The 72,089-nt window shown below is 41.3% G+C and overlaps 1 long non-coding RNA gene across 1 annotated transcript; it reads right to left on the bottom strand.

The window, feature by feature from the left end:
* Window positions 1-24,745: 24,745 nt before the first annotated feature.
* On the bottom strand, window positions 24,746-49,126 carry LOC138741946 (uncharacterized). Its single transcript, XR_011343913.1, has 4 exons — window positions 49,059-49,126; window positions 31,152-31,283; window positions 26,741-26,899; window positions 24,746-25,436 (listed from the first exon to the last, which is right to left on the bottom strand). It is a non-coding gene; the product is annotated as an uncharacterized lncRNA (long non-coding RNA).
* Window positions 49,127-72,089: the final 22,963 nt, after the last annotated feature.

Genomic DNA, 72,089 nt, shown 5'->3' with positions numbered 1-72,089 from the left:
TGGAACTATACCCAACTACACTTGTGTGTGTCTCTCCCATCCGAGTAGCGTGCGGTGACTTAAATTTCCCTGAATTAACTCGGGTACATTACATGTTTTAAAATATCGTGTTGCTTCAATTTTTGTTCAAATTTTAATGCTAATTTTTAAATTAATTGATTTTCAACAATTTTTGCATTTTCCAATATTAGAAGCATTCCAGCCCATTTGAAGATTTTGATAGATTTCCCCATGAGGTCATCTCATTCAGTCTTGTTCAACTGTTTTTGTTTCGCGTCTTGTCAATCCCTCCAACTATGAACATTGATCATTTCTGCCTCAAGCACCAACTACAAATTTGAGTTCCTCAAGCTCCTTTACTCATTCTCATCTTTCCTACAAAGCATTTATCCTTGTATTAATTGCTCACTCGATACCGGGAGGTATTGTCAATGTTACATTACTTTTACGTTAAAGTGGTTTCAAAACCTGACCATCAGTAAAGCTAGAAGGGGAAGATGGATTCTGTGGTGTCCATGAAAACAATTGGGTTGCCTCCCTTCGGTTAATGATCATCAAGCAGTGCAGGAGTGAGCATTTGTTCAGCCTATAATTGGTTACAACAGTATGCTGTCAACGATAGGTGTCACTGGTGGGAACCCCTGACTGAGGTTGGGGGTTCCCACCAGTGACACCCATCGTTGACGCATATTGTTATAACCAATTATCAAAGAGCCATGGTGAGCCATTCAATTGGACAATCCAGGAAGGAGTAAATTTGATTTGTTTGCTGGGGCACAGTAACTGAACATTGTGAGTGTGAACTCTGTCAAACAACCAGTCATCAAAAGTCCAAGTTTATTGTCACATGCATTGGAAATATTTGTTTTTCAAGCAGTCCTGCCAGATGTTCCACATGACTTAATAATTCAAAATGATAAAATGTCCTAAAACAAATCAAACTGGAGAATTCTGTATCCTCTTTGCAGGGGTAAAAAAGCAGGTGAATTTGATGAAATTTATTTCACAACATTCAATGCATCATTCCTGGAATACACTGAAAATCTATAGATGTTTTCATATGTGAGGTGTTTCTAGATCAAACTGGGGAATAATTGTGCTTTTTCTAAACTGCTCAATTTTTAATTCCCACTAAACAGGAAATTCACATTCCTCATGTTGTGAAAACCTTCAGGCAGATCCGTTCACTATAATTACAGTAATTACAGTCTCTTTCCACTCATTAATGACAACCATTTGCTAATTACAGTGTGGCAGTTTGGTAATGATAAATAATGACTTGGATGGCTGGTAAAACTACCTCTAATGGTTTCTAAAGAGAGCTGGAGATCATATATCCAGAGAGATAAATAAAGAAATAATAAATAACTGGTACTTTATATTCTCAGTGCAATGTTTTCTGTCAGTGTATATCCCTGTCTCCATCTCCATCTCTCTCTCTACGATCCATAAAATGAGAGGTCTGCTTAATTCTCCTGAATATTAGAAGAATTGCTTCATTTAATCTGGGATATTTGCCCATAGTGTAAAGTTTTAGTGATATGATATGTCCGAAATTATTTGGATTTTATGAATGTACATATGGAGAACTGGTATCTAAAGATTTTGTGTCGAGTTCATAAGAGCAATACATAAATTTGCAAAAGATCTACAGGGAAAACACAGAAAACTGCAAATGAACAAAGAGAAACTGGTGGCAATGGTGGATTAACTATTAGGTTGAGTAGGTTGAAGGTCCAGGGGCCCGGAGGGGAAGCTGGTCTGAGCCCCTAGATTTAGCTTACTTAGTAAAGAATAGCCTGGTTTTGGTTTATTGTTTCACACTTACTGTGCGGGTGAAACCCACGAGTGAGTCTGTGGGCCAGAGTCAGCGCCACGCCATTGCCGGGGTGATACGGGCAATTGTTTCCGAGAGCTGGCGGCGACGGCACAAAGATTTGCGGCATTTGGAAGGAGTGGTGGGGGGGGGAGGTTCCAAAATACTGGTGTCCAGCCTGTCACCTGCGGTAGGTAAGTGAACAGTGGGGAGGGGTGTGTGGACGGCAGTGTCTGAGTGTGTGTGTGTGTGTGTGTGTGTGTGTGTGTGTGTGTGTGTGTGTGTGTGTGTGTGTGTGTGTGTGTGTGTGTGTGTGTGTGTGTGTGTGTATGTGTGTATAGAGTCACCAGGTTACGAGCAGCGAACGCAGTTTCTATCGGGGGCCTTGAATATTGCGAAGCTGGGGTTCTGTTTGGTGATTGGGTGCTATGGGACTGCCAGGTGGCTACTGTGGCCACTTGGATTTGTGACTTACATTCACTGTCTCCAGATGTTTTTGTGAGAACAGAGCATTTATTTTAAAGGATGATATTTGCTAATAATAACCAGCTGCATAGATTTCCCCATAGACTTAACTGCGGCATTTTCAAGATCGGGAAATATAGTACAGTACAAGTTACATTCCTTTGTGTAAATTAATCCAATCTCTGCTTCTTCCCTCCCTCCCCAACACCTGTCAAACCTAAGCACTCACATTAGAGGCCAGGAGCAAGTGGTGCCTGGGTGGGGGTGGTCAGGCCCTTGCTGAGGAGTGAGGGATAGCGGGAGTAGCCCAGACCCATGGGTGGGCAAGATCAAAGTGGAGCCTTACTAAAGCTCAGCCTAGGGCCTGGGTGGCAGTTAATCCACTACTGGCTGGAGGGACTGAACAAGTCTATCAACCTCTAAGAACGGAAATGGTTAGCAAATATTTCAGCTTTAAACAAGAAAGTCTGCAGATGTTGGGGTTGAGTGCAATAGACAAATGCGCTGGAGGAACTCAGCAGGTCATGCTGTGTCCCCGACTGAGCTGCTCCAGTACATTTGTGTATTGTCGTCAATACTTTGGTTTGGGATCCTTTATCAAGACAATAAATGAGAATCAGTGGTACAAAGGAACCATCTTTGCTTAAGCATTTGATTACTATTTGGAATAAGATAAATAATGAAATTGGACAAAGGGTAGTACAAACCCAAAATGCTCTTGCTTCAAAATAATCTTATATCTTTTACAAACGATAATCAATTTTTAAATATTTGGTTTTGTAATGGTAGTAAAAATGTAGAGGATTGTTTTGATCAAGGCTAATTATTGTCATTTCAGCAATTAAGAAATAAATATGGAATTACGTGAAATACATTTTTTTTGCCATTTAAAATTGAGAGGATATTTGCGGGAAAAATTATGTCCAACAATGTATTTACCACCTTGTCGTGAGTTGGAGGTGCTTATTAGGAAAGGTTATACTAAGAAATTTATTTTTTAACCATATAACATTTACAGTACGGAAACAAGCCATCTCGGACCCTCTAGTCCGCACCGATTTAAGAGAACTCCACTAGTTCCACCTACCCGCTCCCTGTCCATAATCCTCCAATCCCCTCCAGTACCATCCATGTACTCACCCAACCTTCTCTTAAACGACCCTGCTGCAACCACCTCTTCCGGAAGGTCATTCCACTCAGCCACCACTGTCTGAGTGAAGAAGCTCCCTCTTATGCTACCTCTAAAGTTTTGCCCCCTAACCCTTGTTCCAATCTCGTCTACCCTCAAGGGGAAGAGCCTACTCACATCTACTCTATCTATCCCCCTCATCATTTTAAATACCTCTACCCCCCTGCAACCTTCTGGCAATGTATCTTTTACTACCAGCAGGTACTATCAAAAAGGGAATTCATAAATCTAGACAGAAAAGGGAGGCTGATTTGAATATTATAATTGATGAGAAAAGATGGGCAGATCCTTGTAAAGATTGAATGACAAATATTTTAAATGTTAGGTATAGTTTAATTCAATACAAATTATTTACATCAATTCTATTTAACACCGCAAAAATTGCACAAAATTGGATTTATCAGATAAAATGTTTTAGATGTGGTGATCAAATTGGAACCTTCTTTCATTCTACCGGGTCACGTTCTAAAGTTAGAATTTTCTGGGAGGGTTTAGGAAAGATTTTAGGACAGATTACTGGCACTGTTTTCCCACAAAACCCAGACTTATTTTTGTTGGGGAATATGGGAGGAACAAGATGTAAACTAAAATTATGATTTTATCAAGTTAAATTTATTAAAATTGCTTTAGCTGTGGCAAGAAAGTGTATTGCAGCGACTTGGAAATCAGATGTACATTTAGGTAAGGAAAGATGGCATTTGGAAATTCAAAGCTGTATTCCTTTGGAGAAAATTACACAAAATTTGAGAAATAAATATTCACTTCTTTTACAATTTTGGAGCCCGTATATGCAAAGGTTAGGGATGAATATGTAAAAATGTACTTCTGGCCTCTTAAGATATTCTTCCCTAAAGTACAGTAAGATCTCCCAGTGTGTGAGCTAATCCTCTATGAAATCCAAAATAATATTATTTTTTCTATATTTTGGTTTTCTTTTGAACCTTTCATATAAACTATATTTGATAGCTATTTTTATTATTATAACTTTGATAGTGGAAGGGGGTAAGAAGGAGGGTGGGGGTGCAGTTTAGAGAGTGTTTCATCAATGTAGCTTCAAATTTAATTAAGTATGGCTTATATAAAATGTATAATTACATGGATGAAAAATCTTAAATAAAGTAATTTAAAAATAGGCAGTAAAAGAGAAATGGATGCTTAATTGAAAGAGGGATTACTCTCAGCAGTATGGGAAAAGGACAAGCTTATGGAATGGACTGACTTGCTCATCCATGAGTTGTCCTGGAGATAGCGGCCTGTCTAATCTTATGGAATGGACTGACTTGCTCATCCATGAGTTGTCCCGGAGATAGCGGCCTGTCTAATCTTATGGAATGGACTGACTTGCTCATCCATGAGTTGTGCTGGAGATAGCGGCCTGTCTAATCTTATGGAATGGACTGACTTGCTCATCCATGAGTTGTGCCGGAGATAGCAGCCTGTCTAATCTTATGGAATGGACTGACTTGCTCATCCATGAGTTGTCCCGGAGATAGCGGCCTGTCTAATCTTATGGAATGGACTGACTTGCTCATCCATGAGTTGTGCTGGAGATAGCGGCCTGTCTAATCTTATGGAATGGACTGACTTGCTCATCCATGAGTTGTGCCGGAGATAGCAGCCTGTCTAATCTTATGGAATGGACTGACTTGCTCATCCATGAGTTGTCCCGGAGATAGCGGCCTGTCTAATCTTATGGAATGGACTGACTTGCTCATCCATGAGTTGTCATGGAGACAGCAGCCTGTCTAATCTTCATCTCTTTTGTGTGACCATCACTGATGATATAAAGTCTCATTAATTTACAACACATGGTTGAAAATGGTCATTTGTGAAACAAAGAGCAATAACAGTAAGGCTCATATAATGTCCTTGGCCTGTAACTTTGTCCTGGGTAAACTTATACCTCTCACTCTGTTCGTTTTAGATTGGTCACAGTGTTTGAGCTACCGAAAGAAAACAGAGACACACACCGAGAGCACTTCAGTTTATACCAATGTTTATTACAAATTCAAAAGCTGATTTCAAACTACAATATGCAAGCCCTTCCCAATTATACTTATCAATGCCTGGACTGGTCCCAACTGCCGAAGCGAGGCAACGACCGCACACTTGTAATAGGTTGTCGGGGTGCCGATAGCAGCTTCTCCACCTCCCCCGACCTGGACGTTGGTTGGACTCTAGAAGTTCTTCTTGCTGAGAGACGTTTCCACCCCTCAGAGAGTCTGAAACTTCAGCAGCGGGACCACGGCTTATATTACCCAAAAACTGCTTACCCAAGCACCTAGTCCCTGCGCAAAAAAAAAGATAACCGAGCACGCCTAGGCTTCTACCAAATACCACAACCTTCTAGCTTATCACTTTGAATACAATGATTTACTTAGCTGTGAGATCTCGCCTGACAGTCTGCGACCAACAATCCTGTCAATAACAAACAGCAACCGGCTAACAAGCAGGAAGATTAAACGTTCTTGGTACCTGATGTCTTTTTGTCAGATAACTGCATCTCTGGGCCCCATGGTGGAATTTAGCTTATGTCTGCTGAGTCTTCTTACATTATTCTCAAAGTAGGTTACTGATACACAGCCTTGCATAAGCAAAAGCATGGTCTAAATCCTCCATTACAAACTTCAATGGTGATACTCTCTCTACAGATGCTGTTTAACCTGCTAGAGTTGAGGTTTTCACATTGCTAATTACTGTACATGGATTGTATTGCATAAAATAAATCTTGAGCCTAAACTGATTACAGCTAAGATGTGGAATAAAAAGGCTTTGCCTTAAAACTGTTCATAGGTTAGTAATTATAATTGGACAACCTAGTGACTGTCAGCTCTCCCCCTCCAAAATTCATTCAATTGAGTTCAATGCAATAATTTGTAGTGATTGAGTCCATAAATATTTCATTGCTGAATGCCAAGATTAATTCTAAGGTACCTGAACGATATAGCTTAATCTTCAACAGGTTTCCAGATTTTTTACTCTTGTTTTCTTCACCCTGATAACATAGGCCACAGTTTATCATTACATTTTAGATTGTTTAGCACTTTGATTAGAATTTAAGTGGTTTTCCCTATTCAAAAAAAGCATGTAGTGCGCTCGTGATGTTAAAGGGAACAGGAATCTGAATCTGGAGAGTTTCAGCTTGTCGAAGCAAGCTTTACAAGCACTCTGCACCCCAGCTCTGGCTCCAAGTCTACCCAGTGTTTCTGACCCTGGCCCCCACCTGTCTATAGTGATTGGTGGCCACATTCAGGATCTCTGGTTCACACTCTGAACTAATAAATGAGTTTAGTGTTTTTCCCTATTCAAAAAAAAAGCATGTAGGATAAAGGCAGCTATCTATAGGCCAGTTAAAAGCTGTAGTTTGGAAACTGTTGGAAGCTATCATTAAAGAAGAAATAGGGAGGCATCTGGACTGAATTGGAAGATGCAGCTTGGATTCAGCAAAGGCAGGTCTTCTTTGACAAACTTTATCGAATTCTTTGAGGATAGATCGAGCACAGTAGACAGAGGGAGACAGGTGGACGTTATTTACTTGGATTTCCAGAAGGCTATCGATAACGTGCCACCTAAAAGGCTTATCCATAAGGCAAAGATGCATAGAGTTTGGGGTGATGTATCATCATGGATAGAGATTTGGTTAACTAGTAGAAAACAGGAAGTTGGGATACTTGGGTGTTTTTCTAGTTGGCAATTAGTGGAGAGCTGGGTGCCGCAGGGGTTGGTACTTGTCCCGCAACTGCTCTCACAAACGTTAATGATCTGGAAGAGGGGACTGTGCGTAGTATATCTAAGTTTGCCGATGACACAGAATTGTTATACAGTAGCATTATAAACTTTATAGTGAGCTTGTGATGTTAAAGGAAACAAGAATCTGAATCTGGAGAGCTTCAGCTTGTCGAAGCAAGCTATACAAGCACTTCAAGTCTACCCAGTGTTTCTGACCCTGGCCCCCATCTGTCTATAGTGATTGGTGGCCACATTCAGGATCCCTGGTTCACAGTCTGAACTAATAAATGAGTTGAACACAGAATCATCAGGCTGGATTATCAGAGTTTTATTATCAAGGGTCACAATTTACTGGAAAAAGGATCCTAACAACAATAACAAGTTATCAATATCATTGCATTCAGTTAGACAAACCTGGATAACTTTTCAATGCTAAAATATGTGGCAAGAACTCTGGCCAGTGAGATTTTGGGTGGCGGGGTGCAGGATGTCAGTTCTGGTATTTGGAATCTCTGGAAATATTTTTTAAAAGATTTTTTAACCATATTATTTTGTTCAGGAATTCTGAGATTCTTAAAACCTCAACAGTTAGTAATTTTTCTGCAATTAGTTTATGCAAGGGACTCAATATTTGCTTTAAATTGTTAAGAGTAAATTCAACAGTTTGACTGACTGAATCGACAGTGGACGGGTGATTTCTCTGGGACATTGGGATGTTTTCATTGGTAGAATTCCCAACATTGGGGTCACAGTAAAGGGGAAACTGCCAACAAAAGTTAAACCCCAAAATCTGCAGATGCTGGGATTTTGAGCAGACAAAGAATTGCTTGAGGAACTCAGCAGGTCTGACAGCATCCATTGCTTTCACAACAAAATTGAATGAGCTTCCTATTAATCATTGCCTTCGAAGCCTCTCTAGAGCAATAAACAATTGTCAGGATTTAAAATAAATATTAGCCCGTGTTAGTGAAAAAATTATCAAGGAAAAATGTTGAAATTAAGTGACTTTAGGGGGCGGATTTTAACACTGTCTTTTGTTCACATTCTTAATTGGTCAGCACAGACTAGAAGTGCTGAATGGCTTGTTTTCTGTGCTGTAATGTTCAATGGTTCTATGAAACATCAACCCTATGAAACAAGCCAGGATAACCAAGAAAGGCACAAGAACATCAGATGCTGCAGTCTTGAGCAAAGAACGAAAGACTCAAAATAGTGTCCTGACCCAAAAAGGTTGACTGACCATTTCACGCTGTGGATCCAGCTTGACCTGTTGAGTTTCCCCAGCATCTCTTTGTTTGCTGAAGTCAAAGTTAACCATTTGATTTGGAAAGTGAGCAGGGTAGCACAATGGAATAGATGGGGCTAGCATTCTGGTCCAGTGACTTGGGTGTGATCCGACCTCAGAAAATGCTTGTGTCGAGCTGGCACATTCTCCCCGTGATTTATGGCTTTCCTCCAAGAGTTCCCAGTTCCCTCTCCATGGGCCATGTTGGAAGGATGATTGGCCACTGTAAATTACCCCTGGTGTTTGCAGTGGCTGAGAAAATCAACGGGAGTTGATGGCCATACGAGAGAGAATATGTTACAGGAAAATAAATGAGGGAACGGGATTGGTGGGCAGCAAAGTCTCAAAGGGCAAAATGGTTTCCTCTATGATGATCTGGAAGGTGATGGAAAAACCTTCATTCGCTTATACAGTCAAACCAATAATGGTTTCCAGTGTAGAAAGAAGCTTTGAGAGAGAACATTTAACAATGAAATAAATATGGATCTGGAATGCAACTTGCGCATAATTCAGGATCCATGTGCAATTTTAATATGTTACTACAGAAGCTTATTAAAAAAACATTGATAAACCAATCCAGTAAAGATGCCAGTTCTTAAATAACCCGTGGCTTTTTGGTTGATCAAAGCGATGGCTCATTAGCAAATAATTGTCATTAAACATCAGATAAAGAGCCAGAAGGCTGCCCTTTTCAATCAACGTCTTCACCCCAGATGCATTAAAACAATCAGCGAGCGAAGATGAAGCTGAGGGAGAAGATGGGAATTTGTTGCCATCCAATTGAAATGAAATTTGTTCCACCTGCATGCTCATACTTAAAGCAAGAAACAATTGTAAAGGGGAAGGTGGAAGGAGTAAAAAGCAATTTGCCACAAAATAACAGTGTTGAGTGTCACACGGTGACACTCATATTGCAAACATCTCAATTTAAACCTACATTCCTCTAACTCAAGAAGTCAATGCTTCTTTCCCAGATAGGATCCTGTGAGAGGAAAGACAAAACTATTCAGTAGTTGACCTCTGTCTGCTTTAGTCGAGTGGATTCTGTCAGTTTTCAGGGCTCGATAGGATGTTCTTGCCGCAGTTTGTGCTGGCACATTTTCAGCCCCATTCCAATGCCTGAAAAATCATGGGTTATTCCTAATGCTTCTGAATCATTCCTTCCATTGTATCCCAGTTTCTGGCTCAGTTGGAAGTGGTTTTACAGATTCAGAAGATTTAAAGTTCTTCTTTCACTGTGAAAATTAATACCTGGTATCAACATGACGGGTCCAATTTGATGCTATAAATGTCCAATTTAAAAAAAAAATCAAGGCCAACATTCTAGTGAAAGACAAGGGGTGTAATGCTGTGTAACATGAAATTGATGCCCATGGAAGGGTCAACATTATAATAACGTGCAGGAGGAATGAATCCCCCCCCACCACCCCTTGAGCCCTCAACTTGTCAATGTATTGTTTGGGGAACTCCCGTTTAAGCAATGCCTGCCGAATTTCAGATTTTGTAACAGCTCATTGGTTGTTTTGGAGCACACAAGAAGAGAAATGAGAGAAGAATTTAATGTAAATCTCATGTTTATCTGCTACTGGTCATCCACTTTACTGTCCTGTTCTCTTCTCCTATCGTTGATCTTGAATTCCCAACACCTTCGAGCATCATCTCATTTTTAGCAAACTTAATTATTTTGGTTGTCCTCAAAGTTTTTAGCCGCCCAGCTTCCTCTGGTGTGGTGCTCCAGTATGGTGAAGTGAACCTTTTCTGTGCTTCATATATCTTGCATCATCTTCAATGCACTTTTGAGTTGTCTGCACCACGAATGGAGAGTTAAATGTAGTGTAAACACACTAAAATGCTGGAGGAATTCAACCAGTCTTTCACTGTCCTTACAAGACAAAGATATATTGCCGACGTTTCGGCTTTGAGCCTTTGAGGAATAAGCAAAGTTGCTAATTGGCTATGAAAAGGGACAAGGTAAGAATTGATCATGTTTCTGCAAAAGGAGATGACAGGGAGAGACAGAGCTAGGGGAAGTCAACAGGGGATGCAGTTGGGGGTGGGGAGGGGAGGTTCAACGAAAGTCAGAGAAGCCGACATTAATGCCAACTGGTTGGAGGGTGCCCAGTCAGGAGATGGGGTGTCGTTCCTCCAATTTGAAAGTGGTCTTAGTCTGTGGTGCATGAGACCATGGATAGACAAGTCAGATAGGGAATGAGATGGGGAATTGAAATGGGTGACCACTGGGAGATCCACATTATTGCGGTGGACAGAGTGGAGGTGCGAAACAAAACGATCTCCCAGTCTGCGCCCAGTCTATCCGATGTAGAGGAGACCACAACGGAAGCACTGGATGCAGTAGATGATCCCTATAGATTCAGAAGTGAAATGTTGCTTCAGTTGGAAGAACTGTTTGGGGCCCCATATGTTGGTGAGGGAGGAGGTGCAACTGGAGCATCTCCTGCGGTCACAGGGCTAGGTACCAAGGGGACAATTGATGAGGAGGGAGGAATAGACAAAGGAGTCACAGAGGGAATGGTCCCTGCAGAAGCTGGAGAGGGGAATATGAATCTAGCAGCAGGATCACATAGTAGATGATGGAGGAGGATGTGTTGGATGAGGAAGCTGGTGGGGTGGTAGGTGAGGACAAGGGGAATCCTGTCCTTGTTGTGCATGGAAGCAGAGGGGACCAGGGCAAATGTGCAGGTAATGGAGGATATGCAGGTGAGGGCCAATTTGATTGTGGTAGAGGGAAAGCTATATTGTTTGAAGAAGGAGGACATCTCTGATGATCTGGCATGGAAGTCCTTCTCCTGGGTGCAGATGCGATGAAGATTGAGGAATTGAGAGATGTGTAGTTTAGGTAACTGTGGGAGTTGGTTGGTTTATAGAGATGTGTGTCAAGAGTTTGTCTCCCAAGATGGAGACAGAGAGATCGAGGAAAGGGAGAGGGTTGCAAGAGATGGACCAAGTGAATTTGAGCCTGGGAAGGAAGATGCCAGCAAAGTCAACAAGCTCATCAAAAGTAGTCATTGATGTAGTGTAGGAAGAGTTGAGGGGCCTTGCCTGTGTAGGCCTGTAGCACGGATTGCTCCAAGTAGCCAACAAAAAGGCAGGGGTAGCTGGGCCCCATATGGGTACCCATGACTACCCCTTAGACCTGGAGAAAGTGGGATGAATCAAAGGAGAAATCATTGAAGGTGAGGATATGTTCTGTCATCTGGAGGAAAGTGGTGGTGGTGGAGGTCTTCTGACATCTGGAGGAGGGTGGTAAGAATAAAACAGTGGATCCCAAGATAGAATGTATTTTTTTTTGTGTGGAGTGAAAGGCATTTCAGATTCAATAGAATAGACTATACTTTTCAACCCATACAGAGATAAATACTTCCAGAAGTGCAACACCAATAATTCATTGAACTTCATTACCCAGAAGGTTATTAAAATGAAAAATTCATAGCATCTAGAATATCTCCAGATCAACAGCATAAATGTAATTAAGGACTAGATAGACACAGGGTAGAGAAGATTATCAAGCTACTGAGAGAAGTACAGTGATATAGCTAGTCGGCACAGTGTCCACATTGCTCCAGTAAATGGGGTTCAATCAACGCTGATCTCCGATGCTGTCTGCATGGACGTTCTCCCTATTGCCACATGGGCTTCCTCCCGCTGTTCCAATTTCTTCCAGCATCACAAAGTTATGTGGTTGCATAGGGGTTACTAGCCACTATAAAGCGTTCCTCGTGTGCAGGTCAATGCTGAAGAAAATGGTGGGAATGTGGGGAGAATAAATTGGGCTGAGTGTTGGATTAGTATGTATGAATGCTTGGTTCAGTGGGCTGTAGGGCCTATTTCCATACTGGAAATAGGAGTTTAGGGGAATTTAAGTGTCAGGAGGCTTGTGAAAAGCAACAACAGAGGCTTTTGGGATAAATTCAATGTAATTGCACATGTAATTATTTATTGGAATTGATGTTGATTGATAATAAATCAAAAACAGTGTTTTTGATACATACAAAAACAATTCTGCAGGCGTGGTAGAATTATGACTAATTTCTAGTTCAAAACATAAACTTTGCATTGTGTAAACAATCAAAAGAACTGTAAACAGATCATGAATGCGAACAAACTGTGCAATACAGTGAGAGCAAAGAAAATCAATAAAGTGCACAAGTCCTTAAATGAGTCCCTGGTTGATTTTGTTGAAGAGGAGTCTGATGGAGGAGGGGTAGAAGCTGTTACTGAACCTGCTGGTGCAAGTCTTGAGGCACCTAGACCTCTTTCCTGATGGCAGCAGTGAGAACTAGTTGGTGAGGGTATTTGATGATTGCTGCTGCCCTCCACTGGCAGTGTTCCCTGTAAATGCACTCATTAGTGGAGAAGGTTTTGCCTGTGATGTCCTGGGCATTGTTCACTACCTTTTAGAGGGCTTTACGCTCAGGGATATTGGTGTTCCATACCAGACAGTGATGCACACTTTCCACCACACCTCTGTAGAAATTTTCCAGGATTTCTGGAAACCTCCGCAAATGCCTGAGGAAGTAAAATCAATAACATGCTTTCTTCATGATGCCATTGGCGTGTTGGGTCCAGGGAAGTTTCTCCAAGAGGAGGATGCACATGAATGGATCTGATATTTTCAAGGCTTATATACCTGTGTGTGGGCAAGGCTACCATGTGCAGACTGCAGAGAGCAATTATCTGTCAAATGCAATGGTTTACATATTGCATACATGTACACTGCACATATGTACATAAGTACAGAGGGGAAAGCTTGATTGAACTCTCCAAAAAATGGAGAAAAACACAACTACAAATAAAGACAGAAATACTGGAAGTACTCAGTGAGTTATGCAGGGTCTCCAGTGAGGGAAATCCAGTTAATATTTTTGACCACTTTCCTTTCAACTGCACTAGAAATAATTAGAAAATGTTATGCATTTGCTGATGGGCAAAGGGGTGAAATCGAAGCAACAGAAGAAATGGCCATGAGAGGCTGGACACCAAGATTGTGCACTAACCACCAATGGTGATGGTGCTCTGTATCTTGGGAGATAAATGCTCGACAGATATTTTCTGCAAACCCTCCTACTCCTGCAGTAACCTCGGCTACACCTCTTCATACTCTGTTCCCTGTAAGGATTCTATTCCTTTTTCGCAATTCCTCCATCGCATCTGCTTCCAGGACAGTCTTCCATGAGAGATCATATAAGATGTCCTCCTCCTTCAAATGATTGTGGCTTCCCATTCACTACCATCTACTCAGCCCTCTCCTGCATAGCTTCAATTTCCTCATCCCCTCCACCCCCAGGCACAACAAGGACAGGATTCTCCTTGTTCTCACCTACCACCCTACCAACCTTCTCATTCAACGATTCATCCTCTGCCATTTCTGCTACCGACAATGTGATCCAATCACCAGAACCATATTACTCTCTCCTCCCTGCTCTGTCTTCTTCAGGGACCACTCCCTCTGACTCTTTCATCCCTTCCCACCAAGCATTCCCTTGGTACCTGCCCTGTAATTGAAGGAAATTAATATTTTGGGCTTGGTCGTGGGAGTCTGGAAAAAGACTTCATAGAATGCATCCGCGATAGCTTTCTTGAGCAGCATGTTAAGGAACCCACAAGAGAAAATGCTCTCCTGGATCTAGTGTTGTGCAATGAGATAGGTAGAGTAAATGATGTAATAGTCAGAGACCATCTGGGAAATAGCGATCATAGTATGATTGAATTTCTCATTCAGGTGGAAGGGGAAATAGTTAGATCTAAAACTAATATATTATGCTTAAACAGGGGTGACTCCCATAGGATGAAGGAGGAATTGGGCTGATTGGACTGGGAGAACAGGCTAATGGATGAAACAGTTGAGGAACAGTGGAAGATTTTCAAAGAAATATTTTGTAATGCTCAACAAAAATATATTCCGGTCAGGAAAAAGGGCAGCAAGGGAGGGAAAAATCAACCGTGGTTAACAAAGGAAATGAAGGAGAGCATAAAATTGAAGGTGCAGGTGTACAAAGCTGCAAAGAGCAGTGGGAAACTGGAAGATTGGGAAAACTTTAAGAGACAACAAGGGTAATAAGAAATGGGAAAAAGGATTATGAAAGTAAATTGGCACAAAATATAAAAACAGAAAGCAAAAAATTTTATAAATATATAAAACGGAAGAGGGTGGCCAGAGTTAACATAGGACCCTTGGAGGATGAGAAAGGAAAACTGGTAGCAAAAAATGAGGAAATGGCCGAGGCATTAAACAAATATTTTGTGTCAGTCTTCATGGTGGAAGACACATCAAGCATGCCCAAGTGCGGAGTTAAGGATGCGAATGTTGGGGAAGGCCTTGATAAAATAGTTGTTACAAAGGAAGTAGTGATGGAGAAACTAATGGGACTAAAGCCAGACAAATCACCTGGTCCTGATGATATGCATCCAAGAGTTCTGAAGGAAATGGCAGAAGCTATAGTTGATGCATTGATGGTCATAGACCAAAATTCCTTGGATTCTGGGCAGGTCCCGGCACACTGGAAGACAGCAAATGTCACGCCACTTTTTAAGAAGGGATGTAGGCAGGAGACTGGAAATTATCGGCCATTTAGCTTGACGTCTGTAGTTGGAAAAATGCTTGAAGCCGTCATTAAAGATGAAATAGTGAAACTTTTGGAACGTAAGGGTTCAATCAGGCAGATGCAGCATGGTTTTAGAAAGGGAAGATCTTGTTTGACAAACTTGTTAGGATTCATTTAGGATATAATGGGTGCGGTGGATAGAGGGGAACAGGTTGATGTTGTATATTTGGATTTCCAGAAAGCGTTTGATAAGGTGCCGCACAAGAGACTTCTCAGTAAGTTACAGGAAAGTGGAGTCCGGGGAAATCTATTGGCCTGGATTGAAAATTGGTTGTCTGACAGGAGGCAGAGAGTCGGGATAAATGGGAGTTTTTCAGGTTGGCAGAGAGTGGTAAGTGGGGTGCCGCAGGGGTCAGTGTTAGGCCCACAACTGTTCATCATTTACATTGATGACTTGGAGGAGGGGACAAAATGTGGTCTAGCCATTTTTGCGGATGACACCAAGTTGAGTGGAAGAGCAAATTGTAATGAGGATGTGGAGAGCCTGCAGAGGGATATAGTTAAGCTGGATGAGTGGGCAAAGGGCTGGCAGATGGAGTACAATGTTAGTAAGTGTGAGGTTATCCACTTTGGCAAGAAAAATAAAAGAGCTGAATATTATTTAAAGGGTGAAAAACTACAGCATGCTGTTGTGCAGAGGGACTTGGGAGGGCTTGTGCATGAATCGCAAAAAGTTAGGTTGCAGGTGCAGCAGGTTATTAAGAAGGCAAATGGAATGTTGGCCTTCATCGCTAGAGGAATTGAGTTCAGGAGTAGGGAGGTAATGTTGCAACTGTATAAGGTACTGGTGAGACCGCACCTGGAGTACTGTGTCCAGTTCTGGTCTCCATATTTGAGGAAGGATATACTGGCTTTAGAGACGGTCCAGAGGAGGTTTACTAGGTTGATCCCTGGGATGAAGGAGTTGACTTATGATGAAAGATTAAATCGTCTAGGATTGTATTCACTTGAGTTCAGAAGAATGAGAGGAGATCTTATAGAAACATATAGGATTATGAAGGGTATGGATAGGATAGATGTGGGAAGGTTTTTTGAGCTGGCCGGGGAAACTAAAACGAGAGGACACAGTCTCAAGATTCGGGGGAGTAGATTAGGACAGAGATGAGGAAAAATATTTTTTCCCAGAGAGTAGTGAATGTTTGGAATTCTCTAACCAGGGAAGTGGTTGAGGCTGCCTCATTAAACATATTTAAAATTCGGTTAGATAAATTTTTACATGACAGAGGAATTAGGGGATATGGGGAGAAGGCATGTAGGTGGAATTAGGTCATAAATTAGATCCGCCATGATCGTATTGAATGGCGGAGCAGGCTCGATGGGCCATTTTTGGCCTACTCCTACTCCTGTTCCTACTTCCTATGTTCCTATGTTCTATTTGCCCTCACACCTCCTCCCTCACCACCAGTCAAGGTCCCCAACAGCCATTGCAAGGGAAGGAAAACTTCATGTGCAACTGCAGGGGTCATCTGCTGCATCCAGCCCATTGTGGCCTCCCAGCCTGACTCACTATGTTAAGCACCTTCACTCTGCCTGCTGTAATAGTGGGAATCTCCCAGTGGCAACCCTTTCCAATTCCTTGCCTAATCCCACTCCCTTGCCAACCTGTTTGTCCATGCTCTCATTCACTGTCAAACTGAGACAACTGGAAAAACAACAGCTCATATTCCATCTGGGCACCCTCCAACCTGATGGTATTAACATCAATGCCTCTGGTCTCCGTAAGGCCCCCATCCATATTTATCTTTCCCTATTTGTATCTTTTGCTATTTAAGGTACACTGTTTGACCTGCTGAGTTTCTCCAGCATTGGTTTTTACTTCAATCTACAGACACTCACGATTTACCTCTGTACCTCTGTCTTGCCCTATTCCCGTTTCCTTTTCTCCAGTTCTCTCTGTCTGTCTGTCTCTTTTTTCCTAGCACTCTCTCTCCTTTCCTCCATCTCTTCATTCACAGAGCCATCTGCCTCCCTTGATCCATCCTCATCTTTTCTTTCCTGCCCTCATATCCATGTCTAGCTTTGCCTTTTCTCTGCTGGCCTATGCTCCTATGCTTCTCCCCCCCCCCCCTCCTTCTTCCCTCCTCCTCCTCCTGCCTGGTTCTTCAGGCACCTGCCTGCTTCTTCTTTATATGTGGACAAAGGACTCAGGTCCAAAACATGGGTTTTATGTCTTTGCCCTTGTGGACGCTATGGGACCTCCAGCACTTTTTATGTCTTAACTACAATCATAATGTTTACAGACTTTCTTGTTTCACTTGATGGATGCTTGACTATGGGTCTCAAATCTCCAAATATCAAAAGGAAATGATTTGAAATGCAATGATGGTGAATCTAGTGTATTGATTGCCTTGATAAGGGAATTGAATAAAAAGTTTCAAGGAACATATAATGGCCTTGGAGCAAATTCAGTAAAATTATACCATGACCTTGAGAGATAGAATGGAGTAGATTTACATAACAACATTGTGAGCTGTACAGTGCTGTAATGTTCCTTGTTCTATGGTCTATAAATATAATTTGTATTCTCAAGTTTTAAGAAGATTGAGATGCAATTAATTTGTGGTGTTTAAAAGGTTCAAAAAGCTTGATACCAAGAAACTATTTGCTGTGTAGCGAAGAAAATGGAAGTTGATGCCAGAGTTGGACACAGGTCATTTGGAAATCGGGAAACACGATTTAAATAAAAATCTAGAAATCTCTTCCATATTACCATGAATATAGAGGAACCATTAGACCTTTCAGGATGGAGACAGATTCACTTTGGTTAATTAAAGATATCAAGGGATAAGAAGGGATGAGTGAGTGGAGTTGAGATGTCTGCCAACTTCAATTGAATAGAAAAGTCGTCTTCCAGAATAGAAGACATTTAATCCCAATGTTCATGTAATGCAGTGGAATCATTACGTGCACCTGAGTTACTTCTTAGAAGGTATTGTCTTCTGAAATAAGCTGGTGGCAATAAACATTTTCAACTTGGGGAGATTTGCAAGATGTATTAAGTCTGTCTTCCTACATTCAGATCTGGAAAACAAGGATGTTGTCTTTTTCATGAGCCAGTCAAGACTCTGTAGGTGAACCATTTTAATGTTATTTCTAGAGGATGTTGGTTCACGGTGTCAAACTGTTCTAAAAGTGTCACTCTGCATCAGGAAAAAAACGTCAAGGTTGATATTAAGGGCGATGGCAATGTCAGAATGTTCCACTGAGGGAGAAGCAAAGGTAGATTCACAAATCTCTCTGCTGGACACTTGATCTGGAGTTCTTTAAACTTCATCATAATATATATAATTTTTTAAAAAGCATTCTAATAATAAAGAGATATATCACATTTTTTTGGATTAAGACTAAAAACGGACCTTTATGTGTTAGCTCAGCTCGCTGCACAGCAGAGATGTCAGTTTGAATTAAATAACCAATATTCTCCCGAAACCACAAGATCTTTCATTAATCATAAATGAAATGAAGCACTTACAAAGTAAAAAGTGACAAGTTAATAATTGATGTAATTACTAGATTTAGGACTACATCATAAAGATCCAGTATGGCAAAGAAAAGGAGTGACATTCGAAGTAAAAAAAATCTCTGGCTAATTCAGTAGCTGGCATCACTCACCAGCTAAATTTCCTCATGAAAACAGAGCCACGTAGTTTCAAAACAACTTGAAAGGAGATGTGATGATGCTGCCTGACTTTGCTGAATGCTTTTGTCATCAACAGTTTATTTTAAATGTTTTCATCAGATATCTTAATGCCTTTTGGAGAAGGATTCCTAACCTTGGATGAATCATGTGAATCCAGGCTCTTAACTGGTTTGGAAAAAGAAACACCAATTCTTCATCACAAATGAATAATAATGACCAGTACTGCTGACAACACCCAACTCATGCGGAAGAGTTTTCATTCCACAAGGGCCTACATTTTACGATCAAAGGGGCTCCAGCACTTTGAACAAATGGAGACTCTGAACACTGAAGTGAATCCCTTTCTAAAACACCAGCACCTGGATATTAATAGTGACAGAATGGTAAATCAACCAATTACATCTCTTAATTTACACACCACACAAGTACACTCAAAATTGATCCCATGTGATTAAAACAACTCTTCTCATTTTACCTTTGACCTTATTTGTTTTTTTTAAAAGTCTGTATACTTAATTAATAATGGATACAATAAAAATTTAATCAAATATATCATTAATAAATAATTGCAAAGAGCTCATTTCAGAAATGAAACCCGCATAATTATTTTAAAATTCACCATCTTCATTTCATTTCAACCACAGGTACTTTCAATATTTAATTATGCTGATAAATACCGGGTGACAACATTGTGTGCCGTTCGTTCATTACAAGTTTCGGGTGTGAGTGCAGACCAACATATTTCACGATCTACAGCAGGGGTGGGCAACCTTTATTTAAAAGCTCACATTCCACCTCAAGAAATCCCTAGGCCATAGGTGCATAGTGAGTGTATGTAATCTATACATGGGTGGAAAGAAAAAGTTGAAAACCACTGTTTTAATTGTACCTCATTGACTCGTTATGTGCAAGGTTTCATAGCTCCAAAGGAAATGGGCCAGTGACAATTTTTCTCACATAACTAAAGCACTTATGGCATAGGGAATACTTAAGGTGCAATGTGAGTTTAAAAAAAAAGATAACCACCCCTGATCTATAGGATTCACTCGGCAATCCAAGTATTTGCCACATGTACCTTATTCTTTGAGATTATGGTTCAAATGCTTATTGTTAAAGCATTTAATTATTGAATGATCATTTATTAGAAATATTATTGAGTTTGCTTGTGAAGTGCAAGACCTTAGTTCTCTTCAATGGAATGCATAGAGTTTGAAAGCATGTCATTCAACTCATGTGATCTAATCAGATGTCTGATCTCTTCAAGATCTTGAATGCTTCCAGCATCAACTGTCAGTGTAATCTTCCATGTATTCATGCAACTTATCTACTACCATGACTGTTTTCTTGCTGCATCAACTTCATGTGACAGTAGATTGCACATTCTAAGCATCTTCAAATGCAAAAGTTTTGTTCTGAGTTAAATTTATACATTTATGAAGACTAGTGTTGGACCAGTAGAAGTGTATTCAATCCCTTTCTGAATGTTTTGAAGTTCTCGAGCAACGGTTCTCAACCTTCTTTTTTTGACTTTAAGTATTCTCTATGCCATGCTCAAGCCTGAAACATTGATGATGTACCTTTACCTTTGTTACATAAAGGCACTGTTTGACCTGCTGAGTTTCTCCAGCATTTATGTTTTATACTTAACCACAGTGACAACAGTTTTCAAAACTCCAAATGACAATTTTTCTCAAGCCAAAGATTTCAGTAACAATTGGGTCTAGAGCAGTGATTCTCAACCTTCCCTTCCCACCCACATCCCACCTTAAGTAATCCCTTACTAGTCACAGAACACAGGTGGCATAGGAATTATTTAAAGTGGTATGTGAGTGGAAAGAAAAAGGTTGAGAACCACTGCATTGGTGTGTTTGGTCAACAAAAGATTCTTGGAGATCCTCCCAAGAACTTAAATTTGCTTACCCTCTCCATGTCTGATCCCCAATGATCACTGGATTGCATACCCTTCCTGAAGTCAACCACCAGTTCCTTGGTTTTGGTGACATTGAGTTTGAGGTTGTCGTTGGTGCACCATTTGGCCAAGTTTTCAATTTCCCTCCTGTATGCTGACTCGTTGCCCCTTTTTATACAACACACTCACTCCCGTGTTATCATCACCGAATTTATAGATGGTGTTGCTGTTATACTGAGCCACATAGACATTGGTGTATAGTGAGTAGGGCAGGGGGCTAAGAACACAGCCCTGTGGTGCTCTGGTACTGATGGACATTGTGGAGGAGATGTTCTTACCAATCCTCACCAGTTGAGGTCTGGAGGTTAGGAAATCCAGGATCCAATTACACCGTGGGGTTTTATGTTTGCTGATCAATTTTGAGGGCATTATGCTGTTAAATGCCAAAATGTAGTCAATAAACAGCATCCTGATGTATACATCTTTGCTGCCCAGTGGTTCCATGGGTTTGTGTAGAGTCCATGAGATGGGATCCATTGTAGACGTGTTGCACAATAGACAAATTGGAAGGGATCTAGGTTGTTGCTCAGACAAGAACTGATATGCTTCAACACCAGCCATTCTAAACCCTTTACTGTAAATGTGAGTAACACTGGCTGATAACCATTTAGCAGGATACCACACTCTTCTTGGGTGCTGGGATGATTGATGCCTGTCTGAAATAGGTGGGTTCCAGTCCCTGTTGGTGTTAGATGTCGATATCCGTGAACATATCGACAAGTTTATCAGTAGAGGCTTTTAATACCCAGTGAGTACACCATCTGCAGAAGATGCTTTCTTAGATTCACCCTCTTGAAGACAGCATGCACGTCATCCTTGGATATAGATGGGAGTATCATAAGGGAATTTGGGAATGCGCAGCGGTGGTTCTTCAGTTACCATTCACTGTAAACTGTTCTGCAGAAGAAAGAGATATGTACAAAAGGAAGCAATGCAAAACAAAAGAAATGTAAACAAACTGCAAATACTAAAATGTAAATGAGGTCATCAATAATAAGCAAATTAAGAGTCCTTAAATGAGTCTCTGAGTGGGTCTGTTATTCAGGAATCACTAGAAGTGACCCTGGAGGTATAAGTCCTATGGCAACTGCACCTCCTTTCTGATGGCAGCAGTGAGAGCAGAGCATGTCCTGAGTGGCATGAATCCTTGACAATTGCTGCTGCTCTGCAAGGCCAACGTTCCATGCAGATATGCTTGATGGTGTGGAGAGGTTCATCCGTGATGATGTGGGTCACGTTCACAATCTTTTATAAGGGCTTCCACTCAGTGGTATTGGTGCTCCCATACCAAGCCAGGATGCAGTTGGTCAGCACACTTTCCACTACACAACAGAAGAAGATAACACATCCTTTGACTGTGATGAACATTTTACATAAAATAAAGTCACCATGACTTGGTCATAATTTATTATATATTCCCAATATTACAGCATTTGAGTGAATGCTGTGGAGATGTATAACAGCAATCTTACTCTGTTAACCTTCACTATCGAGATAACAATTCAATATTTAGGAAAATATTACAATATTAACAACCACTGCCCAACGGAGTCATAAATGGAAATAAATATTGCACCTGTAGAGAATTTGACTCCACGTACAAAACAATTTCTGCAGAGAGTTCGGCATGATATTGGTCTTGGTTTTATTTGCTTACCAGTCTCAGCAGATGCTTTCTTGTTCTATCAGTGTGATTCATCTTGAAATAGTGCTCTCTGGACTTATTTTATCTGCAGCATTCAATATTTTCTTTTGTGTTTACTTGAACAAATTTAAATTCAATTTCACATGTGTTTGTGAATGTATTGCAACTACTGCAAAGAAAGCTACTTAGCTGTAATCCTTCAAGGTTAATAAACCTCATTTTCTCTACCTTTATTCTCCTTGACAAATCTCCGCATGGCATTTCCTATTAAGCATTGTTAGTGACAAACTAGAAGAGTCCTGAACTGCAAAGCAAGCTTTGCTTTCATTTAGAGATTTCAGATAAGCCTTATACCGTCAATCAGACCAGAAAGCTGAAAAACACCTTCTCAGGTATAATGGATTGAGGGTCCGAAAAATGCTGCCATTGCTGGTCTTGCAGAAGCCCGGTTAGCCACTGCATGGGTAAGTCATGTTCTGTATTTGAGTAGCATTCAAACTTAATTTGCATTTTGACTTTCCAGATCAGCATTTTAACCCTCCCTTAACCTGAGAGCCTCTTCTCACTGTGATTGGTGGGTCAAATATGTCACCACCCACACTCAATCCCCATGCTAATCTTGGTGGCTGCACATTGTTCCCAGGTCTATTCTATTGTAGGTTGTGAGTGCCGAATAAGCCTTTGGTGAGGCCACTGGAAGCTCTTCTCCCAACGTCATCCTGACTGCTTGCTGGTGTCCAAGACATCTTTACTCTTTTTAAATATTTTTAGTCGATTAAGAGCATAAATATGAAAAGCTAAATGTGAACGCTTTATGCTGAAAGTTGATGAGCACCCATTAATGAATAAAATCCCAACTAACACGCCAGATGTGAAAGATCCAGAGGGAGAGCAAGAGGTCAGGCAGCACAAGGTCTGGCCTCTAGCACACGTCAATCTCCTACACTGTACTTGGCAGATATAGAATTCGAAGACAGGCTGATTATAAGATGCACAGCCCGTAGGAAGAGAAATAATTGTGTTAGGAAACATGCTTCACTTTATCAGGGAGGGAAAAAGAAAACTATTCTCTGCAGATCTTTCAATGTCAACTTTAGCTTATTATATAGTATGACATGCACCTTATTTGCATATATATAAAATGCATATGTGATGCACAATCAATTACACAAAGACTGGAGTTGCCGGAACTGAAGGCTTTTATTTACAAGAGATGGACAGCATCCCTGTGTTAGTCGCTCACACTAACTCGAACTGTGGTAGGCTGCGGCATGACAGCCTTTATGGGGAAGAAAGGGGGAGATGTCATGAGCCGGCCAGTGAGAGCAGAGTCAACCAGGAATGGTCATATAATATATGATATATAATATAATATATAATAGTAGTTTCACCACAACATGTTCATAACATAAATAGGGATCATATATAACATGTGTATTCAAAGCATAAATGCACACAACAGACTTGAAACTTGTTTTTTTTTCCACCACAGAAGACTACATATGCTTGCATTTATTTAGAAATGTCACCAGACCAATTTTGGCAATTTACTGCTTGTCACCAACTCATCTACATTCCTAACACTTCTTTGAACTCAGAGTTTGAGTGCAACATTTCATTACTGCTCTGAATGTAGATGTGCAAATCTCATCCACCTCAACATTGATCATTTCTAACCTTCTGGCCCTCCATCCCAAAGGATGATGATGGTTCCATCCAGTCAGTTTGTGGGGTTTGATGTGCAGGTACCCCACTCATCAGAAAGGAACAGCGTGTGTGTGAAATGGTTTTAGGTGAGTCGGGATTGTGCAAGTCCAGACCCACCCTTCCTGGATCCAGTGGCATGGTGAGGTCCAAAGCAGGCTGGAGGGTTGGGGGGGGGGGGGTTCAGTTGCAGTGAATGGCCAGACCAAGCTTTGATGCAAGGAACACCTTTTCCAATAGCCTATTGATATTTAGCACATTACTGAATAATGATTTAATGTCATTAAAGCAGATATTTAATGTATTTCATTCACCATCAATTTCTGTCATCTATTTTATGTATCCTGGCAGCAGTCTAATGGAAAGGACAATTCAACTCTTCAAGCTGATTAAGACTGATCTGTGCCTCAATACAATTTGCCTGCCTTTGATCTGTGTTCCTTGGTATACTGAACTGATATAAATCTGTCAGTCTGTCTTGAAAATGTTATTAGCCCAAAGCTCTGACCCATAGGGGGTGCTAGATTTCCACCTCTACATGTAAACGATTCTCTTGATTTCTCCCCTGCGTGGTCAGTCACTAATTATAAGGTTGCTACCTCTGCTGCTATATATGGAACAATTGAATGATGCTTTCTGCATTCCATAACATCACAATGTGAATGCTAATGTGCTCTGACAGAAACCCAGTAAAAATGATGAAAATTAAAATCCTTACTCATCTTTTCACACTTAGTTAAAAGTCTGTGCTTTACTCTATTTGCACGCAAGTACATTTTACAAAGTTACTCTTTTATTAAAGGAAGGAAAGTCATTTTGGGGCATGATTTACTTCACATCCAAGTTCCAGATATGTTCTCCATTCACAAAGCTATGTGCTGGAATTGTGAATTTGTAAAACTTACTCTTTTATGCTTTACGATTATAATTTGCATTGCAAAAATATAAAGATGGATAAACATTGCTTCTGACATTGTAATCAAAGTGTCCATGAACTCTCTTGAAATTCCTTCTGATCCACACCTGATCTTTCTCGCCTTATGCCGAGGGAAAGAGATTTGATTGACACACGAGAATTTACTGGAATTAACACACAAAGGCAGCCCTAGGAATTCACCGTCTGGAACTATGGCAAAGAGTTACCAAAGGCTGCCTGAACGAAACATCTCCAATCGCTTTTACAAAATGTAAACTTCTAACTTTTTCCGAAATGAGCAGCTGTGTTAAATTGTGACGAATTACTTAAAAAAAACACATTGAGAGATTTGCATCCACAAAATATTCATTTGTCCATGAAGCAATTGGTTCCTGTTGTGTGCAGTATAAAGGGGCAAGGCAGCCCAGTGATTTTTCATCAGTTGATTTCCGATCCTGAAAAATAATATTTGCAAGGCTGATACACGATCAATTGTACAAAGACTGAAGTAATTGAAACTGAAGACTGTTAGTTGCAAAAGCATCCCTGTGTTGGTCGCTCACACCGACTCTAACTGGGGGACAGGCTTGTGTCGTGACAGCCTTCATGGGGAAGAAAGGGAGAGGAGACACAAGCTGGCTAATGAGAGCAGGGTGGACCAGGAAAGGTCATGACATTTACATATGGCAGAGATACAATAATGGTTTCTCCGCAAATGCTTAATGAAAACTTTTAAAAAGAATATTCAAAGGAAATGGTTAGGCTGCTGGATTAATAATCCAGAGAGTTCAACATTAAGTGGCAGATTGAGAATCTAAATTTAGTTTTAAACAATAGCTTGAATTTTAAAAATCAGTAAAGGTAATTCTTTGAAGAAAAAGCCTCTGTAGCCTTCCACCAGCCTCTTTTTCTAAACTTCCCTCTTCCTCTCTGAGCCCCAGTCCCCCTCCCTGACTGGATCAACATGCCCATCGACCCTCCCTTACATGTCCCACATTACCATCCACTTTCTCTCTCCGGCTTCTCCCTTCCTCTCTCTCACATGGCTCCATCTATCCATTATCCCTGATCTCACCCAGTTCAACCTATAGCCTACCTGCCCACCTCACCCCTTCCTCTTTCATCCAACTATCTTCCCTTGACACTCTCGGTCCTAATGTTGGACCCCGACCCCTTGCCTCCACAGAAGCTTCTTTAAAGCAGTTCATTTATAACCTAATTTCGCTGGTCTTGTATAAATGTAATTTCCACTTTTGCAGTCGTCTCTGCTTATGTAAATAATTCACCACAAGAAATGACATTCCCCCACAACTTCCTAAGAGGAAATACCAATGAACATGAAAAGCCTGTGAAATCCAAATCCTGTGAATGCTTTTTTAAACTGGATATTCGTATAATGACTTCCTGTACTGAAGAAAGAAGAGCTATATATTCTGTTTCCTTTGATACAACAACTCAAATCCAAAGGGTAGAAGGGTAGATATTTTACATATCCTGATTATAGACCTTGTTGGAGACAATGAATAGAATATATTAATGTCTCATTTCTTAAAATTTGAGCTGTTTTCTGCTTTCACTGTCACCCTGCAAACATTTGTTCAGATAATGAATACTGAAAGCATAGGAATGTTGGCAGAAATAACAATCTGTTCCATCAATAAACTCCCCATCCATTTGGTACCTCAGTCCGAGAGTTGCAGCCCAGCTAACAAGAAAATCAATTTTGCAGGTCTAACAGTTAAAAATGGGTTTTAAATACCTGTTACACAGGGTCACACTGATGCCACTATGAGTTAAAGGCAAAATAAACTTCAGAATGTCAGCCACACCACTCTCTGCTGACAACTTGCGATTGTTCTTCATTAGTTTCTTTATCTTTCTCTTCTTCCTCTCTCTTGCTACTGCACCTACTGACCACCTGCATTGATGAACATTAAGGAAATTTCTTAATGAAGATCATAACTCAGATGGACACAAAACTCAATCCCCTGCTATGCTTCACAAAATCTGTTGGATTATCATGAGGTCCATTTTGTTCTCTGATGTCTTTTTGTTAAGTGAGAGCTCTCTTCCCAGATCTTGCTTTAGTGTGACGCTTCCTCTACAGTGGCCATCTTGTCCCATTTGGTGGAGTTTGCACCCCCTCCCAGCGTGGGTTTCTCCCCACATCCCAAAGACATGCGGGTTGTTAGCTCCATTCCAGCTGGGAATCATCATCCCCAATGTGTAGGTGAGCGGTAGAATTAGGGAGGAGCTGATGGGAAACTGGAGAGAATGAAATGGGATAAATTTAAATGTGTTCCTGATGTTCAGCATGGACTTCAGCAGTGGGCTGAAGGGCTTGATTTTCCCTCTCTCCGACACTTGAAGTTGTCCATCTTTCTTCACCTCCTCAACCAGTAGGACATTCCAGTGGCTAACTATTTTAATTCCACACACAATTTCCACACAGACATGGCTAACCATGACCTCATGCACTGCTAAACTGAGACTACCCGCAAATTGGAGGAAAAATGCCTGATATTGCCTTGGATTCAGCTTATCCCCAGGATTGCATCAGTAATCATTCTCTTATCACAAACTCCAGTACACCCTGCATATGAAATTAAAGCTGTGTTATCTTGGTTGTTCGACACCTTGACCTATCAGAGTCCATTTGTCCTTCCAGTAATCGGGGATCTACACCTTCATCAATGTCGACTCAACAAATGTCCCACAAACTCTGAGACTTGCAAAGAAAAATGGGGGATGGAGATGCAAAGGTTAAGAGAGAGGGAGAATCTGAGACAGGCAGGCAGAATATGATAAAGAGAGGAAGGAAGAGATAAAGAGGATAGTAAGAAGAGAGAGAAAGTGGAAGAAGATCAAAGGGGAGAGTAAGTCACAGGTGGGTGAGAGATTTCATGGGAAGAATGAATCTGAGGAACAGAGAGAATCTGAATGAGGGACAATATAGAGAAAGAGAATCTGGTAAAGACGGGGAATAGACGAGAGGGAGAGGGAAAATATCATAAAGAGGGGGAATAGACGAGAGGGAGAGAGAAAATGATGGTGATGATAAATAAGAGGGACGGAGTGTGACAGTACAGATTCTATCACCAATGTGTCTATGTACAGATGGTTGTGTAGGATGACTGTGATTGGTTGAGAGTGTAGCCCCACCTACTGGCAGGACTTAAAGGATTGCTCCGAGCCAGACTAGGTCATTCTGGACTGGTCGACCTACTTGTGATACGCTCCAATCTTTTAGTTAATAAAAGCCTTGGTTCGGATCAACAAGTCTTTGGTCCTTTTGACGCGCTCTACAGGGAGAGAATCAGCATGAGAAAGTGAGGGATGGATTTAGAATATATGAGGGATGGAAACAAAGAAGGAATCAATTAATCTGTGATGGCAAGAGAACATATAAGAGAGGGGGAGCGGGTTTGAAGACAGAACAGAGAAAATAGAGCAAGTGAAACACAGAAGTGAAGACAGAAAATGAGAGAATAAAAATAAACTATATTGGAACTGACAGAACTTTTTTCACATCCGATCTAAATATCATCAATATGAAAATTTTCAAGGGAAATGGATATGTTTTGTTGAGTGAGTCGTACAGAAATTTCCATTACAGCCACTAACATGCAGGAGAAACGTAGAGAGCAATGGCAGATATGGGTAAATTGCAGGTCGGAATAAATTTGGAAACTTTTCTTAACTGACTTCTGTCCAAGGCCTATTGAAGCAGAAATAGCTTTTACTGCTTTTTAATTAAACACCTCAAGCCTTCAGTTTTAGCAGGCCCCTGCAGTTCTCCTGTGTGATGGTGCAGTGATTCAAGTACACCTCATCAAAATGTGTGGACATGGTACTGGGATTCTGATAAAATTATCAAAGTCCTTTCTCCAGAGCATGCTGATGTCATCAATTAATATTTACATATGGATCAATCTTAAATTACACTCCACACCATCATTCCCAATACCCTGATCATTCAGCCCATGTTGCCCAAATATCCCAAGTGACCTTCAACTCTGCACATATTGAAGGGTGGGAGGAAACTGGAGTGCCCCAAAGAACCCCACACAGACATGGGGCGAATGTACAAACTCCTTATCAACAGCACCAGATTCAAGCCCAGGTCACTGATGATGTCATGGCGTTGCACTAACTACCCCTCTGACTGTACTGAAACGTATCCAGTTAGGTAGGTGGTCCTTGAGGGGAATGGAGTAAGAGATCAAATAGTTCGCCATGGAAGAATTAGGTGGCGGAGATTGGTTTTGTTGAATGTGTCATGAGATAGGTCACCTTTGTGTCAGCTATTTGCAGGAGGGAGGCTGGTAGGAAGTGGAGTACAATTAGATCTAAGGTCAATTTGTGCACTTGATAAGAAACTAGGGAGATGCATGATTAATGGGCTTCTGTCAGAGGACTCAGGAAATGAACGGGCCAGTGTCCTGGGTTGATTGGAAAGTCAATGAGAGGTCTAAGAGTTGATTGGATTAGAGTCTGGGACAATTCCATAGGTTGGGGCAGAAAATGATGGTTGAAGGAAAGTTAATTTGTGCTTCAGTCCAGAAATTCTCATTGGGGGACTTGCACTTCCTCACCACCCCCCCCCCCCCACCCCCCCACCAGAACATTTAAGTAAAAGCCTTATTTTATTTTCACCTCACATAACATATTTTTTTAAATATAGTTGAGAGGAGGGAAGAAGGGAGAGGGAGGGGAAGGGGGGGAAGGGGGGGAAGTGGGGGAAGGGTGGGAAGGGGGGGAAGGGGGGGAAAGGGGGAGAAGGGGGGGAGGGGGCTCTTGTAGTTGGGGACTTGCTGGTTAGGGGAGCAGATAGGAGGTTTGCTGGACAAGATCAGGGCTCCCAGTTGGTATGTTGCCTCCCAGGTGCCAGGGACAGGGATGTCTCTGATTGACTCCACTACATTCTGGAGGGGGAGGGGGAGCAGCCAGAAGACATGGTCTGTGTGGGGACAAATGATGTAGTTAGATGTGGGGATGACATCCTGAAGATGGATTACATAGAGTTGGCAAAGAAGTTGTAAAGCAGGACCTTGAGGTTGGTTATCTCGGGATTGCTGCCTGTGCCATGTGGTAGTGAGGGCAGAAATAGGAAGTTGTGGAGGATGAATGTGTGGCTCAGGAGCTGGTGCAGAGGTTTAGATTTTTAGATCATTTGGATCTCTTCTGGGGCAGGTCTGACCTGTACAAAGGGATGAGCTGCACTGAAACTGGAGGGGGAACCAATATCCTGGCAGGCAGATTTGTTAGAACTGTTAGGGAGGGCTTAAACTTGTTTGGCAGGGTGGGTGGGAATCAGAATGAGATTACAGAGAGTAGGGAGGAAGAACTCCTAGATTAGAAGGAATGGAGGGAACAGAACGAAAAAAATAAATGAAGGTGGTAGGAAGGTAAAGGTAGTTGGTTACAAAAGGAGTTCATGTGGAGGACAGACTCTCAAATGCATATATTTTAATTCAAGGAGCATTGTAAATAAGGAGGATGAGCTTAAAGCATGGATGGCCATGTGGAAATATGATCTTGTGACCATCAGTGAAACTTGGTTGCAGGAAGAGCATGCTTGGCAGTTAAATATTCCAGGATTCCGTTGTTTTCTGCGTGATAGTATCATGCCAACATAATCAAGTTGAGTGGAAAGGTCTTTTCCATGCTGTATGATCTAAGGCAACACGGGGATCAACACAGGTTTTCTTCAGCATTGGTATAGGGATTCTGAAGTGGTGGATGAAGCCCAAATGGGAACCACACACTTCCATAGAGACGGCAGATGTCGTCTGATGGACTGTGTGGGTAGTAGGTGAGGTGGCATGTTGCTTCCGAAGCACAGACTTGTCTTTACTGTCTGTGTGTTCAGTATCATCCAGCGAGAGCATTGCATTCTCCACAACATACTTTTAACTCTTCCAGAATTCAGATGTTCCTGTGACATCTGCAGTAATTGATGGAAAGTAGAAATCTTTTCAGATAGCTTAGAAAAAGGAACCAATCATTGGATTCACAATCAAACATCTGAAAGGGCCATCTGCATTGACACCATGAGATGTCATCAATATTTATAGATATGTGATAAATTAAAATGTGACAGCTGGCTATTTTCAGAAGAGATGCCATTTCATGAGTCCACTTTGAAAGAATTAGCTCACGTTACTGACCTCTTAAGAGAATATCACCTTCAAGGGCATAGAAACCTTGTGGTATGTTTTTCACAGGTCTTGTGGCTGAGAAAGTCTATCACTGGTCAGAAAAATTGTCGATGTTGGAGGGAGAGTTTTTGGAACAATCACCTGAAAATGAAATTTAAATTGCATTTTAATCTCATCTATCCAATTGCCAATTCAGCCACATTCCTGAGCGTGCGCTCTCTCTCTCGCTCTCTCGCGCTCTCTCTCGCTCGCTCTCGCTCTCGCTCTCGCTCTCGCTCTCGCTCTCGCTCTCGCTCTCGCTCTCTCTTTCTCTCTCTCTAGATGGCCTCCCTGATCACTGACTCAACACCCAAAAAGGCTGGTTGCTAACTTTGAAGCTCCTTCCAATGACCATTGACTTATCATTAACCTGCTGCTTGACTCAGTTATAAAAGAAAATTAAACACTTCCATGCAATGCTGTTGTATCCAGGGAGCATTAGATTGGATGCCATTTGAAAGTGACCAGGAGGCTCATAAATTACAGTTAATCTATGCTGTTCAATCCAGCTGCAAAGCAGGATATGATGTCCGCTCATTTCTCTGTGCAGCTGGCCTATATTGGGCTCAATATTATGTTACCTCCTCAGCAGTTTTGTGAATGGCTATTAGTATGAAAGCAGGTAAGAGAGTGTGGATATGAGCTTCAATATCATTCCAGTCTTCAATGTAATTTACAATGTTATAGTATTGAACAAAAAACACCATCTTAAAGCCCGTTTATAGTGAAAATTATTGATTTGAAAAGGCAGGTTCTTCTAGCTTTAAGATGCTCCACTGAACTGCATTAAAAAGTGCAAAGGTGGATTGGCGGGTCCAACGCGATCCAGGTTCCTTCCGCCAAGGGTGGTATTGTCAGAGGTGAACAAAGCCACTCCACCCCCTGCAGAATAGAATTGGCACTGAAAGTGGCTCCAAACAGGAAGGTAAGATGATTGACCTCACGTTGACAGCCCCATCGCCCTGCTGCACTGTCACAGAGCGACTAGTGGAGCTGTCAGACTGCGCTCGCTCACTCTGCCGTGCTCCTTGTGCCACCCACTTCCCTCAAACTGCTCCCCTCCCTGCTCCCTCTCGCTGCCTGCTTTTAACAGGGCTGTCAGGATGGAGCGGGACAGTGGGATCGGTGTGGGGCTGATGGGGGAAGAGGAGATGGGGCAAGAAGGGAAAATGGAAGAAGAGAGATGTGGTAGGAAGGGAATGGAGGTGGAAGGCAGTGGGGCGGGAAGGGCTGTCAGCCAGTGGGTTGGGTGGTTGTCAGGCAGAGAAGCTGCGGGGCTGTCAGACAGCAGGGTGGGGGGCAGGTTGTTGTAGGGCAGCTGCTGTTCTCCTAGATATCCCACCCCTTTAGCTCTGGGAAGCCGGTGCACTGTTCTCTGGGCTACCTAAAAGGACTGGGTGATCCGCCTTTTCAGTCCTCAGCATAAACAGTAAATCTACCTTTTTTTAAACATGAGCAGGTGATAACACTGCTTTTGTGCATTAAAAACCCCTTCAGAGATGCTAGTAGCTTCAAATCTGTAATGATCTGAAGGTCATCTAACATGACTTCATATGCAGAAACCTGCATGATCTTCCAGTATGAAAAGGAACAAATAATCTAAGGATTCACTCTGTGAATTTCCACTTTAGTAACCTCAAACCGTGCATCTTGGCGCCTCACAGTTTGGCGGGCAGCAACCTCCTTTGAAGAAGACCGCAGAGCCCACCTCACTGACAAAAGGCAAAGGAGGAAAAACCCAACACCCAACCCCAACCAACCAATTTTCCCTTGCAACCGCTGCAATCGTGTCTGCCTGTCCCGCATCGGACTTGTCAGCCACAAATGAGCCTGCAGCTGACGTGGACTTTTTACCCCCTCCATAAATCTTCGTCCGCGAAGCCAAGCCAAAGAATAATGTGTAAAATGCAAGGTGTTGCAACAGTCTCTTCTGCAACATGAGGCATAATCTGATAAATGGTTCCCAATTGGACTTTTAGCACAAAATGTAACTCTAAAAGTTTTACTGCAGGGCCTTGATATTCTCCAGAACAGAATCACTTTCTCCGGGTAAAGACCGAGATATTTTAAAACCCTTTGAGGGAGACAGTTGCTTTGAAATCTGCCCCATACATGCAGTCAGTATTTAAAATGCAACACATAATGACAAGATTCAGCTAACTAAGATGGATAATTCTCTTGTCAATTAAACTGATAAACAAATGGGATTAATTTTATGGGTATAATTTTTATGTATCCAGCCTTCTCTCCCTCTCTCCATTTTTCTGGAGAGGGATTAACTTCCAGATGTTATTGTAATACTTCCACTGCTCTTTAAGGAAACTATTTACTCTGCAAATTGACATGATTTGCAGCACATCTGCCCTGCTCCCTTCCACCTGCACATGAAACAAGGACAGGAATCCCTTTGTCCTCACCTCCCACCATCACCAACAGCCTCAGCATCCAACACATCCTCATCTGCCATTACCACCACCGACTACCTAATCTCACCACTAGACACATATTCCTCTCTCCTCCTGTCTCCACCTTCTGCAGGGACTGCTCCCTCCGTGACTCCCTTGTCCACTTCTCCCTCCTCACCAATCGTCCCCTTGGGACCTACCACTGGAGTTGCTCCACTCGTGCCCACACCTCTTCGCCCACCACCATTCAGGGACCGAACCAGTCCTTGCAAGTAGAGCAACATTTCACTTGTGAATCTTCAGGGCTCATTTACTGCATCCAGTGCTCTCACTGTAATCTCCCCTACATTGGAGAGACTGGACACAGGCTGGGAGATCGCTTTGTTGAGCTCCTTGGCTCTGTCCACCGCAATAGTGTGGATCTCCCAGTGGCCGCCAATTTGAGTTCTCCATCCCATTCCCTTGACAACATGGCTGTCCATGGTCTCAGACTGAGACCACCAGTAAATTGGAGGAACAACACCTCCTCTTCCAACTGGGCACCCTCCAACAGGATGGCATTAATATTGACTTCTCTGGCTTTCTTTTAAACCCTATCGTCTCTTCTTTCAAACATGATAAATTATCATGTAGTCCATTATATTCAATTAATACCTTTTTGGGTCTGGATTCCTCCTCCGATTTTGAACTCTTAAGACTTTCTGATATATTCCGCTCCCTTTTCTGACTCTTTTTCTTTCCCTTGAAGAAGGGGCTAAGGCCGAAAACAACAGCAATATCTTTGTCTCCTTTAGATGCTGAAAAGACTGGCTGAGTGCTCCATAATTTTGGTGTGTTTACTCAAGGACTATAGTCCATACAAAGCCAACAAGGTCGGGTCAGATACAGAAATGAGCTCTCTGAACCCTTCTCCATTAACAATGGTGTGAAGCAAGGCTGCGTTCTCACACCAACCCTCTTTTCAATCTTCTTCAGCATGATGCTGAAACAAGCCATGAAAGACCCCAACAATGAAGACGCTGTTTACATCCGGTACCGCACGGATGGCAGTCTCTTCAATCTGAGGCACCTGCAAGCTCACACCAAGACACAAGAGCAACTTGTCCATGAACTACTCTTTGCAGACGATCCCGCTTTAGTTGCCCATTCAGAGCCAGCTCTTCAGCGCTTGACGTCCTGTTTTGCGGAAACTGCCAAAATGTTTGGCCTGGAAGTCAGCCTGAAGAAAACTGAGGTCCTCCATCAGCCAGCTCCCCACCATGACTACCAGCACCCCCCTCCCCCACATCCCTATCGGGCACACAAAACTCAAAACGGTCAACCAGTTTACCTTTCTGGGCTGCACCATTTCATCGGATGCAAGGATCAACAATGAGATAGACAACAGACTCGCCAAGGCAAATAGCGCCTTTGGAAGACTACACAAAAGAGTCTGGAAAAACAACCAACTGAAAAACCTCACAAAGATTAGCGTATACAGAGCCGTTGTCATACCCACACTCCTTTCTTTTCTTTTTCAATCTTTTTATTATTATTATAATTTATAAACACATACAGTTCAAAGAGATATAAAAAATACATAGTAAGTAATGAATTAATACAGAGATATTAAACAATAATATTACAGAATAAAAATATATCATAAAAAAAATTTAGATCAGTTTAGGGTGTGAACTATCTCTAAAAAAAAAAGATATAATTAATAACAATATATGAAAAAAGAGAAAAAAAAAACCCCAAAAAAGAAGAAAAAACAAATCTGAATTAAAAAAAACTTTTAAAAAAACTTTAAAAAAAAACCTACAGATATAGCTAAACCACGCCGATCACTCCGATCTCATCTTACAGCCCAATTATCATACATAATCATAGAAAGAAAACAGAGCCAGATCAACTCAACACAAATGAAAATATTGAATAAATGGTCGCCAGGTTAACTCAAACTTAGAAGGGGATTCATAGACAGAGTTTCTAATTTTCTCTAAATTTAAACATAGTATAGTTTGGGTAAACCATTGGAAAACAGTGGGAGGATTAACCTCTTTCCAGTTCAATAGTATAGATCTTCTAGCCATTAGTGTAAGAAAAGCAATCATACGATCCGCAGGAAGAGATAAATAAGTCAAATCTATCATAGGTAATCCAAAAATTGCAGTAATGGGATGTGGTTGTAAATCAATATTCAAAACGGTAGATATAATGGAAAAAATTTCCTTCTAATAATTCTGTAAAGAGGGACAGGACCAAAACATATGTGTAAGGGAAGCTATTTCCAATTTACATTAGGTATGAGAATAAAAGCGATGGAGTTTATCTTTAGACATATGAGCTCTATGAACAACTTTAAACTGTATTAGTGAATGCTTTGCACATAGAGAAGAAGAGTTTACCAGTCGCAGAATTTTATTCCAATTTTCATTAGAAATATGAAGGTTGAGTTATACCCACACTCCTGTTAGGCTCCGAATCATGGGTCCTCTACCGGCATCACCTACGGCTCCTAGAACGCTTCCACCAGCGTTGTCTCCTCTCCATCCTCAACATTCATTGGAGCGACTTCATCTCCAACATCGAAGTACTCGAAATGGCAGAGGCCGACAGCATCGAATCCACGCTGCTGAAGATCCAACTGCGCTGGGTAGGTCACGTCTCCACAATGGAGGACCATCGCCTTCCCAAGATTGTGTTATATGGCGAGCTCTCCACTGGCCACCGTGACAGAGGTGCACTAAAGAAGAGGTACAAGGACTGCCTAAAGAAATCTCTTGGTGCCTGCCACATTGACCACCGCCAGTGGGCTGATATTGTCTCAAACCGTGCATCTTGGCGCCTCACAGTTTGGCGGGCAGCAACCTCCTTTGAAGAAGACCGCAGAGCCCACCTCACTGACAAAAGACAAAGGAGGAAAAACCCAACACCGAACCCCAACCCACCAATTTTCCCTTGGAACCACTGCAACCGTGTCTGCCTGTCCCGCATCAGACTTGTCAGCCACAAACGAGCCTGCAGCTGACGTGGACACTACCCCTCCATAAATCTTCGTCTGCGAAGCCAAGCCAAAGAAGAAGAAGAAAGAAAGATAGTCCATATGTTATGAGTCATACTTCCTGCTGGCTTCCAATTCTTTCACTGCTATTACAACTAATTCTTTGTATTTTGAATGTCTTAAATTTAGACATACAGTACAATAACCGATCAGAAACAGAAAGCTGTGATAGTCGGAGATTTTTAACTTTCTGCGTATTGACTGGGACTCCCATCCTGTAAAAGGACTGTGAAAGATTCTATTTTTAAGTCATCCAGAAATGGAAAAAGGAAAACCACCACTGATTTTTGTCTTTATTAAATACTGAATTCCCTAATCTTTAAACCAGTGTTCATGTTTACTGAAATAGACTTCCCAGACAACTAGCGTAGCATTTTAACTAACCATTCGAAGACACACACTTTACTTTGCATATTATTAAACAGCAGAAGCATTAACAACTTAAACAGAATCTGTCGGAAGCTTTCGTCCATCCACAAACATTTTCATGGGCAGCCACAGCTATTATCCATAAAACTGCCAGCCAATAACACAGCTCATCAAAGCTAATACAAAAGGCATAGGTGGCCGATGAAGTTGCCTTTTCTTTGCGTGACTTAAAGATTCAATTAATTCTCCATACTAATGATTAGCATGTTTATATAAAAAAAATAGATGGATAAATAACTTAAACCAAATGTTTGCAACACATAGATGTTCATTTATGTATTGAAGGCAGACCCTCTCGACATTACCTCAATTGTTTTTAAGACTTGAACTTAATTGTAAATATGGGTAACTGAGAACACATTGACAAATGTTAATAAGGAATTATAACAATATGCCTCAAACAAATTCAAAAATGTATGCTTATCAACTTGTAAGACATATGCCACCAAACATGCCTTATATACTGTACTATTCAACTGTGATCTTTGAGTGATCGTTGATATTGACTAAGGTGGCATTATCTACCTGAACTAGATATTCCTCACTTCCACTATGGTATTTTTCTGTCTTCATGGCGTGGACTAACCATTGGCGTAGTCTCGCTGGGACGATCACTGTGGAAGAAGTAAGAGGCCACAGGGGAAATTGGAACTTTGGACAGAGTGGCTAAGCACCTTTGAGAGTCTTGAGCACAAACTCCATGGCCAATTCCTGAGAGCATTGTGGTCCTTCATAAGAGGGTGGTTCTGGTTCCCTGCTGAGATCCACAAAAAGAGGAAGAGAGTGAAGTTGAAGTAAGAAGAATAAGGATAGAAATGAACTTATTGTTAGAGTAGTCTGTTAGCCTGGTAAAATGATTTGCTGTGTGAACCATTTAGGAAAGCGGGCTAGGGAAAATGGGACAGAATAAGAATAGAATTCTGCTTATGGTCAGAATAGTCTGTTAGCTTGGTAAAATTGTTATTTGTGAGAATTGTTTCAGAACTCAAGCTACATCTGTTAGCTTGGTAAAATTTTATTGTTGAACTCGGAGGCTGGTTAAAGAGAAAGTACCATCTGAGTCTCATTTAGGAAAGCAGGCTAGGGAAATGGGGGTAGGCTATGGAGAAATACGATGGGGGCACTCATGCACAGCAAATGTATTGTTTGCATCTGAAGTGTGGCAAAGAAAAATAATGTATTTTGGGGATCCTAAATTACATGTCTGGCACATCAACCTTGCTTGGTGTACCATTTTGAAACTAATAATGAATGGCAGCATCTTCCCAATCTATTGCCCACTGTGCAGTATATTTTTTAAAGATTCTGAAATTAAAATTTTCTCCAGGAGTTATAGAAACTAACCCAGCTAAATTATTTGGATAAGATGGATATCAAACTAGAAGGTACCAAATGGAGGCTTGCAAGTGTCACAACTTAAAATTGTGATCAATATTGAAATAACAATTAAATGATCTATTTAAAGACCACAAGTGGTTAAAATTGAAATAAGGAACAGTCCAACACCACCTACAGCACTCCCATCCCACTAAGTATTCCCTAGCCATCTGTGCTCTGTGATTGGTAAGAGATTGCTTAAGGTGGTATGTGGGTGGGAAGAGAAGATTGAGAATCACAGCTCTCGACTCGATTGTTACTGAAATATTTTGCTTGAGAAAAATTGTCATTGGCCCATTTCCTTTGGAGTTATGAAACTGTGCACATGACGAGTTAATTAGGAACGACTAAAACAGTGGTTTTCAAACTCTTTCTTTCCACCCACATACCACCTTGAGCAATCCGTTACTAATCACAGAGCACCTACGGCATAGGGAATACTTAGTGGTATGTGAGTGGAAAGAAAAAGATTGAAACCACTGATCTACGGAATGTAAAATTGAATTAGCATTTCAGATGAGAGATCTGGTATTTTTTTTAAATGGTAATAGCCACACACTATCTATAGCATGGAAAAATACATAGATGAACAATTTATAGAAAACAAACATAGACAGTTCGCAACAGGGATGGAAAGGACACACATATAGGATGCAACAATATAAAAAGTTCTGTTGAGTTCACTTTACACTTTCATGCGAGAGAGAGAGAGAGAGAGAGAGAGAGAGAGAGAGAGAGAGAGAGAGAGAGATTTGCCTTCACTTTAGTGGCTGACTTAACCCTTTGTGTGCATGTAAAGTTCCAGTTGTCCTGCTGTATTGATAACAGTCCTTTGTCATAAATCTGAAAACCAAGCTCTGCAGTGCCTTGACTGTGAATAAATATATTGCTCATACCAGTGTCACAGATCCTGAAAGGAAATCGTAACTGCCAGACATGCTGAGTGTTTCCAGCATTTTCGGTTTTGTTTCCAATAATACACTGACCCCACGTTAAATGTTCTACTTCACACTCTTCAAGGATAAAACGTGCTATTGATCAAGACAAGCTGGATAGTAGCTATTCTTAAAATGCGTGCAATTTTTTTTAGGCATTATAAAAATGATTTATCAGCGCCAATTTTTTTCCCCTGTTAGAAGGGGAGCACCATTGTCTGATCATAAGGTTTGCCCTTCTGCAACCATTTTTTTGTTTCATTTAAAAGAGTAGACATTTATTGCTTTTAGAAGATTAGAACTCTTTTTCAAAAGGCACTGGGGATTTTTAGACCGAAACCTTGGAATTATTTAGAGAAAAATTAGCATACTTGCCTCCAGTGTGTCCTGATGTGGTCGTTTGCACGGGATCACTTTTGCACAGCCTTCTGTTGTGGAGTTTGTTAGAGAGTGAACATCGTTTTCATTAGGCCTGTTTCTTATGGAGTGGCTACGGTGAATTTACTCTGCAGACTAAATCTGTAAAAATGTGTAGGGGTGTGAGTCAAAATGCAGCAGATACAGTTGAACTATGGGATAATTAGCTGAAATGAGGTAGGACATGACAGTGAAGAGCTGTTCTGTAGTTCTCCAATTCTCCCGAATTTCTGAACAGGGACTGCCATTTTTTTTTCAGTATCTGGATTTTTCACTTCATTCAGTCTCCATTCTTTTGCCTGTAAACTGCAGGGAACCCTGAGTGGGAAGTCCCGGGGGGTGGGGGGTGGGGGCTGGGGGGGGAGGGGCAGTGGGAGTAAACCAGTTGCTTTACGATCAGTCAACAGACCGGCTTTGCCAGACGTGTAAAAAGTGCACAAATAGAGGGAAGGCTCTGCCACTGAGCAACAATGGGGATAGAGGGGTGGCACCATTACTCAGTTATAAATTGTGCCTGCTGGCCAAACATGTGTACAGTACCTGTTATCTTTGTTACTTGATGATGTGCACAATGGTACCCACATTGGCAAGGAGGGAAGGATAAATATCTTGCTTTAAATACCACTCTGCAGACATAATGGCATCCAAATTTTAGTGAAACAGATGTAAAGAAAAAAGAGCAAAGAATTGCCTTATGCCAATAACACAATGTTGGTAAAGGGACATCATGCCAACAGGGACTTGCCAGGAGGCCATTTTTTGTGTTTATAATCACATTTTAATGGATTATCGTGAATGCATTGCTATGAATATTGCTTGGTGATAATACTTGCTTTTGACTGTGGATTGAGGCTAACCCAACCACCGACAAATACTTCTTTGATTGATAAGACAATACTGCTTTGACTGTTAGTTAAGATTTTGTTTTATTACCTTGACTATTAAGTTTGTAAGGGAAATAATTCCCTGCTATGGGCTATCTGAGGCACTGAGTTCAGATAATGGTCCTCACTTTGTAGCCAAGGTAAATGAAGAATTGTGCAAGGAATTGGGGATCTTGCACGGTTTCCTCTACTCCCATCAAAACCAGGCAGCAGGATTAGTGGAATATGCAAATGAAACTAAACTGGTGAAATTGACTGAGGAAACAGGGCTAAAATTGGCTTTAAAAAAAAAATGCTAACCCTAGCATCGTTTAAAATATGGATGTCCATATAACCATATAACCACTTACAGCATAGAACAGGCCAGTTCAGCCCTACTAGTCCATGCCGTAGTAAATCCCCACCCTCCTAGTCCCACTGACCAGCACCCGGTCCATACCCCTCTAGTCCCCTCCTATCCATGTAACGATCCAGTCTTTCCTTAAATGTAACCAATGATCCCGCCTCGACCACGTCTGCCGGAAGCTCATTCCACATCCCTACCACCCTCTGCATCAAGAAATTTCCCCTCATGTTCCCCTTATAATTTTCCCCCTTCAATCTTAAACCATGTCCTCTAGTTTGAATCTCCCCCTTTCTTAACTGAAAAAGCCTATCCACATTTACTCTGTCCCTTTTAAAATCTTAAACACCTCTCTCAAGTCCCCCCTCAATCTTCTACGCTCCAGAGAAAAAAGCCCTAGTCTGCACAACCTTTCCCTGTAACTCAAACCTTGAAATCCTGTCAACATTCTCGTGAACCTTCTCTGTACTCTCTCTATTTTTTTTTATATATCTTTCCTATAATTTGGTGACCAAAACTGTACACAGTACTCCAAATTTGGCCTCACCAATGCCTTGTACAATTACATCATAACCTCCCTGCTCTTGAATTCAATACTCCGATTTATGAAGGCCAACATTCTACATGCCTTCTTCACCACACCATCTACCTGAGTATCAGCCTTGAGGGTACCCCATGGGCTAAGTCGGGCTATCTGCTGCAGAGATGGTCCACGGGCAGCCAATGTGGACACCTTGGGGAGCAAAGCCCACTCTGCCAGTTGGGATGAATTTTTTTATCTTCAGGTGATGACATTAGCAAATATTTGAGTAATCTAACTAATCTAACTAAAACTTTTCCCAGCCCACTTAAAGGACGGTGATCCAACAGTCTGAAGTAATGAATATCCTAATGTTGAACCTGAAAATTACATTGTTGTAAAGAATTGGAACCGGAAGAAATTGAGGAGAGGGGCATTCCAGGTTCAGTTAATAACACTGACTGCAGTAAAGGTTGAAGGACAACCTCACTGGGTACACCGAGCTGACTGAAGGAAAAAGGCTTGCCTAAAACCTAAAGCCTTTTGTTTATAACAGACTGAGGAAATAAAAGGCCCACCGGCATCTTGAGAACTTTATTGTTATGCCTTTTTGTCGTCTCGATATTTGAATTGAATCTCAGAGTCATGACTGAGAAAAGAATATTGGGTGGCAACATAATACTTTTTAAATATATCCTGGATGTTGATAAGATTAATGTTTATAGTTATTGATTCAATTCCCATATTCTAACCAACTCAACAGGAGGTTTCCACTCAAGACCCAGTCGTTACTCCCATAGAGGAAGTGATGGAAGGGATTTTTGAGACTGAACAGATCACAGAAAACTGAAAGTAAGGATATAAGCATGTGGATGACATCTTTTATTACATGGTACCTACAGTTATATAACCAGACCAACGCTGGGAGAAAGTTGATGTTAATCCTTTACTGTATACAATGAAATGTATTTTATTTTTGACATAAAATATCCATGGCTGACTGCTAATTGGATGGGATCCTATTAATTGGGATATATGTGGTGTCCTCTATTACATGTGCAGAAGCTATCTTTTTTTTCTTCTTTTGTCTTGGCTTCATGGACGAAGATTCATGGAGGGGTATGTCCACGTCTGCTGCAGGCTCGTTGGTGGCTGACAAGTCCGATGTGGGACAGGCAGGCACGGTTGCAAGGGAAAATTGGTTGGTTGGGGTTGGGTGTTGGGTTTTTCCTCCTTTGTCTTTTGTCAGTGAGGTGGGCTCTATGATCTTCTTCAAAGGAGGATGCTGCCCGTCGAACTGTGAGGCGCCAAGATGTACGGTTGGAGGCGATATCAGCCCACTGGTGGTGGTCAATGTGGCAGGCACCAAGAGATTTCTTTAAGCAGTCCTTGTACCTCTTCTTTGGTGCACCTCCGTCTTGATGGCCAGTGGAGAGCTTGCCATGGAACACGATCTTGGGAAGGTGATGGTCCTCCATTCTGGAGATGTGACCCACCCAGCGCAGTTGGGTTTTCAGTAGCATGGATTCGATGCTTGCAGACTCTGCCAGCTCGAGTACTTCGATGTTGGTGAAACCTAAATGGCAAGATGTAACTGGGTTCAGGACACAGAGAGGTATCTCTAAGATGGAGCAGATCTTTATGATTCTCTTTCCCTTTTAGGGTACTGGAAAGAGCATCCAAAGAGCTGATTTGTTACCTCAACATTGGAACAATTGGCTAATGAAACAGCTAAGTGGCTCCAAGTAGTTGCAAAGGGAGTTTCTCAGCTGTCAGAGATGGTTGCCATCTGTACTGTTTCAATCCAGAACTGAATGGACCCTGACTTTACACTGGCTGGTCATGGGGAGACCTGTAAAATTGTAGATCAAGGCTGCTGTACTACATACAAAAAAAAAATACAGGATTTGTGAGAAATGCTTGACAATTACACCTATCTCATTGCCCAAAACTTTTTGTCACTGGGTAGGCCCAGTGGCTGGGGGGGAAAAAATATTATTCTCCTAGCTACCTTTGAAGATTTACTGTTTCTATGCTTCCCAAGTATCCATCACTCTCCTTTTAGTGGTTATCATAGAGTGGTAAAAAGGGGAGAATGTAAAAGATTTTTTTCAGTCATCCAGAATCAGCAATTATTAAGGAAAAAGCAGCACAAATTTGGTCTTTATTAAATACTGAATTCCCTATCCTTAAAACACATGTTCAGGTTTACTGAATGTTCTTCACAGACAACTAGCTTAGCATTTTAACTACCTATTCAAAGACACTTGTATTGTGCCTTGTTAAGCAGGTTGACAGAAGTGTTAATGGCTTAGAGATTGAACAGAAGTTGCTGTTCCATTCATAAAGATTTTTCTAAATCAGTAAATAGAAGTTCCTATGAGAGAGGATCCAATATTTAATCTCCTATTAGGAGACCGGTTTGGTGACAAAAATGTATAGGTGAAAATTTTGGGTCCAATGTCCAGAGCTGTTATCCATTTACAACTGACAGCTGACAAAAAAAAACGGTTTGTCAAAACTAATACAAAAGGCATAGGCACGGATGTAGTTTCCTTTTCTCTTTCAACCTTGATCAAAAGTTTCCTTTGTGAGCCTCAAAAAATCAATTAAATTTCCAGACTGATGATTAGCATATGAAAATTAAAACTTAAACCGAATGTTCAATATGTATTGAAGGCAAACCCTTTAGACCAATGGTTCTCAATCTTTTTCTTTCCACTCACGTCCCACTTTAAATAATCCCTATGCCATTGGTGCTCTGTGATTAGTCAGGGATTGCTTAAGGTGGTGTAAAGAAAGTTTGAAACCCACTGTTTTAATTGCCCCTCATTGACTCGTTATGTGCACGGTTTCAGAACTCCAAAGGAAATGGGCCAATGACAATTGTTCTCGAGCAAAATATTTCGGTATGAATTGGGTCTAGGGCAGTGATTCTCAACTTTCACTTCCCGCTCACTTACCACCTTAAGCAATCCCTTACCAAAGACAGAGCACCAATGTCCTAGGGGATACATAAAGTGGTATGTGAGTGGAGAGAAAAAGGTTAAGAATCACTAGGATAGACATTACCTCAACTGCTTTTAAGTCATGGAATTTTAACAATATCACTTGTAAATATGTGTAACTGGTTGCTCTCAATGATGTACATTTCTTCAGAGAGGACGTAATGACAAATGCTAACAAGGAATTATAGGAATATGTTTCAAATGAATTCAAAGATATGCTCATCAACTTGTAAGTGATATGGCACCAAAAAATGCCTTGTATGCTGCACCATTTCACTGATCTTTGAGTGAGGGTTGATATTGACTAATGTGACACTGCCTACCTGGACTTAATATTCCTCACTCAAACTAACGTAATATACGTGTTTTGTACACTCTATGGTTCTGCCATGTATTTTTCTATCTTAACAGCATGGACTGACTAGATGGCTTGGAGGTTGTCAAATGTGTTCAGGAACATTTTCTAAATTGGTATATAGAAGTTCCTATGAGAGAGGATGCAATATTTAATCTCCTATTAGGAGACCAGTTTGGTGACAGAAATGTATAGGTGAAAATTTTGGGTCCAATGTCCATAATGTCATTAGTTTCAAGATAATTATGGCCTGGTCCTTGAGTTGAGATTTTAAATTGGAGAATGGCCAATTTGTGGAAATGAAAAAGGATTTGGGAAGAATGGATTGAGATAAGTTGTTTTCTGGCAAGGATGTGTTCAGTCTGTGAAAGGCCTACAAGGGTAAATTTTGAGAGTGCAGAGATTGCATGTTCCTATCAGGATTAAGGCAAGTTTAACAGGCCTAGGGAACCCTGGTTTTCAACGGATAATGGTGATCTGGTTAGGAAGGAAGGGAAGGGAAACAAACAATAGTGTCATGGACAGTAAAGTTGTCATGGAACATGTAGACACAATAGTGTCATGGAACATGTAGAGATTAGAGGAGGAGCTGCTTTACAGCAAATTAAGGTAGATAAATCCCCCCGGGCCTGACATGATATTTCCTCTGACCTTGAAAGAGACTACTGTAGAAATTTAAGGGACCCTGGCAGATATGTTTAAAATATTCTTAGCCATGGGTGAGGATTGGAGAGTAGGTCATTTTGTCCCATTTAAAAAAAAAGCTCCAAGTAAACCAGGAAATTACGGGCTTATGTCAGCAGTGGGGGAACGATTTGAGGGTGTTCTCAGAGATCGGGTATACAAGTATTTGGACAGCCAAGGGCTGATTAAGGATAATCAGCATGGGTTTGTGTGTGGTGGATTGTGTTTAATGAATCTTAGAGTTTTTTGAGGAGGTTACCAAGAAAGTAGATGAAGAAAAGGCTGTGAATGTTTTCTACATGGGTTTTAGTAAGGCCTTTGACAAGGCCCCACGTTGGAGGTTAGTTCAGAAGGGTCAGACACTAGGTTTCAGTGGAGAGGTTGTAAACTGGATTAGAAATTGACTGAATGGGAGAAGACAGAGTAGTGGTGGATGATTGCTTCTCAGACTGGAGGACTGTGATTAGTGGTGTGACTCAGGGATCAGTGCTGGGACTATTATTGTTTGTTTACCATATCAATGATCTGGATGACAATGTGGTAAATTGATCAGCAAGTTTTCTAATGACACTAGAGCCCCTTTTCCCAGTTGATTGGCCTTGCAACATCTCAGGAAAGGAAGCCCTTTGTATCATTTCCACTGGGCCATTCTTAATTGGGACACTAGTTGCTTTTCTACTGAACGAAACTCATCCCTGTGGATCAGAGTGTTCTACCTTTAACTGGAAACTGGTGACTTTCCTGCTGTCCCTTTTCCTCTGGATTTATCAGCCCACCAGAGTCGGCAAACTTTGTGGATATGAGTTGGGGTAGAGGTTGTTAAACCCCAACATGAAATGACATAATTTGATGCTGGCATTCGGGCAGTGTTCCTTTTCCATTCAATTTTCAGTTAATTCCTGGGACAAGGTACCAGTAGAAGAGGCTTAAGATGGTGGGGTGGGGGGGGTGGGGGAGGGGGAGGGGAGGGATGTTGTGGACAACAAGGGAGGCTTTAATAACATGCAGAGGGATCTGGACCAACTGGAAAAATGGGCAAGAAAATGGCAGATTGATTTTAATACAGACAAGTGAGGTGTTACATTTTGGAAGGACAAACCAAGGCAGGACATACACAATAAATGGTAGGGCACTGAGGAGTGCAGAGGAACAAAGGGATCTGGGAATATAGATATATAGTTCCCTGAAAGTGGTGTCACAGGTAGACAGGGTTGTAAAGGTAGTTTTTGTCATGTTGGCCTTCATAAATCAAAGTATTGAGTACAGGAGTTGGGATGTTACAGCAAGGTTGTATAAGACATTGGTGAGGCCAAATTTGGAGTATTGTGTGAGGTTCTGGTCACCAAACTACAGGAAGGATATCAGTAAGATTGAGAGAGTGCAGAGAAGATTTACTAAGAAGTTGCCGGGTCTTCAAGAGTTGAGTTATAGGGAATGATTGAACATGTTAGGATTTTTATTTTCTTGGACCATTGAAGGATGAGGGGAGATTTGATAGAGGTTTACAAAATTGAGAGGTATATACAGTAAATGTAACATTAGGTTAGGAGAGATAAATACAAGAGGACATGGCTTTAGGGAGAAAGAAGAAAGATTTAGGGAGAACTTTTCCACTCAGGAAGTAGTGGGAGTGTGGAATAACATGGTAAATGAGGGATAGTTCTTGAGTTTTAAGAATAAATTGGATAGATATATGGAATTGATGGGAGAGATCAGTGGAACGAGTGGAATGATGTGTTGGCACAGACTCGAGGGCTGAATAGCCTGTTTTCCATACTGTAGTGTCCTATGGTTTTATGGTTCTAATTTAGTTCACAAGTTCAATTTATATCCAATTAACCTTCATCCCTGGTACATTTCGTACAGTAGAAGGCAACTGGAGACCCCAAGGAAAACCCACGCAGATACTGGGAGAATATACAAACTCCTTAAAGACAGAGCCTGATTAGAACCCCTATCCCAATGGTTGGTGCTGTAAAGGCCTTGCACTAACTGTCATGTCAACTTTGCTGTCCATGTGTTGTTAAAGAGCCACATATCCAAGCTTACTAATGATGCCAAATTAGATTAACTGAAATCGTGCAGACAGCAGAAGAAAGTGCAAAGGATACATTAAGTGTAGGAAAATAATTCAAATAGACAAAGTGCAAGGTTTGTGCATAGGTAAGACAGATTTCAGTATTTTCCAAATGGAGAAAAACTATGAATTATGGATAAGCAGACATCAAGGAGTCCAAGCAGAAAAATCAGTTGTAGATAATATTGGGCATATTCGAAAGCCTCTAGCAAGGCAAATAAAACATCAGTATCCCCCCCCCTTGGGTAACAAGATAGGAAATGAATGTCAGGCACTAACTATGGAAAGATCAGACAAAATTTGATTGAATGGTAGAACTTGCTTGAGGTGCTGGATGGCCTGCTCCCATTCTTGTGTTCCCAAGGGAAAGTCAGAGAAGCTGTTCAGATATAACGGTTGGCCCTTCCATTCTATATGGTGAAGGTTGTGGGCTTAGAAAATGCTGCTGAGAAAGCGTTGATGAATTACTGCATGTATTATGCATTCATTACGAGCCCATGTAGCCATTATTCATGTGCGCCTTTTAACTTGAATGTCACCACATGATTCAACCGCAGGGGATCATTTTAGCTGATCCTGATCGTTCTCATTTTTTTCCGTCATGTCCAGGTGGACTTGCAGCAGTAGTCTCTATATTATGAACAAGAACAGATCTCCTGACATATTATTTCATTCTAACACAAAAGCATTGAGTTATTTGAAAAAGCACTATTGCTTTTTCAAATGACTCAATGCAGGGCTCAGGCCCTTTCTACTCTCAGCACACTAAGCCACAAAAGAGGCTAAAATAACTCCGCTTTGACTGATGAAGCATTGCTGCCATACAACTATTACTAGTTCAGTAAAAATCTCACCTCTATCTTCATATTCATATCTTATCCACTTGGTTTATTGAAAGGCACAGTAAATGGGTTAGGCAAATCTAGTCTTGAGGAATGTGAATCAATACATCATTAATAAAAGTATTTGCAAATTAGCCACAATCAAAAGAAAATGCTTAAATATATCATCAAACCATGGAGAATAATTGTGTGGGAAATAAGTGGGCACACAATGCAAGCAAGGTTAAACACATCTCAAATGATATCAGACTTATTTCCATAAACTATACTCCTTTCTCAGAGAGCTTAAAATTATTTACCACCGAGATGTTCATCATAGAAAAATGCAATTTAATCCATCATGCCCAATGCCAACCATTGTACATTTTTTTTCTCTCTGGTCCTATATACATACTTTTTGCTCTATTGCATCCTAGGCCTTCTTTCAACTTTATAACGGAAGAAGTGATGTCAGAGACTCAACAGAGTTATCGATGTAACATCCATCTCTGGAGTCATTGAAGTCATGACTTTTTGATTCTTTGAAATCATATTTTGTGTCATCTTTTCTCTCACCTTTTTGTGTATCACTCAAATATATTTAAACCCAAGAGAAACTTTTTGTTTTCTCCACTGCCAGTGCAGCCAAACTCTAAGAACCACACTTCATCTTCCATTTGTGTCATCAACAATCCAATGATATGAAGAGTGAATGTTCCAGATTCCAGTAACCCACACCCCTTGTTTACCATTCTATCTTCTTCTAATCTCATTTCCCACCCACCTTCATCCTCCCGATTATCCAGTTTTGTTTCTCTCCCTCACCTGTTCCATTGGAGTTTCACCCACAAATGCAAAGTAGGGAAAGGTATCGGCAGCAGGTGACTTAATTTTGTATTCTTTGAGCATGAACACTGGCTGAAATTGAATGTCCTACTTGTATTTTGTATGTTCAATGCATATTTGTAGAAAGGTGTATCAAACTCACAAAAATATCTCATCATCATTGACCTTTATGTGAATTTTTATTTCACAAAATTAATACAATTTGGATATTAGTTTTGCAGAACCAGGAATGTTTAGTGATGGTGGCTTGGCTGTGCAGTAGATCAGAGAACAAGTAGAGGAATCTCTGGATACATGTACATGGAAAGAATGGAAAAGAGGCATTGTATCTTGGCTCACCATGCATTATCTGAACAGGAAATGTTATCTGCTTTGTGGTCTTTGGTTGTTGATCCTCTGTTAAGCTCAATAAATTTTAAATTTAGGATGGGAAGCAAAGTAGCAGGGCCTTCTGGCCCATGAGTCTGTGCCGCCCATTTTCACTCATGACCAGTTATCCTACACATCCAGCATGACTTTGGAGGGTGGGAGGAAACCCACACAAGGAGAATGTACAAACTCCTTACAGACAGTGCCGGATTTGAACATAGATCGCTGGTGCTGTAGTCGCCTTGTGGTAACTGCTACACTATGCATGCCATTAACATGGGTCATTCTTATTTCATTTTTGGAGATTCTGAATAATTTTGCACATTCCAGTTAAATTTCCCCCCAGTCGTCTTTGTTCCTAAAGAAAATAGAACATAAACCATGGAAAAGTAAAGCCCAAAAATAGGGTAATGTGAGGTTTAATGTTTGTGCCTTAAATTAAGCTAAATCACTTCAGCTTGTGCAAGGAGCAGGTATGGCCTGTGGAAAGTCGTCTCCCCGGTGAAGTGGAGTTTCCGAATGAAAATGAAAACCACAAGGCATGCCCGACAGCTGTAGCAGATCAAAATGACATAACCTGCTCAAAAACACAATTTGATGTACTAGGAAATGGCGAAGCTTCACTCCCAGATGAACTCAATGCCTTTTACTCCCTATTTGACCACAAGAACAAGAAAGAAATACCACTGTGCCAGCCTCGCGTCCCCTGATGATCCTCTCTTATCCGTATCAGAGGATGATGAGCATGCTGCCTTCAGGAGAATGAATTTGAGGAAAGCATCTGGATGGAATACCTGGCTGAGTATTAAAAATATGTGCTGACAAACTTACCAACGTATTCATGGATATCTTGAATATATCAGTCCAGCAGGGCAAGGACCAACCTGTTTCAAACAGGCCTCAATTGTATCAGTGTGGCAACTTGCCTAAATTGCTATCGACCAATGTCACTCATATTATCAGTGAAGTGTTTTGAAAGGCTGGAGTTGATGCAAATCATCTCCTATCTGAGTGGCAACATGGATCCATTCCAATTTGCCTATTGCAGCAACAGGCCGACGGCAGATGCCACCTCACTGGCTCTACAAAAAGCCCTGGAACACCTGGACAGCAAAGATGCATACATCAGGATGCTCTTTATTGACTACAGTTCACCATTTAACCCAGTCATCCCTTCAAAACTATTCATCAAACCCCACTGTGTAATTGAATCTTGATTTCCTCACCTCCACATCACAATCAGTGAGGAATGGTAAGAAAATCTCCTCCACAATCTCAATCACAGGCCTGCTCTACTCACCTTACACTGACTGTGTGGTCGGTACGACAACAACACCATCTACAAATTTGCTGACGATGCCACGGTAGTGGGTTGTATAAAAAGAGGAATGAGTCACCATGCAGGAGGAAGAGTGAAAACCTGGCTGAATGGTGCACCAACAACCACCTCATCCTCAATGTCACCAAAACCAAGGAGTTGATTGTTGACTTCAGGAAGGGAAAACCAGATGTGTATGATCCCTTGGGGGATTAGAGGTGGAGAGGATGAGCAAATGTAAGTTCTTGGTTGGATCTATCCTAGACCCAACACATTATAGGAATTGTGAAAAAAGTACGTCAGCGCCTCTACTTCTTCAGGAGTTTTTTTTTTAGGTTTGGCATGACAACGGAAACCCTGGCAAGTTTGTACAAGTGTGTGGTGGAAAGTGAGCTGACTGGCTGCCTCATGGTCGGATATTGAGACACCCCAAGTATAAAGCCCTGAAAAAGGTAGTGGATACAGTTCATGACATCACAGGTAAAATCTTCCCCAACACTGAGAACCTATACAGGGAACACTGGTGTTGAAGAGCAGCGGCAATCATCAAGAGTCCATTACACCCAGCACACACTCTACTCTTCAGGAAAGAGGTAGAAGTGCCACAGACTCACATCACCAGGTTCAGGAACAGTGGATACACCTCCGCCATCTGATTCCTCAATAATAAACTTAGTCAGGGAACCATTTGAGGACTCTTACTTTTGCACTTTATTGCTTGAATACAGTAAGAAAAAAAAATACTTGTTTACATTTTTACATTGGGGTTTTTTTTTGCACTAGCAGGGAAAGAATCTCAGGGTTGTATGTGTTGTCATGTACATACTGACAATAAATCTGATGCATTTTCACGTATCTACATAGAAGCCTCTTAAATGCTGCAATTGTATCTTATTCCACTGCTATCTCTGGCACCCCATTCGAGGCCCTTATCATCGCTATATAAGTAATTTGTCCAGAGATCTCATTTTAAACTTCTCTCCCCCACACATGAATATTTAACATTTTTACTCTGCGGAGGGGAGGGGGAATATTCTGTCTATTCTCTCAGTGTCTCATTATTAAGTGAATTTCTATTGTGCGTCCCCTCACTCCAGATTAAACAACTTGTTTGTCCAAGCTCTGATTTATTTTCTTGTAGTTCACACACTCTAATCCAGGCAGCATCCTGCTAAATCTTTCCTGTACCCTTTCTAAATCTTTCATGCCCTTGTAAGAATCTGGAGGTATGTGTATCCAAACTCTGCCTGACCGTGAGGGGACTGGGAAGTGAGAAGAGATTGTGACTGCGAGACAGAGGTGGGATGGGTCGTTCATTGTGATGGCAGCAGGAAGCGTAGATGGAATTAATGGAGCGGAGGCTCAATGGTCACAACCCTCTGCAACCAGAAGTGCCTACAATATTCCAAGCATTGCTGCAAATATCCTCATTAGAACTAATAATCTTATCCATATTTGAGAGTAGTCTGCTTGCTCTGTGTAGAGCATGCTCAATGTTAATGACCAGCAACTTCAGGGGTAACTCAAAAGGGCAGCATGAGGAGAAGGTTCTGATGAGAGCTTCCTCCCTACTTCATAGTCATGTCATCTGATTAGAAAAAGAAAAAAACATGGTTAAAAACACAAACCTATTGTGGAAACAAATCTCTGATTGACTATCGAAACTAATTTAACCCATCACATATACCTTCTGATTGGAGAGACTAGGTTTATTCTTGCTGGGTTTATGTTTCACAGAACCGTAACATTCACCAGCAGGAAATTCTCCTTGTGAGCCATTACCACCTACATATCAAAAAATGGAACATTTTATTCTGCTCATGCAAAGCTCCAGATTAGCATGGAGAACCTTTATGGGCACATGATTGTATTATCTAGACAAACAACTCATACTCAAGTCCAACAAGTAGTGAAAAGTTCAGAGAATAGTGTTACAAAGAATTTTTTTTTGGTTAAAGCAATACAAGGATTTTATATAACGAACGAGAGGTCTGTTCTAGAGTATCGTAACAGTGGGAAAGAAGCTGACCTTGAATCTGGAGGTATGTGTATTGTTAGGTCTGCTTTGTTCGAGAATGAGTGAGTCAGACACCAGACTGAGTCGAAATCAAGGTTCTTTATTACCGGATTGTAACACTTGCAACTAACAGTGTTAGTTGGAGAAGGCGCATTCTCCCGATATCAGCAAGTGGTGTTTTTTTTATACCTCAGGACACGCACTTAGTAAATTATCATACCATTACATTGTCTAATGAATAAGCTGTTGCTACCCTTCTCTGTTAGTCTGCTGCACATCATCTTGTTATTGCCACACTTATCTTGAGTGTACAAGGTCAGACCTGCATCCTTTTACTCCTTAGTACTGGATGACTCCTTCTCCGGTCCCAACTCGTGATGTTTTTACCTTACATTATCCAAACTCTGCCCGACCGTGAGGAGACTGGCAAGTGAGAAGAGATTGTGACTGCGAGACAGAGGTGGGATGGGTTGTTCATTGTGATGGCAGCAGGAAGCGTAGATGGAATAAATGGAGCGGAGGCTCAATGGTCACAACCCTCTGCAATTTCTGTTGGTCTTGGACAGAGCAGCTGGCAAATCTCAGTGCTTAATATCCCACGTTCTCCATTAAAATCTGAGGATAAAAAAGGCATTTCTTGATGGCTGCAGTTCCTTGGTGACCTCTCTAATGCTGCGGGCAGCACTTGGATTAACATATTCCTTGGTATGGAGAGAATCCATGTGACTTTGACCTTCACGAAGAGAGCATCTGAGACACAAGAGACGAGTTAGATTTATTCCACTCTCTTCATTTCTCCATAATGAAGCTATGAGTGACTTGAGATTCAAAATCCCACAATGTTCGTCAGATATCCAGTTCCTTTCAATGACTCTATTGTGATAGTCTGTGCCCTCTGCCCCGAATCTCCCTGAATGGCCAGTCATACCCACAACAACACCTTCAGCAATGGAGTTCAACTAGCCACGTCAGCTGGGTTACTGACACACTATCTAATAATGATCTCAGCAGCTGAAAGCTCGCACAAATCACTCCCTGGTAGCTAGAACACACAACTTGGATCTTAAGGTTCAGCATCCTTCAGGTCTGAAGCTGACAAGCCAGGTCTCCTGACATCAGCAAAATGTCGCTTTAAAGAGGCAGGAATGCCACAAGCTCACATTTTAATGATGACCCATTGATATGACAGCAAGGTGGAGCCTGCAACTCCATTTCATGCCAATCTGGGAGTAAATGATCGCTTCATATACAGCCTTGTCCAATTTCTGTAATTCAACCGTGAATTGACTGATAGTATAATTAACTCAAGTTGAAATTGACATTAGATAAGATGGTGTTAAATAAACCAGTGCTACTCTTTTTTTTTGGGGGGGGGAACTATGACACAGATTAGATACAGTCATTTAGAGGATATTTCAAAGCAGAATTCTCATTTAATGTTGTATCGAAGGCTTGATCAAGAATTTTTAGATTGTGAAATTTGACCTCCAAAATTGTGACTCAATAGTCGGAATTTATCCAGAAGAACAAAATATAAAGGAATGCTTCCAGGATTAGAGATTGCTTTCTTTTACAATGTCAAGTTAAACTAGATTGAAATTCAATTTCCATTGGAGATTATGACTGAAAAATGAGCACATTTTTAACAAAATAATTATTCACATTTTAAGTTGAACCTAATTGTTTTTTTTTTGTGTTGTATAAAGGAACTAAAATGATACATTGGCTAAAATAAGCCCAGCAGTATGTTTGTTAAAGCAGTCACCAGAGTAGCCTCTAAGGACTTCTGGTACATGTTTGCACTTCGAATCATTTAGTCACACCAACTGCTTTTAGTCTGATCACATTTAGCAGGAACTGGAGATATCGTGACAGGGACTCGTGCTGAGAGGGAGTGAAATGTGGATGCAATGGCTGGCACCTGTGAGTGTACCACCTGGATTGCTGTGAAATTGTAACCACTGACTGAAGAAGGAAATCCAAGTATACCTGTAGGCTGCAATGTAATGTATGTGCCTCAATAGTGAAGCATCTTTCATAACCTTGCTGTTTGTTGTCAGTATCAATTACATTTAAGCCTTAACAAGTGGCAAGGGTTTCAGTCCACAATGACGATTCCACGTTTGTCACATTGGCACAGGAGTGAAGTCGCTGTTGAGATTACTAGAAAATTTGCACCTCTGAAAATGGTAGTGAACAAGAAAGGAACTAAATTTGCAAGATTGCAAAGAGGGATCCTGCAGTGTATCTGCAGACTTTTATGACATCCAGTATAATCATTTAATCACACTAACTGGTGGCTCAGTTCTCCAACCATCTCCCACCCAATTTGATATTCAAGTCTGATAGCTGAAACGTTGGAAGTTTATTCCATGTTCGGTACCAGCCAGTAGAAATTACAAACTGATCCATTTGAAACTTTCAGCTCCATTAGGCTGGAAATGAATTTGAACATATCAGCTAATGCAGATGTTATTAGTCTTCTGAGACTGAGCACATTGCCATGGCGATAGTTGATGAATAGCATTGAGGCTGAACACCAATAGATGTGACAAGGAAGTGTTTAATTGTGAACAGATGCAAAGAGAGAGAACACCATCTTCCATTATCCAGCTCAGTCAAGTCATCTCTTAATGAACAATGCAAGCTACAAGCGAAAGCACATGTATGACAAAGCCATGTGTAGCTGCAAGTTGAATTTTGCTCACACAAATATATTTGCCATCAAGACTTCAGAGATTAATTCAAGATGCAGTAAAAACATAAAAAGAGGACTATATCCTACATCCCTAAGCAAAATTGTTCACTTCGGATCATTAGATTCTTTGCTTGTTTCATTACCTTTATGACATCAAGCTCTGCTGGAAAGCAATCATCTACTAGGTTAATGGTGATGTGGAGATATTCATAAAAAGCCAAGTTTCAGATTAAACGAGATATGGAACGTACAACTTAGCCCTGATTGCAGTCTGTAATAATGCAGAACCACCAATCATTTAGTGCAGTTCTACCACATCTCATCAAATTCAGAAGTGGGAAGATTCAGTATTAATTTAGTAACTAATTATAATTTGATTTCCAATGATACAGAACGTAACAGTTCTACTAACAATATAGCAGCATAAATCCAGCTCGGCAAAGAAATTTGTTTAATTCTGAAGGAAGCAGATTGAGCATTTGGAGGATGGTTCACTGCAGTGACTCCCTTTAGCGCACGCATCTCGATGTCTCCGACTGAATTGTCCTTCTGGCTGACCCCTTCTTCCCCCACTTGCAAATTCAATAATTAAGCTCGAGTCCTCTGAAATTCCTTCCCTCCACCCCTCTGTCTCCTCTGTTACGTCTTTAAAAATAGGTGACCTGGTGGCAGAGCAGCAACAGATATTGTCGCTGCTTCATAACTCCAGGGATCCAGATTTGATCTTGACCTTAGATGCTATCCATGTGGTGTCTTCACATTTCTCCCATGTGGGTTCCCCCCATATGGTGACAGGAAAATATGGGAGGAATTGATGGAAATAACGCACATTGCTGGGAAATAATTGGGGCCTGGAATTAATCAGATTACTTTGAGAACTGGCAAAGTGTGATGGGCTGAATGGCCTACTTCAATAAGAGAAATATGAGAAAATTAAGGCTGCCAGGAAAATTAATAGTGCTTGTAAATGTATGTTTCTTTGTGGCTGAAACACTGCTTTGCCTGAGATCCTTGAACAGAATCAATGGGATTTGTTCTGGGATGAAATTATTAAGAACATGGGGTCATCAAGGTGAAGAGAGGCTCTTGAATTGTGGCTTAGGGATTGTCAGTGGTGCCTTTGGCTCAGATTGGGTCTGTTGGAAGGTCAATGGATGGGGGTCGGTGAGTGGTTGTTGAAACAAAGTCAGTTGTCAGGGATTCTTTGTAAGGGAAGGTCATGTGGCTTTAAGATTTTATGTCGTTGGGTGAGTAGTGTTGGAGAGGGAAGGTAATTTACAATTTGGAATTGCTGGTTGTTTAAATGAATTTGAGATGTTTGAGTTTGTACTTGCCACAATAATTTAAATCAAACAAGTGTACATGGAATAGTTGGATATTCAGAAGAGCTTTGACATCTGTTTGGACCTTGCATTGACTGAGGTCTGGTTAATGGACAGGGTAGAAATAAATGAGTATTTTTTGGATTAGTGGTCATAAGGGTTAGGGGGAAAAACTTTAGAAGTAACATGAGAGGAAGCTTCTTCACTCAGAGAGTGGTGGCTGAGTGGAATGACCTTCTGGAAGAGGTGGTCGCAGCAGGGTCAATTTTGTCATTTAAGAGGAGGCTGGATGAGTGCATGGATGTGAGAGGGTTGGAGGGTTATGGGCATGGTGCAGGTAGGTGGGACTAGAGGAGTTAAATCGGTGTGGACGAGAGGGGCCGAGATGGCATGTTTTCGTACTGTAATTGTTATATGGAAAGGAGGTAACTAGAGTGACCCCACAGGAGATGGTGCTGAAGCTCTGGTGTCCACCACCTGAAGGAGGAGCAAGGTATGAACTAAAACTGGGAGTGGGAGCCATTCGAGAGAAGCAGAGGGACCACGGGGTCTTTGGACAAAATCACTGAAAGTTAGGATGCAGATGTAGAAAGCAATTATGGAAGTGAATGATACTTTGGCTTTATGAGAAAATTTGAGTGCATGAGTGAAGGCATTTCACTGCAATGGCCAAGGATCTTGGTGAAAATGGACCTGGAATAAGTCAGTTCTCCCTTGCTAAAGAAGGATATTCTTGTAATGGAAGGAATTGAAAACTGCTTTACCAGATTAAATTCTGCAATGTGATATTGTGGAATAAGGAGACATTAAAGCCCATGGAATTCGTACTCAGAGTTTAGAAAAACCACTGATGATCATAATTATAGGAGCCCAATTGGGAGTGTCCTATCTGGTAGGGTAGCTGCAAAACATCGGTCCGGAGAGGGTCATCAAAATGGCTGAAAGATCTCCCTGTCCTCTATTGATGATATTCACCAGGAGATTTGGTTAAATAGGACTCAAACAATTATTGAGAACCCATTCCATCCAGCACACAGTATCTTTGACCACTACCATCAGGAAGGAGGTACAGGAGCATCAAAATCAGGACGGCCAGACTAGGAAATAGCTTCTTCACGCAGGCTGTGAGATTGATGAACCGATTAAATTATTCCGACATATATATATAAAAATTTATTTATCTATTTATTTATTTATTTAGTATTATATCTTCATCCATACAGTGTACATAATTATTGTGCTCATACATGGGTGCACCATGAGCTGAAGAAATGCTGTTTCATCTGATGGTATACTTGCAGTCAAATGATAATAAACTTGACACAAAGAAAATTCTTATGAAACTTGAGAGGATGAATGCAGGGCTGATGTTTAGCCTGTCTGGGGCATCTACCAAATCATAAATAGGGTATTCAGGAATGAAATAAGAAATTTCTTCCTCAAGTTTATATTTGGAATTTTATGATCAAGAGCTTTGTGGAGGCTTAGAGATTGAGCATATCTACAACAGAGAGGGAGGAATGAAGAGAGCAGAGCCACTGTAACGGCAGTGCTGCTGCTTGTGTGGACCCGCGGGGAACGAGGGAGTGGAGATGCAGTGCACCTGCGGGGTCCAGCCGTCCTGTTGACTGCCTTTGGCTCTGCACGGGCTTGGTACAGCCTGCTGAGGAAGCCAACAGTAGTTTTTATTTGAGATCCCGTGAGCATGGGGTCTGAGCCCAAGAAGTGGAGTAGGGCACCAGAAAACGGGAAGACCAACCCCTGTTTGAGAAGGAGAAGCAGAAGAGAGACGACCCACGGGACTGTGACCACAGAGGTGAGGGGGCTCTGCGATGGGCTCCTGCAGACTCGAGGTGAGGAAACCACAGAAGCTGCAGGCTGCTAGAGACTGGCTTGAAATGGCTGGAGGGATACCAGGTATCAGAGCTGGGATGCGGAGAGGTGCCAAGGGCACTGAAGAGTCCTTGACCGTGTTGGAGGTTCGGATCCGGAGCTCGGGTCGCCAATGGTTTGGACTGGATTTTGTGTGGCTGCAGAAGCGCTAGAGGTGAATCTACAGGCACTCAGTGACTCTGGGGGGAGACACTCTTTTGCTTCTTTCAGCCTGACTGAACGAAATGTAAGAGAAGCTTAGGCAAATCTGCCTGCCTTGCAGCAGGTAGAAGGGAATTTCATGTAACAGGACACTGTTTTATTACCATGAGAGTACATTGAATCTTGAGATATTGATAATGTTTTAAATATTATCAACTGAATGACTGACACTCGTATTTTTCTATAGCAATGTCATGCCAACCTGTGCAGTTAGTTTCTCATTGATCTCTAATTTAGAGTTGGAGTGAACCTAATTTCTCAACAGAGCACTCTTGTTCTGTAAACTGGGCGAGGTAAGGTTTAAAAATTCATAGGGGGGGGAACAAATGGTCAAACAAAAATTCCAGACATATTCTAACATGTGGGGGAATGCACTGGGTGCCTGAATTTAAACAAAAATTGTTTTTTTTTCAATTGTGGAAATTTTGAATCATGGAAAAAAAAACTGCACAATCTCGATCTGTCAGGAAAATGGTAAATATTTGTATATTTAAAAAGAAAATGTGATTTAGGAGACATCCTATCAATAAATTTGTCCGACCTATTTTCTTATTGTATGATTCTGTTCAAATGATTTGACTAGTTCCAATAATTTTCAGTAAATAGTTTTTTTTTAATCCCATTATTCCTCAAATTCTTCAATCACAGTTTATTACCCAGAAAGTCTGTGGGTCTCTGAGTGGCATTAATGCCCCAATTGAATTAAAACCCTCCAAAAAAAATCCATAATGGATTTGCTGAGTGTTCTCCAGCTTTGAAAAGGTTAACAATGCCATAAAAACAGAGGTATCATTTCTAAAGCATTATATGATCCAAAGCTGACAGATTGGTTGGGCCTGTGGAAATTCTAAATGATCGTATTAACTAATTGGCGGAGCAAGTCACAGTTCATTTCTTTGTTTGTGCTAAATGGCCGCCAAACCCATAATAAATTGTCCAACCATGAATAGCTTACAGTCATGTACCGTGTTACGTTTGATAGAATAAACTGGAGTTGAATTTTATTTTGTCAGTCGCATATTTACCTTTCCCTTACAACTTCTTGTACTTACTGGTTAGCTGCTCTTAGGCCACAGTTGTTTCGAGTAAACCCCAAATGTAGTGAGACTAGCCCCTTAGGTTGGCCTTTCCAAAGGAGGACATGGCCATAAGTTATTGTTGTTTTTGCAATACAGTTTAATCTATGGTAACCTATGACCATGCTCTCCTTTGGAATGGCCACCCTAGCCCCCACTGGGCATCCAGAAGAATAGGTTAGACTCTGGATCAATTACCATAGCACAAAAACCAGCCATCTGCCCCAGCATATCTGTGTCAATGTTAAAACACCTATCTACTATGATGGCACACTTCACCCTGTAGAAGTTTGCTAAAGTTTCTGTTGACATACTGAGCATCCATAAAGTCCTTGAGGAAGCTGAGGCAACTATATGCTTTATTCACAATAGCATTAGTGTGATGTGTCCAGGAAAGGTCCTTAAAGATCGTGACTCCCAGGAGTTTAAATTTAATCTTCCCCATCAGCATCCAGAGATCTCCCTCTACATAGAGTTATGGACTTGTACAGCACAAAAATGGGATCCTCAGTCCACCTCATCCATGCCAACGTTTGTGCCCATCAACACTAATCTCATTTACCTGCACCATGCCTTTATCGTTCTTTTCCTTGTCTATGTAAGGGTTTGACTGACTGCCTCTTACATGTAGATATTAAATCTGATTCCACCATCTCCTCTGACACCATGTTTCTGATATCAAATACTCTTTGCATTTATATAAAAAAAAACACAGATCCCCTTTAAAACTTAGTCTTAAATCTATGTCCTTATGCTTTTGATAGCCTCTACCAAAGGAAAATGATTTTCACCATCTATAAGATTTATAGCTTTCATCATCAATCATTTTATCAAGTCATCCTCTGCTCCGTAGAAAATTAAACTCCGTCCATCCAATCTTCCCCCATGATTAAAGTCCTCCAATTCAGTAAACCTCTTCTGCACTCTTTCCAGTGTAATCGCATCATTTCTTCAGCGTGGAGATCAGAACCACGATGGGCAAGTTAAACAACCAACTCGTACAACTCTGGATCTATGGGGAAATCAGAACATTGAGAGGAAATGCACATGGTCGCAGAGAAAACAAACCAACTCCACAGACAGACAGCACAGGAGGTCACGATGGCACATAGTCACTGGAACCATGAGACGCCATTGAACTGCCCAAACTGAAAGTTTATGAATGCCTGTTATTCCATAAACATTCAAAGACACCTAGATATTATTAAGGCTCACATCCAAGTTCAAGTTTGTTATTATCATAGATGCATTAAACTTCCCAAAAATTGTATTAAACTACAGTCAACATTATTTCATTCAATTGTACAGTAAAATTGAATGAAATAATGTTCTTTGGTTCTGTGGAGTAAAAAACATGCAAACACATATATAGACATAGCACACATGTTTACAAGCAATTTCTGTTCAGCACATATATAAAAATAAATAAATAATACTAGATTCTCGTCGGGATTTCATGAGAAGTTTGAACAGTTCATCAGTCGTTCAGCAGCCTCAGTGCCTGTGGGAAGAAGCTGTTCCTAAGCTTGGTAGTTCTGGCTCAGATACTTCTGCATCTCCTTCCTGCTGAGAGCAGCTGGAAGATGCTGTGTCTGTTGAACAGTGTAAAACTTTGGAGAACCCAAACGAATGCAAAATTTTTAAATGGCTCTTACAGCCATAGCTCTCATTAGACAGGACTTCAGAATATTATAACTGGCCTTCAAATGCAAATCCAGTGCACCCATATTCCACAAGTATTTAGGTTAAAAGAGTCAATAGAATTCTTTCGCCCCACATTATGGTGATGGGTGCTTGTGTTGCCTCCATGTTCCATCCATCACCAATGAAAGCATTGCTTCTTGTACGTGATGGTATAAAAAGAAGCCTTAGATATGTCTATATATAATATAAGGCCACTCCGATATAAAACCTACGACCCAAGGACCTCGCTGCCACGTCCCAGCTTGCTTGGCCACGGCACACGAACCAAGGGTGTAAAGGGTGGGGCCGGTACTGCGCACACTGCACTCCACCTAAAAGCTCCTTTGCGGAGGCCCGAGGTCAGGTCCACGTCCTCCCCCTCCACTTACACTGTATTTTCAAATGTAGCATGCATTTTACATTAAGTGGTTTTGAAGAAGTTGTTCATTATCTGTTAATTTGCAGAGGCCAGCTTCATGGGAATTGTGAAGACCCACACATCCTAATTGATAATTTGGGAGGGGTATTCAATTCTGGTCTTTGCCATCAATGCCTAAAGGGCATGAAAGGATGAAAGTCTCGTCAAGACCTCCACTGTAGATCTGTGATAAGGCAAATTGGAATGGACCCATAATTGCTGCTCCAACACCAGATCTCAAGATACTTTATCACTGTGGATGTGAATACCACTTGTTTTTTGTCAGTTTACCCCCAAGTATTGTGACTTTGATCTATTTTATCATGTCAGCACTAGGTAATAGAATGGTTCAAAGCCTCCAAAATGGTCCAACTGATATGGCTCAGTGGTACAATTACCTAGACTGATCCAACTCCATAAATTGCTGCAAAAGCGGAACTTCCCAGTTGCCAACCTTTTCAATTTCACGGACACGTCTGTCCAAGGTCTCTTGCAGTGCCTCCCACAAATTGGAGTAACGAAACCTAATATTTCCATTTGACAAGATGGCATCAACAGCGACCCCCAGTTTCGGTTAGGCCCTCCCCGATCTCTTTTGCTCACTCTTTCCTATCTCCTTCAGCTCCCCACCCCCCCTTCCCTCTCCATTCAGAGGGCTACCCTCCTCCTCCTTTCACTTCCCAGCATTTTTCTCTTCGACCCAAATTCACATACAACCTCTTGCCTGCGGTCCTCCCCCTGCTGTTCCCCATACATTGTATTCAGGTACCTGCTTGCCCTTTTTTTTCTGCTCATAACTAAATGAAGTGCTCAGGCCTGAAACATTGGTTTTATATAGATATTTACAACAAAAAAAAGTGCTTGGTGACTCGCTGAGGTTCTGCTGCACTTTTGTGTATTAAAACTACAATCACAGCAACTGCCGACTCTTGTTCAACTCCATTCCCAGCACTCGATTTTTAAGTGCAGTACGACCATGATGAGTACTTTTTGCTATAGTTCAGATGTTCTTCAGCAATCGTGGTATTCTCTGTCTGACACTCCCTCTACACCTTGCTTAGCCTCACCTTTGCAGGTGGCTGATGCAAATATAGCATTGGCTGTCATTTTATGGTTGAATGCTATCAACATCTATCCTGCGGCAGTCAAGGAGCAACAGGTTACTCTTTTTCACCTAAGTAAGTGTTCCCACAGAGGACAAGCGCACAAGATGCTGTGAGCAAGTGTGAAAGTTCTTGTCAAGCGAGGGTGTGATGGATTTTTTATAAAAAAAAACTGGATTTCAGTGGCATATGTGACCAGCCAAGTGTGAGAAATGGTGGAATAAATTATTTGCGTATACAGTCTCGCTGAAAACTTTAAATAAATGATGTACTTATTTTTTTTATGCACACTTTTTATTTAACATGCAATGAGATTTTTTTTTTAAAAATGCTCAGCTTTAATTGTATCAGAAATTGCCTCATTAAACTGGAGTGATTGAAGTTAAAGAGGGCAACTTCCCAAACATTGATCTCCTTCTCTCACACTGAGAAACACTTCCCACTCAAAGATGTGTACGAATCAGAGCTGTTTGGTGACATCTGCCTGATCCACAGGAAATGTTGCCTAATCTGTTTTGTTTTAGTCCACTGCCATCAAAGTCAGAAGCAAAACAGAGCGAGATAAATTGCCAACACATCTAATTTAATTCCGATGTCACGGATTATTCTCAAGCACATCAACATTGAATGTACTTTGAACTGGAATATTTAGAGATGGGAAGTGGTGCTTCATTCTATTGAATTTAACGAATGAAATATCTTGGCCATTGAGCAGTTCCAGCTTTAGCTTTAATGCTTTCGCCAAATCCATCACTGATAACATTTGAACAGAGAACTACCCTGGAAGATTTTTTTTTCTGTTGTTGTAGCTGATATATAAGCATATGCATCAATCCTTTGTGGAGAATGAGCATTGGCTTACTGTGGGTTTTGCTTCAGGCAGGAATATTGATCAGGGAGAACTCTCCTTTGGGGGTCACAGATGAAATTGCTGATGTTCATAAACAACTATTTTAATGTAAAGTTTATTTTAATGTAAAGTTTAAAATGGCTTCTAGTATTGTGTAAATTTGACTAACCTCTGGAGGCCTGGACCATTAATCCAAAGACATTTGAATCCCATCATAACAACTGAAGAATTTAAATATGGATAATTAACTAAAATTAATTAATGCAATATTAGGAATGGTATTTTTAAACAGATTCTTTCCTAACCCATCTGGCTTATTCACGCTTTTTGCAATGGTAATCTGACACCCTTCCCTGGTCTACCTTGTATGGTGAAATTTAGAAAAACTGGAATTACTGGAAATCTGCAAAGCTAATGGGAAAATGCTGAAAAAAAAAACCCCAAAGCAGGTCAGGTTGCATCTACAGAAAGAGATAGAAAATCCACATTTCAGGTTGGGAATCTGTCATGAGAACATGAAAAGAAAGAAAACTAATTCATGTGATGATGGCAAATGCATGGATGGGACAAAGGTATTTTCTCTGCTCGTTGAAGTTCTGTGATTAAAGTACTCTAACTCTATTACTCTGTTTTAGTAAAATGGGATTATCATTATAAGGGATAGTATAGACTGGAGAGGCTGAATGGTCACAGTTAACATTTCACAAGCACAAGTCACAGCCCAGTGATTATTTGATACATTTGAAAAACTGAGGGAAGGTTTGTCCCAGTCTCTTCCAGATTGGATACATTTGCAAAGACACTGTGATTTTTGCAAAGGGAGAACCATTCTGACGTTGAAGAGAAAACAGCTTTTTGAACCAGTTCTTGTGGCCCAGCGAAGCCGGCTCTGTGAATGGCTGGGCCTTTGAGGTAGATTGACCTGTGCTGGGAGGGTCTTTTTGGGAAGCCAAGCACTTAATTTTGATTGTGACTAGACCACTTCATTTTAAGTGTGAATAGCAGTGAAGTTGCTTGGAGAGACTGGTGCCAGGGTCTTGGAAGCTTCATGGAGGCTGCCCAGTTCGAATTTTGCCTACAAAAAGTACCAGGGGTGCGGTGACCACAGGTCGTGTGGATGGACATTTTTTCAAGGGCAACGCAAGAAGAATTCGTCAGTCTGTAGCAGCGACAACTCCCGTCTTCTCATCAGTTCATCATTAATTCTGGGCATCACATTTCAACGGCCAACACTTCAACACTGAGTTTGAAGGACTGAAATTTGAAGTAACTTTGTAGGTTTTCTCACTCACTCACACACACACACACACACACACACACACACACACACACACACACACACACACTCTCACTCTCACTCTCACTCTCACACTCACTCACACACACACACTCTCTCACACACACTCTCACACACTCACACACTCTCACACACTCACACTCTCACACACACTCACTCACACACTCACACACACACGCACACACTCTCACACACGCACATGGGGATGGATTTAGTGTTAAGGATAATTTAAGAGTTAAGATTATAGTTCAAGAGTTAGAAATAAAATTAGTGTTTTCAAATTAAACACTGGTTCATTATTTATTGGTATTTGTTACTCACGTTTTGTAACAACACAGATAAACCCATATAAAAGCATATCTGTGACTGCAGACCAAAAAAAAAAATTTCTTAACGGCCCCTTCAGTTCGGAAGCAACAGAGATTAGATATGAAAGAAAGTTGAAAAACTCCCTCCATAAGGGATGTTAAAGCTTGTTTGTCCCAAGATATTGATTACGGTGAGCAGATTTATCAGGTTATCTTCAACATTAGAGCAGTTGTGAAGGAGCATAATTTAATGAGCACAGTGTATTATTACAATGAATAGATGAATGAGAACCAAGCAAGGGCAACATTATAGTAACATTATGGGGTAATTCAGGAGTCTACTGGCTGTGGGGAAGAAATTGTCTTGAAGTGAGCTCCGATAGCTAAGTGGCTAGACCACTGGTCTTGTAAACCAGGGGTCGGGAGTCGTTCCTCGCTGGGGCCTCATTTCTGTGAGGGGCACTTAACAAAGTGGCAACTCTGTCTTCCTTACGGTAGTCAAAGAATTTCATGATTATGTGACAATAATGGAACCTTTACACTTTCTTAAGCCCTCTCTCCCCAATTTTAGGAGGGTGATGAAAGTGTGATGGGTCCTTGAGTATGCTGGTGAGCTTTCTTAGGTAGTGGGAGTCCATGAAGAGGAGGGAAGTTTTACTTATGCACTGAGCTCCATTCATCACCTTCTGTAGCTTCTAATCTTGAACACAGCAACTCCCATCCCACGCTGTGATGCATCCACCAAATATGGTGTCGATAGTGAGCCTGCCAAAGTTGTTAAGGGATATGGGCAATGTTCTGAACTTCCTTTGCGTTAAGAGAAAGCAGAATATGCTTGGATTGAAACTGTAACCGCAACTTTCCTTCTCAGGAACAAGAATAATAACTGAACCAAGCCAACACAATGGGAGAAAGATTCTGCCTTTGTCACAACACTAAAACCTGAAGAGTTTTGGCCATTCACTCTCGTTTTGGTTTGATTTAGCTCTAGCAGCAGTAGACACATTTCTTCTCCTCTGAATTTATCATAATAATCATGTTTATTTCCATTTCCAATGTACAATACAACAAAATTCTTATTTACTGCAACCAAACAGGATTTTTGTAAACAAAATAATTACACAAGCAACTGAATTAGCACCTATCACAGTATGCTTTACTGAGATTAAAAAAAAACAATTCAGATTTATCCTAGTGCAAGCATAATGTGACTTAGCAATTGTGCAGACAGTCCTTGTGCAGTGTTGGAGCAGTCCCTGATTAGTGTAACACAGGTACATTACTGTCCAGGTCATCTGGCAGAATGCCTCATCACCAGGGCTCACAAACAAGCCTCAGGACTTGGCCTGGATGGAAACGAGAGAAGCCGTCCAAGTCAGATCAATCCTGTACAACCAGAACATCTTCCGCAACACGCGTTGTCTCCGAGATGACGGTGGTGGAATGAGGTAGTGGCTTAACTCTTTGCAGAATTCTGATTCGTTACCAGTGTGTGGAGAAGGATGTGGCGGTCCTAGTCATGATTCATCCTCAACAGTAGCGCGACAGAGGCTGTTCTTAGAGGTGTGCAGAGTCAGACATCCAGAACTGCAGGAAGACCAACGCAATGAAAGACACACAATTTGGCCTGTTGGGCTTTCATCACACGGAAATGTTGGTGAGGCAATGCTACCAATTGGCAGGACTACATGCATTGAGGTTTGGTGAGGCCAATTTGAGGGTGGTTTTCGGAAAGACCATTGTCTAGAGCAGTGGTTCTCAACCTTTTTCTTTCTACTCCCATCCCACTTTCAGTAATCCCTATGCCATTGGTGCTCTGTGATTAGTAAGGGATTGCTTAAGGTGGGATGTGGGTGGAAAGAAAAAGTTTGAAACCACTAATTTAATCCTACCTAATTGACTCATAACTCCAAAGGAAATGGACCAATGACAATTTTTCTCAAGCAAAAGATTTCAGTAACAATTGTGTCTAGAGCAGTGATTCCCAACCTTCCCTTCCCACTCACATCCCACCTTGAGCTATCCCTTACTCATCACAGAGCACCGATGGCATAGGGATGACTTAAAGTGGGATGTGAGTGGAAAGAAAAAGGTTGAGAACCACTGGCCTCAAGCCTTTTCTGCAGCCAGACCTTAAGGGCCTGAGGCTGAGTGCAAGCTCCACAAATAACACAGTGGGGAAGAGTGACAAGGTGCCACAATGGTTTAAATATGTAACAATGCACAGAGATGGAAATGTATGGATATGAAACTAAAGGTGGGAAGAGATTTGGAACAGTTTTCCTTTCATAAATAATTTATGGTGAATAAAGTCTATTTTTGGTTAAAAAAACACAGCTGTTGGAAAGAAACTGTTCTTGAGCCTAGAAGAAGTGGTTTTCAGGTTTTTGTATCTTCTGTGAGATGAATTTGTGATTTCAAAAGTCAAACTTTATTCCTTCCCTTTGTAACTTGGAAGTTGTAAGTTGGAAACTGACAAAACCATTAACTGATAGATTTTGCTATTTGACAATAGTTGCAAATACATTGGAGCTTGGGCAGTCTCAAGCCACGCAATGTAAATGTGAATTCTCATCGCAAGTCTGTCTGTAAGCTCAGTTCTAATTAACATGAAATTGATGGTCTCAATGAGAGATCGCTTGAGGCTGCGGCTGGCTGCTTTGGGAAATGGAAATGTCACAATAGTGCAAGGCAGTGCAAGGATGTTCTACTTCTCTGCACTGACATCCATCTTGTTTGATGAGCAGAAAGTACAGAGCTGAAAATCACAGCAAAAGCTTGAGAGAGAACAGCCATTCCCAATTTAAAAGAAAATCTATAAAAACAATATGCTTGGAAATTGCAGGTGATCTGCAGAATTTGACTAGTTGAGGAGGCAATTATTGCGAATACATTCACGAACTAACCAGCATTTACCACAATGTATGCCGAAAAATAATACAGCAGATGCTGGTAATTTAAAATAAAAGCAGAAAATGCTGATCAGGCCAGGCTGCATCTGTGGAAAGAGAAACAAGCTTAAGACTTGGGTTGCCTTTTTGACCTATTTCTTTTCCCCTCGATGCAGACTGGCTTGTCGAACATTCCCGGCATTATCTGTTGATTGTAATATGGAAAAGCTGATGGGTGGATTTGTTGACCACGTTAGCAGTTTGATTTGGTTCAAGAATATGATCCTGATGCCAAGTCTCACTGGAAACTTTTAGTAAATGTTTGGAGAATTCGTCAAGGCTGGTCTTTGAGTAGCCAGGATGGAGAAGGATGAGGAAGGATCATTTCAAGGATGACCAAAATAAGATCCGTCCACAGATCATTGAAAAAATCAATTAAATTTGGCCCCAGGTGTTGACTGAACAGTTGAAACCAATATAATCTACATTTGATCTGAATATCTTTGAGAGAGTCAAGAACTTTTTTATCCTCAGATTTTAATGGAGAACGTGGGATATTAAAAGCACTGAGATTTGCCAGCTGCTCTGTCCAAGACCAACAGAAATTGCAGAGGGCTGTGACCATTGAGCCTCCGCTCCATTAACCTTAAGATATGAAATAAATGTTAAAATAATGCAAGAAATATGTCAGACCTTAAAAGCTTTTAAACACTTTTGACAATATAAAATACTTAAAAATAAATAAAGTTCGATAAAATTTTGGAAAGATTTATACGTGTGCTTTGAAGTTGGTTTTCAATTCACCTGAACATTTTATTACATTTCTAGGCCCTCACAACTATTACTTTCTGAGGTCAATAGAAGAACACATCAAAGGTTATTATTTTTCACTTTTTTTTGCATCATTAGCCAATTAATCCTAGTTCCTGATCAGATTTAAAAAAAATAGTGGAGGAACTCAGTAGGTCAGCATCCACGGGTAGAAATGGTCAGTCAATGTTTCAAGTCAAAACCCTGTTTGATAAAAGGTTTTGACTTGAAACATTGACTGATCATTTTTATCCATGGATGACCTGCTGAGTTCCTCCAGCAACTTTTGTCTGCTCAAGATTCCATTATCTGTAGGCTTTGTGTTTTTCAAACCCAAATTTCTGAACCCTTGCTGAATCACATGTCAAGTCCAACATCAGTCAAACCTGAGTTTCATTGCTCAGAAATGGATGACAGAAATCCCTGTTGTAGCCAGTTGCGTGATAGTAATAATAAGATTTTTGTCATGTACAATGTATATATCCACCTGTGGTGACGCACATGATTGTAGCGGCAAATCGGCCCCGCATGTCACACACGGCCAGCGGGGCAGCCACAACAAAGATGGCGTCAGGGATCCTTCTCTTCCGCTGCATCCTGGAAGCGTGCGTGCATACTTACATCAGCGTGACGTGAATTCCGGAACAAGAGGGGTGGGGGTGAGGACGGCCTTAAAGTCTGCAGCGCGAACTGCAAAGTGAATCCGTTGTGCTGAATGAGCTCACAGCCTGCTTTCTCAGTTCTTTTTGCTCCACTCGCATACAACTTGCTGCACATCAATATTTATACTTCGGACTGAAGACCAGACAATAACAGTTCATTTCAAGCTGACAGATTCTGTTTCTGTTTCTTTCTATGCTTCATGAAACTCTTATTCAATTGGAGCCTAAAATATTACAGCCATTCCTTAGAAATATAGTCACCTAGAAGGTTACTTTTCTTTTACTTTGAAGTGACAATCTCATTTGTTTCTCCTCCCTCTCTCAATGTTCTTCTTCTTTCTTTGGCTTGGCTTTGCAGACGAAGATTTATGGAGGGGTAATGTCCACGTCTGCTGCAGGCTCGTTGGTGACTAACAAGTCCGATGCGGGACAGGCAGGCATGGTTGCAGCGGTTGCAAGGGAAAATTGGTCGGTTGGGGTTGGGTGTTGGGTTTTTCCTCCTTTGTCTTTTGTCAGTGAGGTGGGCTCTGCGGTCTTCTTCAAAGGAGGTTTCTGCTCGCCGAACTGTGAGGCGCCAAGATGCACGGTTGGAGGCGAGATCAGCCCACTGGTGGTGGTCAATGGGGCAGGCACCAAGCGATTTCTTTAAGCAGTCCTTGTACCTCTTCTTTGGTGCATCTCAGTGTCTCGGTGGCCAGTGGAGAGCTTGCCATATAACACGATCTTGGGAAGGCGATGGTCCTCCATTCTGGAGACGTGACCCACCCAGCGCAGTTGGGTCTTCAGCAGCATGGATTTGATGCTTGTGGACTCTGCCAGTTCGAGTACTTCGATGTTGGTGATGAAGTTATTCCAATGAATGTTGAGGATGGAGCGGAGACAGCGCTGATGGAAGCGTTCTAGGAGCCGTAGGTGATGCCGGTAGAGGATCCATGATTCGGAGCCGAACAGGAGCGTGGGTATGGCAACGGCTCTGTACACGCTGATCTTTGTGTGTTTCTTCAGTTGGTTGTTTTTCCAGATTCTTTTGTGTAGTCTTCCAAAGGCGCTATTTGCCTTGGCGAGTCTGTTGTCTATCTCTTTGTCGATCCTTGCATCAGATGAAATGGTCTAACTGCAAATGACTTATTGACAGTTTTTTTCTCCAGCTAATTAAAAATGAACCAACTCAACCTTTCCTGCTCCACTGATTTGAACCCATGCTCAATACATTAGCTTCTGTTCCACGTCTCTTCTTTCCATTCACTTCATATCCAAGGAAACCTGAATTGCTCTGTACCTTCTCCTTTCTCAGGAAAGGCACAGAACAATAAAGGTTATTTTAGTTAAAACTGGGCTTTCGAGATGTGGATAATAATCTCTATTGAAAATTTTTGCCCATGCATGGTAACCCAATTTTGGCAACAGCTAACCATATTGTTGATATCTCTATATCTATATCTATATCTAGATATCTCTATATCTATATCTATATAGATATATCTATAGATATATATCTATATCTATAGATATATATCTATATCTATAGATATATATCTATATCTATACTTACTTTGGCTTGGCTTCGCGGACGAAGATTTATGGAGGGGGTAAAAAGTCCACATCAGCTGCAGGCTCGTTTGTGGCTGACAAGTCCGATGCGGGACAGGCAGACACGGTTGCAGCGGTTGCAGGGGAAAATTGGTTGGTTGGGGTTGGGTGTTGGGTTTTTCCTCCTTTGCCTTTTGTCAGTGAGGTGGGCTCTGCGGTCTTCTTCAAAGGAGGTTGCTGCCCGCCAAACTGTGAGGCGCCAAGATGCACGGTTTGAGGCATTATCAGCCCACTGGCGGTGGTCAATGTGGCAGG

Source organism: Narcine bancroftii, chromosome 8 (genome assembly GCF_036971445.1).
Source record: "Narcine bancroftii isolate sNarBan1 chromosome 8, sNarBan1.hap1, whole genome shotgun sequence".
Taxonomy (NCBI): Eukaryota; Metazoa; Chordata; class Chondrichthyes; order Torpediniformes; family Narcinidae; genus Narcine; species Narcine bancroftii.
The sequence above is the reverse complement of the archived record's forward strand: the minus strand, read 5'-3'. Positions and strand labels throughout refer to the sequence as shown.